The 70,804-nt window shown below is 44.1% G+C and overlaps 2 protein-coding genes across 2 annotated transcripts; both read left to right on the top strand.

Annotated features, from left to right (window-relative positions):
* The first annotated feature begins 4,103 nt into the window (after positions 1 to 4,103).
* Hipk1 (homeodomain interacting protein kinase 1) lies at positions 4,104 to 54,273 on the top strand. Its single transcript, XM_032897597.1, has 16 exons — positions 4,104 to 4,191; positions 16,059 to 17,136; positions 24,269 to 24,392; positions 28,833 to 28,952; positions 29,675 to 29,761; positions 31,788 to 31,972; positions 32,264 to 32,426; positions 34,917 to 35,142; positions 39,306 to 39,427; positions 40,181 to 40,315; positions 42,842 to 42,984; positions 43,383 to 43,565; positions 44,228 to 44,434; positions 46,565 to 46,806; positions 48,570 to 48,703; positions 49,604 to 54,273. The coding sequence occupies exons 2-16, from the start codon at positions 16,061 to 16,063 to the stop codon at positions 50,090 to 50,092; spliced, it is 3,636 nt and encodes a 1,211-aa protein (XP_032753488.1). The 5' UTR covers positions 4,104 to 4,191; positions 16,059 to 16,060; the 3' UTR covers positions 50,093 to 54,273.
* Positions 54,274 to 56,177: 1,904 nt separating this feature from the next.
* Positions 56,178 to 58,997, top strand: Olfml3 (olfactomedin like 3). The gene is made up of 3 exons (XM_032897598.1): positions 56,178 to 56,365; positions 56,943 to 57,228; positions 57,719 to 58,997. The coding sequence occupies exons 1-3, from the start codon at positions 56,216 to 56,218 to the stop codon at positions 58,537 to 58,539; spliced, it is 1,257 nt and encodes a 418-aa protein (XP_032753489.1). The 5' UTR covers positions 56,178 to 56,215; the 3' UTR covers positions 58,540 to 58,997.
* The last annotated feature ends 11,807 nt before the right edge of the window (positions 58,998 to 70,804 follow it).

Here is a 70,804-nt window from a genome sequence, read left to right on the forward strand (position 1 = left end):
CTTCCTTTCTTTAGTCTTTTCTTAATTTTTAAAATTTGTTATATTTATATGTGTGGGTATTTTGCCTTAACATATATATGCCTGTGCCCCAACATACGTGCTGGTGCCCTCAGAGGCCAGAAGGTAGCTTTGGATCTCCTGGAACTGGAGTCTCATGTTGTGAGCCACCATGTGAATTCTTGAAATCAAACCCAGTCCTCTGCTGAGCCATCTCTCCAGCCTTCTGTGTCTGCCTTGATACAGAATCTCACCAGGCAGTTTAGGCTTGTCTCAAACTCATGATCCTCCTTCCTTAGACCCTGAGTGCTGGGATTCCAGGCTTGTGCTATCAAGGCCAGTTAATGTCATAATCTCACACATTAAAATGGCCTTCCACACTGCTGACAAATCCCATTATGCTTCTCTAATGGAGTCCATTTCTCATTCTTTCACTTTGTTTGTTTGTTTATTGTTTTTAGTCCAGGCAAGGTGGTGTATGCCTTTAATCCCTGTATTCAGGAAACAGAGACATGAGGATCTCTGTGAATTCTAAGCCAGTCTGGAGTACAAATCTTTCAAAAAAAAAAAAAAGTAAATAAATACGTAAAATAGTATAAATTTTTAAAAAATGTGTTTTTTTGCAGCATGTATTTATGCTTGGTGCCAGATGGGAGCAGCAGAGGGCATTAGAGCCCCTGAAACTGGAGTTACAGATGATTGTGAGTTCCCATGTGGTTCTGGGAACTGATTCTGTGTCCTCTGCAAAAGCAAGTGCTCTTAACCATAGAGACATCTTTCTACCCTAGAATTCATTGAATTGTTGCTGTGCTGTTTTCATATTATTTTCAATGAGTCTCTCTGTATAACCCGGTAGCCTCAAACATGTTATGTAAATCAGGCTTGCCCTCAGCTCAGCAGAGATCACCCACCTTTTCATCCTGGGCGCCAACATTAAAGGTGTGTGCCAGCCATCAGGCAAGAATTTAGTCCTTTCTCTTCCATTTCCTTTCCTAACCACACAGAAAATTCTGTGAACTCTACTTGGAGGCAATCTTAAATCTTCCTGCTCTTACCAGTTCACCTCTACCACCCTTGTCCAAGAAACCTTGTGTCTTCACTAAGCCACAGCAGTCCTCTCCTAAGCGCTCACCCTGCTTCCACCCTCGCTCCTGTCTGCTCCCCAAACACATGGTCCAGTCCCTGCATCAGGCTCGGCTTACTTCAGATCACACTGGTTCTCTGCTGAAATGCTCTAAAGGTATTGCTCAGAATAGAAGTCAAAGTTCTCTGAGTGCTCTTTTGAGACTGGATCTCACTTTGAGCTCTAGCTGACTTTGAACTTTCTGTGTAGGCCAGGCTTAGCTCAAATCCACAGAAATTATCTTGTCTCTGCTTCCTGGGAAGTGACTTTAAAAAAACAACACAAAACAAAAGAGTGTTAGTTTTTGAGACTAGGTCTCAAGTAGCTCAGGCTGGCCTTGAACTCCAGATCTTCCTAAAGCTACCTCCTAATTGCTGAGATTACAGGCCTGTGCCACCAGGTCTGACTGGAAGTAACTTTGTACCTGAAGCACTGACTACAGGTTTTACTCCACTTTAGCCCCACTCCTCCAGCTGCTCCTTTCCTGTCTGGGAAGAAACACTTGTTCTACTCCTTTCTGCAATCTTTTCCCCACTCCAGCTAGCTGGTCTCCTCACACCACATACTGCTCCTCTGATCAAGCCTCCGTTTTTCAAAATCTGAGTCTACTTGCCTTACCAGTTCCATATCCAGTTAGTCCCTTTAGTGTACAGGCTGTGCTGTTTCCTCTTTAATTTCCAGCAATCTCCCTCACACAGGAGATATTGTATAGATTTGTTGGATGGAAAACAGACCGTAGCTGCACTAAACTTTGAAGCTTTGTTGACTGAAACATGCTTAGATATTTTCTTCTCTGATGGTCTTCTCTGACTCCATTATTCAAGTCATGTATATCTGTGTGTCATTTTTCTTCACTAGAGTGAAAACTCTAGGAGGGAAAAGACTGTATCTTACTCATCTTTGATCTGAACTGGTATCCAGGGTATCTGGCACAAAGCAGGTTGTTGGATGAATGAGTGAGTGGCATTAGTGAGGAAAAATACTAGAGTTTCAAAAGTTCCCCAAAGGGGTTGGGGATTTAGCTCAGTGGTAGAGCGCTTGCCTAAGCGCAAGGCCCTGGGTTTGGTTCCCAGCTCTGGAAAAAAAAAAAAAGAAAGAAAAAGAAAAAAAAAAGTTCCCCGAAGACTGAGACAGATTGAAAAACTGAGTTAAGAACAAGGAAAATAGAGAGAAATTATGTGAAGAAAAGAAAGGTTCAAATAAACAGGCAGGTGACAGTGCCAATGAGAATGCAGGAGTCAGTCAGGAAAGGCTCATGGCATGTAAAATCTGAGATTTTTTAAACACAAAAGGGACTTGAGAGTAAATTAAAAGCCAGTCATAGAGTTCTGGTGAGAGAGAAAAATGAGTAATTCACAACTAAAGCTTGCTTGTTAAGCAGGATCTGTTCAAAACGAGGCCTTGGGTTTCTGCCTTTTTCTTGGCCAACTAAGCAGGCATGCTCATTCAGTGTCTTAATATTTCCAGGGCCAGCCCAACATGGGGACTTTATGTTCTCTAAACAGTCAAGAAGGAAGTTTCTGTGAAAATATGCAAACGAATCTGTCCTGTGGGATTGAACATTTTGTTAATCCTGGCTCTCCAGGGAAATGAACTTCCCCATTCCCAATGGTAAGAGGAGAAACTCAAACGACTTTCCTTAAAAGGTATTATAGGATAGTCTAGAAAACATTTTGTTAGGTGAAGATCCAAAGAAATCAAGGAGGTATGAGTGAGGTCTAAACAATATAACCGGTAGAAAGGCCTGTTCTAGATCTATCTGATTCCTGTTCACAGGACACAGGTAAAAAAAAAATCCATGGTGGTAGAGTCATTCTTGGGTTCAGACTGCTCCTGACTTTAGTACCTGTAAGATGGGACACATGAATCCTTTCATTCTCCATCTCCTCCTTTTTCTTTAAGGCAGGCCCTCACTGTGTAGACCAAGCTGGCCTTGAACTCACAAGAATTCTGCCTCCGGAATTCTGGGATTAAAGGCCTATACCACCACACCTTACTCTCTAAAACTGGTCCTCATTTTAAGAACCAACATTTTACACAGCGGAAGGCATATCAAGCCCCACAGAATCTCTTGAGGCTGAGTTGGCAACTGTCTACTAAGATAACCTAGTTTTCTGTGTCAGTTTTCTTAGAACATTATGCCCAGAGCCCTTTCCGGAATCCACCGCCTTTCTACCCTCTGTGGAGGTAAGAAAATTTTTGTTTACTGCATGCATCGAGTAGCTGAGTTCAGTTAAGTTATTTTATTTTCTAACAGATTCCACGACGGGAGCGCTTGAGCATACGGAAGCATCTAAATTTCTTATGTTGCCATGAAATCGACATCGCAGCAAACAGTTGGAGTATAAACTGAGATAATTCTTCACCCTCAGGGTCATCTCCAGTCAATGTCTCCCTGCGCTGCCCAATCGCTGGGATGTGATTGGGGTGTTGGGGGGGAATCACACTGGTTTGGGGTGATGTCACACTAGCTGAGATGACATCTAACTGCGAGAAACCCGACCGCCACCAAACGCCAGTTAAACCACCTCGGAGGCTGCTGTGTGGAGAGGACTGGGAAACCGGTCCCCACACACTGTCCACGCTGGCTCCCAACGGAGGCCCACCCGCGGCCAGTGGCAAGATGCAGTGATCACAGCCCTCCCGCTCCTCCGCACTTCCGCCTCAGTAGGTGTCATGGCGCTAGGTGGCTGAATGGTTCCGGCGAGGCGGGGCCGTCGGGATGAAGGCAGTTGCTCGGGGTTCCACTTGTCGGGTCTGGTGACAACGGCGGCTGCGGAGCGAAGGGCCGGGCCGTGGCCCCGGACCGCAGGGGAGGCCGAGGCGGGAGCGCTCGGCGCTGAGGCGGCGGCGGCGGCGGCGGGAAGGGGCCGGGTGGCAGGGCAGGCGGGAGGCTGGCGAGGCTCCGGCCGCAGGACGGGCGCGGGGACGGCTCCGGGGGGCGGGGGCCGGGGCCCGGGCCGGCTCGTGCGGGGGGTATGATGACCCGGCGGCGGGGCCCCGGATCGCGTCTCCTCCGCCGCCTCCTCGCGGCGGCCCCGACTCGAGGCTGAGAACTACACACACCGGCGGTGAGTCTGGCTCGGCGAGGGGCTGGGGCCGTGGACTGCGGGGGTCGGTGCCCCGAGGTGGGACGGGAGAGCCGCGGACTCCCTGGGGTAGCCGGCTTGCGCGGGGCGCCTCTCTGGCCAGGCCCTGCGCGGCCCTGGGCGCCCCGTCTTGCTGCCTGGCCGCGAGCGGCCGGACAAGACTGCGTGCCGGGGAAAATGGGCAACTCCCCCTGCCTCCTGCCTTTCCCTCCGGATCCTGCTGTTGTCCCCAGGTGACAGGGTCCGTCTGGCATCTCCCCATCGTACGGGTCCCCATCCCAACCGCAGGCTGCGGTGGCAGGTTCTCTGTGTAAAGCTTATGCGTGTGCATGTCACCCCACTGCCTGTAGCTGTAGTTCGGGCGTATTTGTGCCTTTGGGGACTGTGAAACCGCATCTAGAGAAAATCGTTTTGGTCGGGTTGGTATGGAAGCTTTTCTGTTCTCTTGGTTCGTGTTCTGTAATCTTTGAGTATATAATTTGTGATGGTGGTAAGGCTATGTGGGGACCAGTCCACCTATATGTTTATCTCTGCAAGGCAAAGCTAGAGGTCTTTTTTCAAAGGGAAACTTTTGCAGCCCGTCGTTACTTTAAAAGCCAAGAACAACAAAATCCAAAACATTAAAAGAAAAGATGGAGACAACCAAAAGTCTTTGCTTAGGACCCACACTATAAACAGTTCTGTAGGGCAGAGTCCCCCTTTTGTGTTTGGCAACCGAGACCTGAAACTTGGTCTCCTGGAGCGTTGGTCTAGCCTCCAGTTTGTTGTGGTGACGAACCGTGAGCAATGGCCTGTGTGTTTATGCTGGGCGCGTTTTCTTTCCTGTTCGGGGATGGCTACTGGGACGGGAAGCGGGAAAGGGGGGTGGGGGCAAGCTCCAGTAAGTAAATCTTTTTTTCTACATAACCAGTGACTCAGTTGTAGATAAGATGTCTCTTTAGTGACACTTTGAGAATTCTCAGTAGTGTAATGCTGCCACATACTAGTTTCAAGTGTAGACTCGGTTGCCCCAGTCCGCCCTTTATCTTGTTTCCTAGTAACTGATGAAAACAGCAGCGCGGCTTCCTGCTCTAGATGGAGTGGGGTTAAATTAAGTGGCGGATGGCCTCAGCAAAACCTACAATTTTGCTCTTGCTTGTGTAAAGCTATTTTTGATTCATGGTCTGTAGGTTTTTTTTTTTTTTTTTTTTTTTTTTTTCCTAAGATTATAGAGAATGCAAACCATTGCCTTTTTTTTTTTTTTTTTTTTTTTTTTTTTTTGTTACTTAAAAGCCTAAAGCTTCCTGTAAAACATTTAAAAACCTAACAACTCATTTTACCTAATCGTTCTTTTTTTTTTTTTTTTTTTGGAGCTGGGGACCGAACCCAGGGCCTTGCGCTTCCTAGGCAAGCACTCTACCACTGAGCTAAATCCCCAACCCCTTACCTAATCATTCTTATTCTGCTTGTTATTTTGAGTCTTTTGCATGTAATTTTCTCAGGATTCTGTGTTGCAATATGATGGAGGCTTTTAGATACTTTTCTTGTCATCACAAGCATTTAATCCCAGCACTTAGGAGGCAGAGGCAGGAGGATCTGAGTTCAAGGCCAGTCTGGGTCTACAGAGCAAGTTCCAGAACAGCTAGGGCTACACAGAGAAACCCTGTCTCAAAAAAATCAAACCAACGAACCCCCTGACACCCCCCCCCCAAAAAAAAGAGATACTCTTCTTGGCTTGAAGGATATTTTGGTAAAGTTTTTGAGATTGAAGCTAGAGGCTGCCAAACCGGTAAAGCAGCAGACAAAAATGTTGGCTCTGGTTGCCAGGTCGTTTGTGATAGCCTCCTGATCAGCTGATCTCTGGATATTGTGTTTTACAGATTTTAGAGCAAGCTGATCGGTAATGAGATTTAAAATCAAACCAGATCTTCCTCTTGAAAAAAAAGTCAGAGTTCACATTTCTCCGGAAAACAATTCTTTCCTTCTTTGTTTTTGTTTTTATAAGCACAGAACTATTGGTGGTTTGTTGGTAGAGATCCGTGAGCCAAACCTGCCTGTGAACTTCTTACACTTGGAACTTGTGCAGCTTGTTACTTTTGTATTTTAATTGGTTCTTTTGCAATTTGAATAATTTTGTAAGCCTGAGCAGCCTGGTCTGTCAACTGCCCTTTTTTGACTGTGACAACAATCTGTGTTTTTGTTACAGGCCTTCCCCTTACTACTTCCTAGCCGGTTTCTTCGGTTTCTTCTCTTACAATTCATGCCATTTTGGACACAAGTTATTCAAATCATTTCCCTGAACTAACACTTAATTTGATTTCTTTTGTTATTTGTTGCGAAGAACACAGGCTAATGCTCTGTTGACCAGGCTTGGCCTCACTCCTGAGCTGAAGGGGTGGTCCCCCCTCAGCTTTACTGAAACTCCCTGGTGCCTGGTATGGGTCTATTTTTGGTTTTGATTTTGTCTTTTTTTAGTTGTAGAAATTCAGCTAGTATATGCAGCATAATATATTTCTCAGTAGTGTATTACATTGTGTGTGTGTGTGTGTGTGTGTGTGTGTGTGTGTGTGTGTGTTTAGGAAAATTGCAGGAACTGGTTTTCTCTAATGTGGGTCCAGGGGATAAACTCATTCTTTCAGGTTTAGCAGCAAGTGCCTTTATCCAATGAGCCATTTTGCTGGTCCTCTAGTGCCTTTTATAGTTTCATTTCATTTTATCTTGTTTTCTTTTGGGTGCCATATCACTTGAGCCTTCTATGGGAACTGTGGATATCGAGGGTACCTTTGGATTCTTATTTGAGAACACTGTAGCTGTCTTCAGACACACCAGAAGAGGGCGCCAGATCCCATCACAAATGGTTGTGAGCCACCATGTGGGTGCTGGGAATTGAACTCAGGACCTCTGGAAGAGCAGTGCTCTTAACCGCTGAGCCATCTCTCCAGCCTCCCCACACCTTTGGATTCTTTTTTTTTTTTCTCTTTTTCGGAGCTGGGGACCGAACCCAGGGCCTTGCGGTTGCTAGGCAAGCGCTCTACCACTGAGCCAAATCCCCAACCCCACACCTTTGGATTCTTTAAAGGCACCTGGTTCTATATTTTCTTTGTTACTTAGTGAAAGGAGCCAGCATTTTGTTCATTAGCTCTGGGTAAAACTAATTTGGTCTTTTTGAGTTTTCCTTTTTTTCCACTTTAGAATTAGGGATTTAAGACTCTTTTAAAAGTAGCTATAAAAGTCCAGTATGGTTTTGTTTTGTTTTTCTTCTACTTTTCTCCAGTCAAATACATTTCTTTCCTCTACACAGTCACTCATTTTCCATATCCCCTGCAGTCTGGCAAAATTCACCTCATTTTTTTTTTTTTTTTTTTTTTTTTTTTGAAGATCCTGGGTGTTCCTCCATCTGCCAAACCATTGTTACCTCATTTAAGTCATGCTTCCTTTAGATCTTTGCTGGCTGATCTGAACAGGGCCCTCACTTGGTATTATTTGTGTTTTATAGCAATCTCTACTTGTTAATTTGATTTTGCTCTTAGGCTGGAAACTCTTAGTGGTATCATTTTATTTCAAACTTTATAAACATTGTTGACCGTATCTTATATACATAGTAAAACAATACCTTTTCCTAATACCCTTCTTTTGTTTTATTGCTATATATTTGTTATGCAGAACCAGTCTAAGCAGGTATTGAAACTTGGGAAACCACCTTGCCTAGAAGGAAAGCATCCTTTAGTCAGTTTACAGAACCATCAGAGCACTTTTAAATGGCTGAAGATACACAGAGCTATAGATGCTTTCCTGGCAGCTGGTGCCACCTCTCCACGCCCAGTTTGCAATACCAGTCGGGAAACTCACTGGTAACATGCAGGCCCACATGTACTGCAAGGGTGGCAAACCTGTTATACAAATGCTGCTCTTCAGGGTTTAAGTCTAGTTTTTTGCTTCTGTGTTACTATGTTAAGAACAGTAATATTTTATTATAGACTGAGATTCCCTTACATTTATGTATGGAGCAGTAGAGTGATCTCTTTATAGTCAGTCATATTAGGAAGTAGTTGGCACATACTGTATGGCATCCATTATGATGGGAACTAGTGCTGCAGAAAAGAAAAAGAGAAAAATAACTATAATATCTCACTACCCTGCTATTGAAGATTATACTTACAGAATTTAAACTTGAGAAAGAAGCTGGATTTTACATTTTAGATTATTTTATACATGCACGCACACGCATACACACACACATACACATACACACATACACACACACACATAAACACACATACACACATGCATGCACACACACATGCACACACACATACACACACACACACGTCAGCGGACAGCTCTCTTCTACTGTGGTTCTGGGGATTAATCTGCTCAGCTATCTCACTGGACTGGAAGTCACTTTTAAAATGTTTTCTTTCTTAGTTTTATTTATGTGTCTCAGTGTTTTGCTTGCATGTGAATATGTACCATGTGTATACCTGGTACCGGAGGAGAGTGACAGGATCCCCACAACTGGAGTTACAGATGGTTGTGAGCCACCATGTGAGTCCTGGGAACTGAGCCTGGGGCATCTGCAGGAGGAACAAGTGAGCCATGGAGCTGACTGACTTCCACATCCATCTCCAGAAGTCAGCTTTTAAATAACTAAGTCTGAAGAGAGGCCCCCAGTTATGGAAACTACCCCTGCTTGCCTCTTTGGGTTCTGCATCTGCTTTTTCCATTCTTGTGTTCTGTGTACTAACGGTCCTTGGTATCATTTAAATCTTGGTTTAAATGCCAACACCATATGAGTATTTCCTTGACCACCATCTCTACTATAGATTATATTGTGTTTTCTTCATACCTTATCACTAGTTGCATATCTCGAATATCGCTGTGTCTCTTGTGTCTAGAACACTTCCTAGTAGACAGGCAACCAGGTCCTCGGTATATGCTGGTTAAGGGACTAAGTTAACTAAACAGGACTACAGGAAGTAGTGTGAGCTGTGGGAGCCTTTCGGGAGCCTCGCCTACTATCAGTTAGCCCTACTGAAGACTTCTCAGATTTTTGTCTGGCTAAATAATCTAGTAGGAGAAAAATGGTTTGTTTTATGTAACAGCCTAATTGTGAATGTTTTATGTCAAAGTGGTATCCCAGTTCACTAATCTGCTCTCTGCTGCGTGGCCACTCACAGACCCGTGCTTCCTCCAGCTTGTTACTCTACCATTACTTGGGGGTCATCTCAGGGTAGAAGCTTGGATCTCTCATAGCCTTATTTATGCATTGTTCTCAACTGGTGAGGAAGACTGATCAACATAGTCTAGCCATGTGCCTCATAAAGGAGAAAGTAGATTTTTATACAAATTAACAAGCCCTACCACACTCAACTGAGATTTACGTGGGGCCTAGGGAAGGTAGACATTAGGAAAAGCAAAGGCCAAGAAGGGAAGTTCAGTTCCGTTCGGGAAGAGCGAGCGCATTACATATGGAGGGACTTGGGCTGGAGAAGTCCAGGCCCACACATTCTTCCAAGCACTGAAACTCAAGAGAGGGTGCCCTGGGAAAAGAGTGGATAAAACAAATCCACAAAAGTAACCGTAGGTCAGACCTTAGAAGGTCCGCTAATAAAAAGAGAGAGAGCGCTTTCAGACTTTATCATGAAGGCTTAAATGGTGGGACAGATGTTTATTATTTTTCCAGATGTGCATTTTTAAAGCAGCCTAGGAAGTGAAGAATGAGTTGGAAAAGCGAGCACTGACAAGTGCTTAAGAGTATAATTTGGGGAATACAGTTAGGCTGTTAGGTAGTTCGGAATTTAAGTTTTAAGCAAGTAGTACAGGCAAGCGGGAGGAAGCCAAGTGCAGTGAAAGGTAGTTAGGTCTCTAGCAAAAGGATTTTCAAGATAAATTTTTATTTACTTTTATGTGTGTAGGTGAATGCACCCACAAGACTTACAGCTCACCTTTCTTGTTCTTTCTGACTTCTGGCTGGCTGGTGAGCTTAGCTATTCTGCCTCCAACTCCTCTCCAAGCTGACTGATCCAATCTGGCCCGTCTCTCTCTTGACCTCTGACCTCGGCTTGACCTCAAACTCTAGCAATCCGTTCTATCTTCTGGCCCCTTCTCATTCTCTGCATACTTTGTCTTTACCTGTGTCTGGCTTGTTCTCTCTTCAGTCTGTCTTTGTAAAACTCCTGGTAAAACAGCCTGCCTCCTCTCTGCACTGCACTCTTAAGTAGCTTCCCTTTCCTTTCTTCTTGTAAGAGTTGGATTTTCTTTCTCTGATCTGCAACTCAATTAGACACCACTTTCAAACATCTCTGCTTCCTTCTACACACTAATTTGACCTTCATTGTTTGAGATTAAAGGTGTGTACTAAAGACCTGTCTATCTTACAGCCAAAGGGATTGAAGTTCTGTGCTAAGGGCTGAGCTACACCACAACTAGAAACAGGTTTTTCCAGTAAACAACACAATCTTAGTCTTCACAAATGTGATCAAATATCCTGTAATATACACTCACTAATAATATAAGTAATAAACACATTAAAGCATGTTCTTTTTCTTACCTGTCTAATGTTACGAATGTGTATCAAGTGTATATTGGAGAATATATACTTCCTGAACTAAGCCAGGACCGATGACTGGGAGAACTCAAAATAAAATATTGGTTTTAGGTTATTTAGGTCATCGGTTGTTAAACTGTGCCAGAGGGGAAAGATAACATGAACAAAAGCAGCATGAATTTATTATAGGTACATGGGGGTGGGGTGGGGGTGGGGAATGGAAGTTATATATGCCTTTACTCAGCACTTGGGAGGCAGAGCAGGGGGATCTTTGAGTTTGGGGCTAGTTTTGTCTACAGAGTGAGTCTTAGGACACTCAGGGCTAACACAGAAGAAACCCTGTCTTGATGAAAGAGGACAGAAGCTTTGAAAAGATGATTATCTTTGCTGTGGTACCAAACCATTCCATGCAGTGTTATAATTTGTTAACTCCTTGTGGCAAGATCACCTACCTATAGTAATTGCAGTGTGGAGTATATGCCACAGAATAGAGAAGCTCTTAAATAACCATGTCTGAAAGCCTTTCATCCCAGCACGGTCCAGCTCTCTTGAGTAGTAAACACACACACTAACCAGTCTTTGCCTGTTAATTCTAGTTGGGATTATTTCAGGGAGCAAATTCGTTATTACATCACATCAGTTGTTATTGGAAAGTAAATTTTGAAATGAAACTTTGTTTATTACTAGATCCAAGAGGTGAAACATTTTGGGAAGTTAGAAATAGCATTTGATTTATTGGGAGCTACCTTCATGTGCATTGAGAAGTTTGTGGTTTGTTTAACAGTGCATTCTACACAGAAAAATATCCACAGCTGATAATTCCGCCCCATAGTTTTTGGGAAATCTTACCTAGGAAGAGAATTGATTCTCATTTGCAAAGGCAGATTTGTGGGGCAGTATCTGTGCCTAGAAATGGTCTAAAGTCTCATTTCAGAGTGAGTATAAATAACAGTGTTGGTTTTTCTAGGCCATTCTGATTCTGTGTTTTCTTCTCACCTTGTTACTGAGGTCTGAGTGAGTGTCAGCTACATGGAGTCTTAGTGGTAAAAAAATATGTACCTGTGACAAAAGCTAGTGAAATTCTGGTTGGTTTTTTTTGTTTGTTTGTTTGTTTGTTTTTGGTTTTCTTTCTTTCTTTCTTTTTGTTTGTTTGTTTGTTTGTTTTGCTTTGTTTTTGCCTTGCATGGATTAGGTTTGTTTTTCTGAGTAAGTTATATTCAAAATGTTGTAGAACATGTTCTCTTTCCCTCTCTCTTTCCGGTGATGTTGAGTCATTAGTATTTGCAATTTTGTTACAGGGTCAAAAGGTGGTTATAACATCATTCTAAAGATGTAATGTTTTTAAAAGGATTTATTATATATACGTATACAGTAGCTGTCTTCTGACACACCAGAAGAGGGTACCAGATACCATTACAGATGGTTGTGAGCCACCATGTGGTTGCTGGGAATTAAACTCAGGACCTCTGGAAGAGTAATCAGTGCTCTTAACCATCTCTCCAGCCCCAAGGTGTAATAAATATTAAAGGCTACCTAGTTGTGAACATTACAAAAAAATTTGGCCAAGAGTGGTGGTGCATGCCTGTGAATCCTGCATTCAGAAGGTAGAGGGAGGAGGAACAGGAGTTCAAGGTCATCCTGGGGTACATCGTAAGTTTGAGGCTGGCCTGCACTCTGTGAGAAACTGTTTTAAAAGACGGAAACAATAAATAAAAGGATATTTTGTGAGTTCTTTCCAGTATGACTTTATTGCCTTGTCATTTTTCTTTTAGGTAGGGTCATAAAGCCTATACTGGTTTCACAATGATCAAGGCTAGCCTTGAACTACTGATTCTCCTGCCCTGCTTTTCAAGTTCAAGGATTACAAATATGTACTACCTAAACCTCTGTCCTTTTGTAGTTGCTGCAAACTGTAAATTTTATATTGCATAAATATTGTACTCCATGTTTTTGGTTGAATTGTTAAATTTCTATTTCAGTAGGGAAAACAAATTGGATGATTTACCTACTTTTTTTTAGTCTGGCTCAATTTTATGTGGCATGCAATACTTTGCATGTATTTTAATAGGTAAATTTAGTAAAGGAACTACTTGGTTTCAGGTTTTCTTTTATATTTGGGTTTACATAGGTGATGTAAGTAGGCCAAAATGCTTTGCATATTAATGGCCTTGTAAGTTGAAGTGCACTGGCCTTAGCTTTTAATTTGTGCTTTTTTTTCTCCTTCAGGTTCATATAAATTATGGAGCCTCTTGCTTAGAGTAAATCCTTGCACCATTTTAAACATTGAAGGTTGAAGACATTTTTTCTTTGCAGCTGACTGACTCCATTGCAGAGAGCTTTAAGTTGTGATCAGGCACAAAGAAGTGCACATTTGCCCCTCCCCCCTTCTTCCCTATGTGCAGTGCCAGGGATCAAGTCCAAGGCCCTGTGCATTCTGGGCAAACGCTATTCCAGACCTCAGCTCTAGCCCTACACAGTGCTTTTTGATGTTCTGTAACATCCTTTGTCATGTTTCCTTCCTTTCCAATTGTACATTTATTTTCTTATGACTTGTAAAATTGTACCACGTGGGCTGAGGCGGACACTTCACCCATATCTTAAGAACCATGCAAATGAAACAGGACGAGTAAAGGGGAAAAACCAAAGCCAAACATTTGGAAATACTACAGTTTGCATGAGTGACAGTGATAGTGCTGGTAATGAAGTTGGTGGCAGGAGTACGTCTCTTCCAGCAATATTGTGTTTATATTACAGTGATAGCCTCTGGGAGGGTCTGGGTGATAAAGTGAAGAGGCAAACAGAAGGACTCTATCCTCTGGAATTTATATTGTGACAGTAAATTTATAGTGGGAGGGATGGCTGTGGTGGCTGTGGGTGGGTGAAATGTTGGGTTGGGGGAGAAAGAGAGAGGGAGGGGGGGGGGAGGGAGGGAGGGAGGGAGGGAGGAGTTTTGTGTTAGGAGCCTGATGTACAGAGGACACGGAGTTGCTTTTCGGGAACTAAGGGGATAGTGGCATACATATGCCTGTAACCTCAGCCCTCCAGAGGCCGAGGCAGGAGACAGTCAGAGTGGGGATGCTGGTGAGCAGGGACATTTTGAGAGGTTTTGGAGAGGGTTTTAAGTCTGCGTGCACATTTGTGTGTTTGCAGGTACAGGTGAGTGCGTGTAGGCTAGAGGTGGCTGCCATGTGTCTTGCTCAGTTGCTCTCCATCTATTTTTTTGAGACAGGGTCTCACTGACCTGCTGCTTCAGCTGGACTGGATGGCTACCTCAGGAGCCTGGCTCCATCTCCCCATGTTGGGTTACAGGTGCATTTTGCTGTGCCTGGCTTTTTTATGTGGGTGCATGGGGTCTTAACTCAGGTCCTCATCACCCTACTGATGAAGCCATTTTCCTAGCCTCTTGGTGAACATTTTTATACCCAGGCCATGTATCAATGCTTTGTACATGTTAAGCAATACAAGCTAAGCTCGCATTCTACTGCTGAGTTATATCCTCAGCTACCGCCACACCCACCCTTTCCTGTTAATGTCTTTCAACCTTATTTTAAATCAGGGTCTCTCTCTAAGTTACTCAGATTGGCCTTAAATTCAGCCTGTAGCTTGCCTTCACCTTGTGATTCTCCTGTCTCTTAACCCTTTTTTTTTTTTTTTTTTTGGGTTCTTTTTTTCGGAGCTGGGGACCGAACCCAGGGCCTTGCGCTTCCTAGGTAAGCGCTCTACCACTGAGCTAAATCCCAAACCCCATCTCTTAACCTCTTGAGTAGTTGAGATTAAAGGCCTGCACACAAGATCTGTTTTGAAGATCTTTAGATTTAATGCCCAAGTAATGGAAAACTTCTGGGGAAACGGAAGAGATTAAGAAGTTAGGAAAAGACAGTTATCTAGCCTGCTGCTTAAAGCCACGAAAGCAACGATGTCAAAGCTCACGCCCTCCGCAGCTACATACATATAGCAAGCTTGAGTGCAGCTTGGATGCTAAAGGTCCTGCCTTACAAACAAAACAGAAAACAGCCCCAGCAACAAATAGCAGCAAAGAATCCCTTGAGTGTTTCAGGCAGTTCCAAGAGGCTGCTTGCATTGTGAACTAGCATGGTGGAAAAATGGCTGACTTGAACTATACTTAGTTCAGCCAAGTAGTAGTTTGTGAAGGAAGGGAGAAGAGTGAGTCCTCATAATGAGTGTGTGCCAGGAGCTGCCACTGCGCCTGTGTTACATAGCTGCATTCTCCCAAGAGCTCTGAGAGATGGCTATGGCTGTTGCGGTTGACTGATGAGGAAGCAGTTGCTCCCTGGTTTGTGGCTTGCGTGACTGGGTGTTTGGTGTATTCCATAAGTGACATAGAAGATTGAGGGTGGAGTGGAGGCTTGTACATTTAATTTTGAACATGCTGAATTTAAGGTGTCTATTCTTATAATCAAGTGGGCATAAGATAAGATTTGGATAAGATTTGTAGATTTGGTGGGAAGGGTAGAAAAAGGAGGCTAGAAGAGGAGTCTGGATTTGAGATAGAATTTTTTTAGATTTTTTCTTTTTCTCTTTTTTGGCAAATGACATGCTAGGTTATAATTACTGAAAAGAGGGAAAGTGTAGGGCTAGGGAAGGGGTTTATAGTTGAGCCTCAAGGTCTCTGAAGGTCCTAATGACAAGAAGAGAGCAGATGAGTGTGTGTTCTGTGCTGGATGGTTGGACTTTATTCATTTAATGTAGTTTTTTTTTGGCTTACTGAACTTGCGGGATCTGTGGGATATTCAGGACAGTGGGACCGTTCTCACCTCCTTTTATCTTCTCTCTCTCTCTCTCTCTCTCTCTCTCTCTCTCTCTCTCTCTCTCTCTCCTCCCTCCCTCCCTCCTCCCTCCTCCTTCCTTCCTCCCCCCTCCCCTCCCTCCCCTCTCTTCTTTGACTCACTGTGTAGTCCAGCATGATTTCACATACCTGATGGGTATGTCATGGTGAGACTGTGGAGGCCATAGGACAACTTGTGGGAGTCACCTGTCTCCTTCCACCATGGGTGTCTGGGAAGAAAACTCAGGTTGTTGGGCTTGTCAGCAAAGCACTGAGCAATCCTACCACCGGATCCCATCTTGTTCTAAGAGTAACTTTCTGTAGAAAGTTTTCTTCTTCAGAAGAAAACTCTCTACCCTTGTCATTACCTGCTTGATTTCTTTTGGTCAGTAGTAATCTTTCCTAGTGTTGGAGAACAGAATTTTGTTTTTTGAGAGGAGGGAAACTGCAATATGAGCTACACGTGTTCTCATATGCTGTTGGTGAGCTTTGCATCTTGAGCCCGTGTGGTCTCATTCTTCCTTTCTTTCCACGTAGGTATGGCATCACAGCTGCAGGTGTTTTCCCCTCCATCAGTGTCGTCGAGTGCCTTCTGCAGTGCGAAGAAACTGAAAATAGAGCCCTCTGGCTGGGATGTTTCAGGACAGAGCAGCAACGACAAATATTATACCCACAGCAAAACCCTCCCAGCTACACAAGGGCAAGCCAGCTCCTCTCACCAGGTAGCAAATTTCAATATTCCTGCTTACGACCAGGGCCTCCTCCTCCCAGCTCCTGCAGTGGAGCATATTGTGGTAACAGCTGCTGACAGCTCAGGCAGTGCCGCCACGGCAACCTTCCAAAGCAGCCAGACCCTGACTCACAGGAGCAACGTTTCTTTGCTTGAGCCATATCAAAAATGTGGATTGAAAAGAAAAAGTGAGGAAGTTGACAGCAACGGTAGCGTGCAGATCATAGAAGAACATCCCCCTCTCATGCTGCAAAACAGAACTGTGGTGGGTGCTGCTGCCACAACCACCACTGTGACCACGAAGAGTAGCAGTTCTAGCGGAGAAGGGGATTACCAGCTGGTCCAGCATGAGATCCTGTGCTCTATGACCAATAGTTATGAAGTCTTGGAGTTCCTAGGCCGAGGGACATTTGGACAGGTGGCAAAGTGCTGGAAGCGGAGCACCAAGGAAATTGTGGCCATTAAGATCTTGAAGAACCATCCCTCCTATGCCAGACAAGGACAGATCGAAGTGAGCATCCTTTCTCGCCTAAGCAGTGAGAATGCTGATGAGTATAATTTTGTCCGATCTTATGAGTGTTTTCAGCACAAGAATCATACCTGCCTTGTGTTTGAGATGTTGGAGCAGAACTTGTATGATTTTCTAAAGCAGAACAAGTTTAGCCCACTGCCACTCAAGTACATAAGACCGATCTTGCAGCAGGTGGCCACAGCCCTGATGAAGCTGAAGAGTCTTGGTCTGATTCATGCTGACCTCAAACCTGAGAACATCATGCTGGTTGATCCAGTTCGCCAACCCTACCGAGTGAAGGTCATTGACTTTGGTTCTGCGAGTCATGTTTCCAAAGCCGTATGTTCAACCTACCTGCAATCACGCTACTACAGGCAAGTGCAAAATACTGGAGATGTGTCCTTGTGTTTAACATGCAGAGCATAGAACTGTAACTGTTCTACCCAGGAGTCCATCTCTTTCTGGACTCCAAGATGGCAGCAGGATTTGTTTCCGCTTACATGTATATGTGGAGTTCCTATAAGTAATGCGCTTTCTTACTGGAACCCTATTTAGTATTAACAAATAACTCAGATTAATTCTGAAGGTTACTGGCTGAATTGTGCTAGTATCTGGTTCATTCTTGACCTTTACACCCAACTTTCCCCACTTGAAGGACTGTTCAGAGATGATCAGTCTCCACAGATGCTCTTGCTTTTCCTCAGCTCATACCTTTGCATGTAAAAGGTTTTGGTAATATCTTTAAGGTTTAACCTTAGAAGCAGTTTTTCTGTTTTTTTTTGTTTTTTTGTTTTTTGATTTTTTGTTTTTTGGGTTTTTTTTTTGATAGCAAACATTGTATTAGATGACTGCTGCGGTCTTCTGTTTGAACATTCTCTAAGATTTTAAACTTTAGTTATCCTAGAATAGCTTGACCTAAGTACATTAGAGATTTTTATTTCTAGATTAATATTTCTAATACAAGGTCCTTTTATTATATTAAAATTCTTGTAACAGTACTTAGATGTTGTATTCACAGTTTTGCGTGTACTATAACCAAGGCTTTAAAATATATTCTCATTTTTCAGATTTTTATTTTATTTAGTTATTCTTAAAGAATCTGATATTTAATTTAATGTATAAATTGAATATTGATCGTATAGTTGTCTAGTCAAGAAAAGAGTGTGTGTTGGGGTATGTAGTTCATAGATACAGGGCTGAGTAAGTAGTTAACACAAAAGGCTTTCTGTTCTTCCTTTGAGGGAGATGTCTTTTTTGGAGACAAGGCCTCACTGTAGCCTTGTCTAGCCTGGTTCTATACAGACCAGACTGGACTTGAACTCAGATCTGCCTGATGTTTGGATTAGTAGATTTACTATCTGTTTTTGTTGTTGTTGTTGTTGTTGTTTTCATTTTTATTTTATGTTTATGGGTGTTTTGTCAGTGTATGTGTCTGTGTACCAAGCGTGTATCTGGTGCCCAGAGAGGCAAAATCCAGTCCTCTGACCCTGGAGTTACAGATGGTTGTGAGCTGCCATGTAGATGCAGCCTCTGGAAAAGCAGCCAGTGCTCCCAACCACTGAGCTGTCTCGCCAGCCCCATCCCTAGACCTTAGGATTTTGAGGTTAATCTATTCTGTAGCACTTATCAGGATGCCATTCCTTCTTAGATAATGTTTCATTGTGTATTTACCACATTTTGTTTATCCATCGTTGATAGGCACTTGGGCTGTTAGCACCTTTGGTCTTTGCGAATGATGCTGCTGTGAGCATTGCTGCTGTCCCTGTATCTCAGTTTGTTTTCAGTCCTGTGGAGTGTGGGCTAGGCTTGCTAGACTGGGGAATTGTAGTAGCTTTGAAAATCTACTAGACTTTTCCATTCCTACCAGCAGCACATGAGAGTCCCAGTTTCTCTGTTTCCTCCAACACTTGTTATTTTCTATGTATTTTAAAGTAGTTCTCTTTTGAGTATAAGCGGTGTCTCAGGTAGTTTTGATTTACATTTTCCTAATTAGTGATACTGACAGTTTTTCGTGTCTTTATTGCTACCTTATACTTTGTTTGGAGAGATTCATTTAATTTCTCTGACCAAATTTTCAGTTGGTTTTGTTAAATTTTAGAAATTAAATAAATTGTTAGACATTAATAGATGTGATTTTGAGATATTTTGTCCCCTTTTATAATTTTGAACCTGTGGCTAGTGTGTAATACACAGGTGTTCTGAATCTTGGTAAAGTCTGGTTCGTCTGCTTTTTTTCTGTTGTTTATTCGTCAGGTGTCATTGTTACAAATCCACCATCATGTAGTTTAACTCTGTTTGCTTCTACAAGTCTTGGACTTTTAGCTACTGCATCTAGCTATTTAATTTTGAAACAAGGTTTTGCTATATAACTCTGGTTGGCCTGGCATTCAGTAGCTCAGGCTGGCTTTGAACTCAGCACTTCTCTTGCCTTAGCCTTCTGAGTGGATTGCAGGCATGGGCTACTGCACCTTGTTCAACTTTTATTGTTTAACTTGAGGCCGAATTTAATTCTTTTCCATGTGATTGTTTACTTCACACAATGACCTTTGCTCTAAAACTTGCTTGTTCCCTCATTGAATGGTCTTGGTACCTTTGACCATATATTTAAGAGTTTATTTTTGAGTCCTTTATTTTCTATGACTGTCTATAGGATAGATTTTTCTATTTTTTTCTTCAAAAAAACATCAGAATTTTATAATAATAACATTGACATTGCAAATTTCCTGGGGTAGTGCAGTACTGGTATTTTAATGATAGTCTTTTAATACATTCTCACTTCAAAAAATCTTCATAGTTTTATTAAACCATGACCTGTTTTACTTGAAAGGAACTTGGAGGACCTGTGGTTTCTGGTTTCATGCTGCTCTTGGCCACCTAGGCTAATTTTGAAAATTTCACTTCAGTTTATTTATGGCTTGGGATATTTAGGCTCCAACTACATTTGCTTCTGATCCACTCTGAGTACCCCTCCCCTCCCCCCATATAGTACAAGTGCACCATACGCTTACTGGTGTGTTGAAGGGCTGGTGCTGCCCCACTCTTGACTGGGGAGGTGAGAGGGACCGGCTGTGGCAGGAACTTGTCAGCTGAGTGTTTTCTTTGTGTGTGCAGGTGTTCAGTAGCTGTGTGTCCTCTCAGAGATAACCGAGCAGCTTTAAAACTGAAAACGGCAGAGCAAAAGGAGATGCAAGTTATTTTTTGGCAGGATTTTTACATAAAGACTCAGTGATTTGTGGGACAGATTATCCTGCACAACTTTCTCTAACTGGCAATCCATGTGACTAATTTTCAGTTTTAGGTTGCTAGTCTTTGGGCCTTTTTCCGTATCCTTTTAATTTGGGCTTTGATTTTTACAAAAAAAGAAAAAAAATGTTTCCTAAGTTTTAAAGTATTCTTCAAAGCATCTTACAAATTTGACTGTTGGCTGTAAGAATACTTTCAAGAGGAAGTAAGTTTACTTCTTAAAAGTTGATTCTGTTCCCACACCATCACTGCGTGCAGCTCAGCATGTGTGACTGGGCTTGGATTTACCTGCATGCTCTGCTGTCTCACAGTCGTGCTGGATACTGAGGCTGAGGCAGGTGAAGAGTGGTTGTGCAGGCAGCCCTCGCTCGCACCCACTTCTCCTCAGTGGGCTCAAGTGTCCTCAGGTCTTTGTTGTCAGAGTTCACTAACACCTTATATTCTTGTCTTTTGCAAATCTCTGTGTAACCCTTTGGGGTGGTGAAGCTGCCTTCAAAGCCAACCTTCCTACGCTACTTTTAAGTTTAGGCTGCGTTGTCCTGATGAAGTATGCTCGGCTACTGCATCTTTGTCAGGAATTTGCCACACCGTTAGCCAGAGGCATGGCGAAATGATCCAAGCTCTAGAAATGTTTCTCTAGTTACTGAATGTACACTGACTGCTCCAAGCAGAGCTCCTGTCTTTGGGGCTTGTGTTTTAGGGACCAAAATTCGCCACACCTAACAGTCCCAGTGCTTTTCTCTTTTAAACAAGCTAGCTAGCATTTATTTCAAGCTCAGATCACTTTGTTATTTATGGGCAGACGCTGCCTAGAAGAGAAAAGTATAGCTTAATTTATCCTATACAAACAATCTAATTTCCTGCAACAGTGAAACTACAGTTTCAATTTAAGCCACAGATGCAGAAAGTCGGACTTTATGTAACAACTCTAATCTGGTAAATAAGTAGGTTTGGTGCCTCAGATGGGAAGAAAGAAACTGAGTGTTCGTGAAAACAGCCAGAGAATGATTTGTGCTCAGCTTGCTCTGGATGCCAATGAACTGGGGCTTTCTGACCTTGGAGGAGCTTTTCAGTAGAAAGAAGTTGAAAGTGAGATGAACTGCAGGGCGGCTGGTTCTGCCACTTGGCTCTTGCCCTCGTGTTAGTACTGTAAGCATGGGGTTGTACCCTCTAAGTTCTCAGCCTTCCTAATGCTCTGACCCTTTAGTACATTTACTCACACTGTGGTGACCCCAACCGTAAAATTAATTTTGCTGCTACTTCATAACTGTAATTTGCTACTATTATGAATTGTAATGAAAATATCATATATGTAAGATCTGATATGAGATCCCAAGGTGGTGATGACCCACAGGTTGAGAACCATTGCTCTAGGGGTCACAGGACAATTGATGGTATTTTCCTGTGTAACCCTTTGGGGTGGTGAAATAAACACCATCTTGTTTGTCGCACCTCTAGCTTTCTCCTACCCTTGAGTAGTCTTTTCTTGCCTTATGTTTATTACAATTTTAGACCCGAAACAGATGAGAAATTAACTCTTTTTTAATTTAACTTTATTTGCGAGACAATCTCGGTTGTAGCTGGGCTGGCCTTAAACTCACCCTCCTGCTTCTGTTTCCTAAGTGCTGGGACCTCAGCTGTGTGCTTGGCTCGCCCACCTTATGAGCGAGTAGAACCAGGACTTTCATGTCCATAGAGGGTTTTCCTAGTGCTAAGCATCAAATCAAGGAAGGGCCTTGTGCTTGTTAGAAATGCTCCATTCTCACGTCCTAGTAGTTAAGGTGAGCATTTTTATTTTTAGGTCCAAGTGATGAAAACACCCACTGAAGCTTTCTTTTTTTTTCTCCCTTATTTCTTTGCCTGCCTGCTTGCCTTCCTCACCCCTCCCCAGTCCTCTTTTATCTGTATACCTTTTCATTAGCTAAATCCAGAGGTTTTCTTTAGTCCTTGCCTTTTGTGTACGGGGAGTGTTGCTGTCTTTGTGAGGTCTCAGAATCCTTAGCTGCTTTTGTCATTCCAGAACCAACCAGAACCTGGAGACTGGAGGACTCCAGATTCCACCTAATCTTCCGTGTTTTGTTGTTTGAAAAGCTGGAATTACTGTTAAGCTGTGTGTTTTGGCCATTCCCTCCTGATCTACCTTTTCAAACTGCCTTCTTAAGAGATGGGACTTAAAACCTCCCGCTGCTCAGTCCGTGCTTCGGAATGTTCTCAGCCCAGTTTTGTTTTGGCGCCAAGCCATGTCCATTTGCCCTGCCAGCTATTTCTGGTGCTGTCATGAACTTGGAAATTAATGTTGCTGCACACTGAAAGTAAGACTTTTTTCTTTTCAGTTTTAGAAAAGCTTTTATATTTTTTCTGGGTACTCTCATTCTCAGCTTTATTAATGTTCCTTTCAGGCTTGTGTGATCATAAAAACATACTATAATGGTTGGAATTTAATTGAATTGTGAAATTCCATTAGTCGTAAATGGCTGCAGTTACTTGCAACATCACACACCACTTTTCTCCTTTGTTTGTTTTTGTTTTGTTTTTTATAGGCAGGTCTTAGAGCTACCTGTAGACCAGGTGGGCCTCACACTTGCAGTGACCCTCCTGCTGGAATTACGGGACTGCACAAGCGCGCCCAGTAGGGGATGGCTATGAGAGTTGGTTCGTTGTTTGTCTTTTTGGTTTGTTTGTTTGTTTTTAGTGAACAAAAAGTTCATATCAAATGCTACAGAAGCTGATATTAGCTGTTCTACTCTAGCTGGCTAGCAGAATGAGTTTGAAAGGCCTAGATTTTCTACTATTTCAAAGTAAGGATCAGAAAATGGCTTAGAATCTCTGGAGATTTCCTGTTTCCTAAAGATGTTGATATTTAAGTGCTTGTAGAGGATGCCTTTTGGGAAAATATTCTAGGCAAGTCATGGGGATGCATGCTGTAGTCCTAGCACTTGGGACACCAACGAGAATCCCAAATTCAAGGTCAGCCTGGGCCATAGAACGAATGTGGCTACGTAGCAAGACTGTTTCAAAATACTAAAACAGTATTCAACCAAAACCCAGCCACACTAGTAATCAGTGGATCTTTTATTGTGGCTGTTTTGTTTGTTTTTCCAAGGGCTTCCCTGTGTAGCCCTAGCTATCCTTGGAACTTGATCTGTAGACCAGGCTGGCCTTGAACTCACAGAGATCCATCTGCCTCTGCCTCCTCATTGATTGAGATTAAAGGTGTCTACTACCACTGCCCAGTGGGAGTTGAGATTTCAGTGGTTTTATTTGTTAGTTTTTTAAATTTGTACATGGGGGAAACATGTATATGGAGGTCAGGGACAACTTGAGGTTGTTTCGCTCCTCCTCCCTTGTGGACTCTGGGCATAGACCTCGGGTATGTGACCTATGTTCATGCCACCATTCCAGATACATTTATGAGGATGCAAATATAGATAATTTTTATTTATTGAGAGTTAGCGTGGTCTATTTAATTCTGGAGTGAGATTTCTGAGTCACCTTTATCAGTTACTAACTGTGCTTGTGCAGTTTCCTGCTCTATCAGTGGGAGCAATAACTTTATTTCAAGTGTGTTTGCCTATAGAGAGCTTTTAGTTTATAGGTTACTGTACTTGAAGCATTAATGAAAATGAAATTCCTAAAAGTACAGTTTCAAGACTCAAGATAATGGTACTCTAATAATAGTTATTTTATACCTAACATTTACATATGCTTATTATGGGCCAAGCCCTTGCCCAAGACTTTATTAATTTACTTAAACTTTGTAGTGTCCTTGAATGCTGCTGTCTGTATTGTCTATCAGGAGCCCAAGGCACAGAGTGGAAGTTAAATGGTGACAGCTAAAATGATGAGCTTAGCTTCAAACTTTCTTAGGATGGCTTCTGAGTCTCTGCAAGCATCATCTTTTCAGAGATCATTTTTGTTATGAAGATATAGTAAGGCAACAAGGTGTTCAGAGGAAAAATTAGGATCTTTTATTTAGAATTCTAATTAAAAAACAGATATTAATGTGTTCAGTTATGTGGAACTGTCATGAACTCCAGTGGGATTATAGGATATGTAGATTGTTTTATATTATCTTTCTGCAGTTCAAAACTTGTGGATTCTGAAACACACCAGGCCCCAGAGTGTTGGCCGCATAGTTGTGTACTGATGGTTGGTTTTTAGTTCCCTTAAACAAATATGCCTGTTGCTGAAGAATTTAGTCATCATAGTTCATTTCCTCAAGTAATGCTTGTTATTTTATCCTGTATCTTTGTGTTTTGCTAGAGCTCCTGAAATTATCCTTGGATTGCCATTCTGTGAGGCTATTGACATGTGGTCACTGGGCTGTGTAATAGCTGAGCTGTTCCTGGGATGGCCTCTTTATCCTGGTGCTTCAGAATACGATCAGGTAAGAGTGCTTGCTTGTGTGGACATGGAAGGCAGCACACATTCAGACTGCGCAGGCCACACAGCACAGGGATATTGAAAAATTCAGGGTGTCCTAAGCGCATAAAATAGATGTTGACAGATTGCCTACTGTATTATTACCTACCAAAAGTACATACAAACATTCTTTAAAAAATACTTTTTAGTTTTGAGATTATAATTTCATCATTCCCTTTACAAATCTAGTTTTAAAGGTCAAAGCTTTCCAAAAATGTACACGCGACCACCTGAGATGCCACCCTTTGTTTGGAGACCTGGCCTCTCTGCACGGCCCTAAGACTCACTCTGACTCCATAGACTAGGTTGATGCTAGCATTAAAGGCCTGTGCCGTTCTTAAACAGAAACTCAAGCTAAACCCTAACTCGGTGTGCACTGTGGTATTATAGCCGCCTGGCAGCCACCTCTTGGTGTTGGTAGACTGAACACAAAGGCCAGTGAGCATCCGCTTAAAATTCTGCATGCTGGTAATTAATCACCTGTTTAGTTTTGGTAAGGTTTCTGCCTAACACTAGGCTATTGGCAATTAAGTTTGGGGATCCAAAATGGGGGAGATAAAGCTTCAGTGACAGTACACTCATCTAACTAGCATGTGAGAGCTAAATTTGATACCCAACATTGGCTTGGGGGAGGTGTCTGCAAGATTTTGACTGTAATACAGGATGAAACATTGGTGCCTTAACCCTTGTATTGTTGAAGGGTCGGTCAACTGTAGTTACTAGTGCAGTAGGTTCTAGAGAAAGGAGTGTGCTAGCAAAGTTTTTAGATAGAGGAACAGGAGTCTACTTGTTACTGATGATTAAAAACTTTCTTTTTTTTTTGGACAGGCAGTGGTGATGCACACCTTTATTCCCAGCACTTGTGAGGCAGAGGCAGAGGCAGGTGGATCTCTGAGTTCTAGGCTAGCCTGGTCTACAGAGTGAGTTCCAGAATACCCAGGTCTATACAGAGAAATCCTGTCTTGAGAGCAAAATAAAACAAAAACATTTTTTTCTCTCTACCATTCGTTATGTTTTCACCTCTGTAATAAACAAGCATTTTATTTTCTATTTCGTGTGATTGGCATTCTGCCAGCTCTGTGCTGATTAGCTCTGATTTAGTCAACTCTGTTTTATTAGGTCAGAGATGAAAGCAAAGTAAGGCTCACCGGGAGGTTGGTAAACTTCGGCTCACTCAAAGCTCTCGTTACTTTATTACATGTTAGGTCCGGCTGCGCTGCAGATTAGCTCGCTTCTGACACAGGTTTTATGAGAGCCATCTGAGCTAGAAAATAGCTTTTGAACGTACTGTGTTGTGGAGACCAGCCTCGAACGCCTTAGCCTCTGGCCTCTCCCAAGTACTGGCCAGGATTCCATGTGTACACTACTGACTGATGAACTGAAAAGATAACTACTGTGTAGGACAGGCTACCACTTCTAAAGAAATCGGTCCACTCAATAAAGTTTGGCTGTGGAAATAATTTGAATTTCCATTTTTTTTTTTTTAAGAATTATTTATTTATTTTAGGTATAGGATACATTGTAGCTGTCTTTAGAAGCACCAGAAGAGGGCATCGAATCTCATTACAGATGGTTGTGAGCCACCATGTGGTCGCTGGGAATTGAACTCGGGACCTCTGAAAGAGCAACCAGTGCTCTTAATCACTGAGCCATCTCTCCAGCCCGAATTTCTATTTTTTGCTCTTAAAAAAAAAAAAAAAAAGGCTACACAATATCGGCAGCTCTTTAATAGTAAAGACTTCCCATTTCACCAGTCTATCCTCAGCTAACATCACCCTTGACACATACCAGATACATACGTTTTTGTTTGTGTTTAAGAAATAGTTATTTGTAATTAGAAGGTTAAGAAAGGCAAAACTTTGTTCTCTTACCATAGATGTCTCCTTTTTGAACCAACTTGGAATAGGTTATGAAACAGGTTGTTCAAGTGACCAGTTTTGTTGTGCTTTGTAAGTTTTTAATCTTTTCTACTTTGCAAGAAACAAACTGGCTTTCTGGTCTACAAGAAGAAAGTACAGGGATAGGAGATGACGCACAATCCTAATCTTAGTGGACTCAATATTCTTAGTCCTTCTTAAACCCTCTGAGAATCCAATAGGAGCTGTAGACTCTGCCCACCAAATATGCACGCTTTGTTTTTGTGCATCTTGAGGGGATTTTTGGATCCTGCTCCAAGCCATCAGAACCTCCAGGAATGTAGCTCCTAGTCACACTACTCTGTGGCACCAGTTCAAGTGGAAGCAGGTACAACTGGATTCAGAAGCAGAGAGTGATCAGAGCTTTCTTTGCAAAGAAAAAGGAGTGGTCCTTGTGTAAATTTCTATGTAATATGTTGATGGAGGGAAGGAGGAAGTAATTTGCCTGGGCCAAATAAATATGATGCTGCTGGCGAGCAGGATTGGGAATAGATTATGTGGTCCATCTGGGCAATATAAAAGGATTCATATATCAGGGTCCAACTGAGATGTTTTTGTTTGCTTTTATAAAACTAATGTTAAGAGTTAGAATTTACATACTGCCAACTATTTGAAGTGTACAGATTGATTATTTTTTAGTGTGTTTACAGGGATACACAACCATTATCAGTTTTAGAACATTCTGTCTGACATTTAGAATCCATTAGCTGATAATTTTATCCTCCAAACTTTTCAGTTCCTCTTAGCTCTATACAAGTACTAGTCTATTCTTTCTCTATATAAATTTGCCTACTCTGACATTTCATAAACATCCATAGAAAGTGTGCTATTCTGTGACAAACTTGTTATGGCTAAATGATATTCCATTGTATACACATACCACATTTTTTTTAATCCATCTGTTAGTAGCAATACACACGATTACCACTACCTTTACCTATGGTAGTAATGCTTCTGTAAACAGTGAACAAATACCCAATATCCTCCTTTCCTTCCTTCTTCTCTTTTTCCCTTTGGTTTAATAGTGCTACATACAGCCTTATGCATGCCAGGTAATTATTCTGCCAAATGAGCAGAATCCCTCCATTTGCATATTTAGCTTGGAGTGGAATTGTTAGGTCATAGTGACAGTAGTTACCTTTCTGAAGGGCCACTAAATATTTTAGACAGAGGCCTCAACATTTCGCCAGCAGCACCTGAGTGTTTAGTTCTTCCCAGGTTAGACATCAGCTATCTTTGTGAGGTTGTTGTTTTGTTGTAACTTAGGTTTGCGTTCCCTACAGTGATCTTTCTCCATGGCCTTCTTGAACACTTGGATGTTTTATGTTGGTTTAGGTTCATTGCCTATTTTCACTGTGGTTGGCTTTTAGTTGCTAAGTTGTAGCTCTTTCTATTCTAAGTATTAGTCATTGCCAGATGGGGTTTCCCCATGCTTTCTTCCACTCTGTGGGCTCCTTTTTAGATTGATGATGGTGTTTGGTACACAAACGTTGTTTTACTTTGAAGCATAGTTTTTTCTTCCTTTGTACTTTTTGGTATTATATCCAAGAGATACTTGAAAAATCTAGTATCATACAGCTTCCCTATTAGCTTTCTTCTGATAGCATTCTAAGTTCTTTATTTTTTAAAGATTTATTTATTTATTATATGTAAGTACTCTGTAGCTGTTGTCAGACATACCAGAATCCGGTCTCATTACAGATGGTTGTGAGCCACCATGTGGTTCCTGGGATTTGAACCCAGGACCTCTGAAAGAATAACCAGTGCTCTAAACCACTCAGCCATCTCTCCAGCCTGCATTCTAAGTTCTTACATTTAGGGTCTTTGATCTATCCTTAGAGGACAGCCATTCTATTCAATTTATATAGTTTGAGTGTTTTGCCTACATGAATGTCTGTAAACCAACCACTTGTGCTAGTGGAGGCACCAGGTCCCTTGGAACTGGACTTAACAGTTGTAAAATGTCATGTGGGTGCAAGAGCACCACGTGCTCTTAACCAGAACCATTGCTCTAGTTCCACAGTTCACATGTAGTCTGCGTGTGTGTGACGTGCTCACATCAGGCTGCACCTACGGACTGTCCTCAGCACCTGCATCTCAGCTACATCCCGGCTTTGCTCTTGCACTGCTCTAGGCTCCTCATTACGACTTCTGAATTGGAAACTATTCTGCTCTGCCTCAGAAATCTAGTTTTTTCTGTTTTTTTTTTTTTTTAACAACTTTTTATTAAAAAGAGATTGCACTAAAAATATTTCAAAACTGAGTTTTGTTTAAAATAGTACTTCACAGTAGTTACTAAGTAACTATTTGGGTATCCCTATAGCTGTGCATTCTGGGTATAGATTGTCTATAGGTGCATTTCCGTTGTGTTGATCAGAGTTAATTTCTTCATGACACACCCCTTTTTGGCCAGAGTTAATATTTCAGTGTAAAGGCTTTTGATAACTTTTTCCACTTGAAATTGATGTTTGGTGGTTTTGGTGTTTCAGATTCGTTATATCTCACAAACACAAGGCCTGCCAGCTGAATATCTCCTCAGTGCCGGAACAAAAACAACCAGGTTTTTCAACAGAGATCCTAATTTGGGGTACCCACTGTGGAGGCTTAAGGTACGTCTTCCTGGTGTATAGCCCGTTTCTGTACTCCCCACCCCAACTTTGAATTTAGATATTAGTGAATAATTTCTTGACTTAGAGGAGGGAAAGTGGGGGAGGAGGTATGTTTGTAGGAGAGAACCTCTTGAAAAATTATTTTATTATATCTGTTTAGCCTCATGCATGGATAAAAATCAAGGTAATGAAGCCAGTCCAGCTGGTTGAGGCTGTGTTGCATAGTTAGGATCAGTAGTTGAGGGAAAACTGGAGAGTAGTGCTCAGTAAGTGGTGTGGGAACTAGAGAAGTGTAGTAATGACTGTCAGAGAAATCTCACCTCTAACTCTCCACACTCAGGCCTTAGAGGTTTCCAGAGTCTTTAATTCTGAGCCTACTCCTTCAGTGTGAGAAATCAAGTAACCTCATGATACTCTGCCTCTGAGCCTAGTAAACAATTAGCATTGGGGTATGTCCATGTCCAAGAAGCTTTAGAGAAGAATGGTAGCATCCTTGTCACCTGACCTTCGCTGCTGGGCAACCCTGTGCCAACTGTTTTAGAATTGCTGAAAGGACAGCCCAATCCAATAGTAAGTTCACACCTCTCCTCTCCACTGCAAGCTTTTCAGGGGCTGTCTTTGTCCTCTGTAGTTGACAGTATACAATACAGTCTCAGTATTCTGGCTTCAGGTTAAATTAAAAACATGAAAATAACGTGCTTTTAAAAATTCATGTTTCATAGACACCAGAAGAACATGAATTAGAGACTGGAATAAAGTCAAAAGAAGCTCGGAAGTACATTTTTAACTGTTTAGATGACATGGCTCAGGTAAGTGTGGCATGCTTCAGAGAGGCAGGAGTTTATATGATGCTTCCGACAGAGACATTTTTGATAATTATATGTGCTAATATTTTGCCATGTATTAAAAATGTAAGGGTCTGTTGATACCCCAGATTCAAATAGTGTGCAGAAGCCACACCAGCATGCAAGGATCCCTCATTTCAAAATGGAGAGACAGCCAAATGAGCTCGCAGGCCAGGTTTAAAGCCTGTTAGGGGCTCCAGGGTAGATGACCTCCATCTTACCCCATCTTTGAGGACATTCCATTATTGGAGGCGTGGGGGCTGGAAAATGTTACTGGGAAGGTATGGCCCCTTGCCGACCATGTCCTTGCTTCAGGCTAGTGGTTGGGCACTTTCTAGTTTCTGACTAGCTTTCTGAAGCCTGGGGGTTTTTAACTGACTTGCCTGGACTTGCCTAGTTTTTTAGGCCTAGCCTGCTAGGCTGCCAATTTAAAACCTGTTATGGAGTCAGACTGTCTCAAAAGAACGTCTGAATCCCAATAATGGATACTGTGGTACTAACATCTTAAGTTTACCTTGACTAGCTGACAAATAAATGAGACGCAGACCATGATCATTTTATTTGGCTTTGACAATTTCTGGGGGTCACCCCTAGTCTACTCTGCTAACTGCTGGCCTGGTTACCTCCCCAGCAGTGTACCCCAGATACTTGCTGTTTCTCTTGGCCATCTGCTCCTGGTTCCTCTCCCCCTCACTTTGGCTTCCTCCTCCTTCGTCATTCCTCTTCTCTCCCACTCCAGCCAGGTCACTTCAAACCTACCTACCTCTAATCCTTCTAGTAATTGGCTAAAGTCATTTCCATTTAACCTACAGTTTTAGATCAAGGAACAAGGTTTGTGCAACAAAGGCTTGTAAACTTGACTCTTAGGCCTAGACTTTGGGGAATAGAATTTAGCATTACAATGCATAGCAATAGGCCAAACCTCTATAGGATACTTTGAAGATACTTGATTTCAGTTTTCTTAACCCACACACCATAAATCTGAAAGATGTTCTCAAATCTGTAGTTCTTTAAGCACAAGACTGTGCAAATATTCCAAATTTTTTTTTTTTTTTTGTTGTTGTTGTTTTGCTTTGTTTTGTTTCAAGATTGGGTTTCTCTGTGTAGCTTTTGCTGTCCTGGAGCTCACTCTGTAGACCAGGCTGGCCTCAAACTCAGAGATCCGCCTGCCTCTTTTTGAGTGCTGGGATTAAAGCCACCATGCCTGGAACTTCATGCTCTAGAATCTGAAACACTTCTGATCTCAGGTCTTTTTTTTTTTTTTTTTTTTTTTTTTTTTCCGGAGCTGGGGACCGAACCCAGGGCCTTGCGCTTCCTAGGCAAGCGCCTACCACTGAGCTAAATCCCCCAACCCCTGATCTCAGGTCTTTAACAGCAGCAGTCACCTTGTGACTGTTTCTCCTTTGCTTTTGTTTACTGATCTGCTATTTTAGAGTAATGTTTATAAAGGCATCTTTCTTGTCTCAGTTTCTCCACTGAGTAAGTAATTGTTTCGGAGCTTATGTGGACTGCTGATGAAGATCACTAACATTCATTGCAGAGTTTTGTCCTGGGCTGACAAGATGGCTCCATCATGAGTAAAGGCACTTGCTGCCATGCCTGACCCCAAGTTTGACTCCCACAGCCCACATAGGAATGCTTACTGTATTCCAAATGTAAATACTTTGTACTATGCCATTTAATTTTTTCAAAAATAGAAATTTGTTGTAAATTTCAATAATAACAAACATCTTTTTGCTCAACTTCTTTCAAAATTTTAATGCCAAGAATCAATTTGGCTCTATTGTACCACATAGGCAGAGAGTTTCCTCCCATGGAAATTATTATTCTGTAATTAAACTTAATTTTCCAAGTTTTCTCTTTTCTAAAATGCTAGTATTAATATCTGCTTTCTCTTGTTTGGAAAGAAAAGCAGACACAGTGAGCTCGTAATCTACTATTTAACTTAAGTCAAGAAATGCACTATTTCTAATTTCCTTTGCTTCCAAAGGTAAATATGTCTACAGACTTAGAGGGGACAGACATGTTGGCAGAAAAGGCAGACCGGAGAGAATACATTGATCTCCTAAAGAAAATGCTGACGATTGATGCAGATAAGAGAGTCACGCCTCTGAAAACTCTTAACCACCAGTTCGTGACAATGACCCACCTTCTGGACTTTCCACACAGTAACCAGTGAGTATGGAGTATCGGGGCCTGTGCCGTGCTGTGGCTCTCCCTTGAGTTGCCATCTTATTTAAAATGGGAGCTGTCAGGTTAGCAGTAATTCTGACGCCTATGTCTTGACTCACTGATGCTTTTTTTTCTGAAAAGTTGTGGGACTTGTCTAATTTTTTCTTGTTATTATAAACACCCTTGGTTCTTTTTTCTGAAAATATTTGGAAACAAATACTTTTCCATGTTTGTCTTGAGTTTTTTGTTGTTTAAACTTCAGTATTCATTTGGTGAATTTCTAATCTTTTTCAGTGTTAAGTCTTGTTTCCAGAACATGGAGATCTGCAAGCGGAGGGTTCACATGTATGACACAGTGAGTCAGATCAAGAGTCCCTTCACTACCCATGTGGCTCCAAGTACAAGCACAAATCTAACCATGAGCTTCAGCAACCAGCTCAGCACAGTGCACAACCAGGTACTCAGCAACCAGGTACTCAGCACAGTGCACAACCAGGTACTCAGCAACCAGGTACTCAGCACAGTGCACAGCCAGGTACTCAGCAACCAGCTCAGCCCAGTGCACAACCAGGTACTCAGCAACCAGGTACTCAGCACAGTGCACAGCCAGGTACTCAGCAACCAGCTCAGCCCAGTGCACAACCAGGTACTCAGCAACCAGGTACTCAGCACAGTGCACAACCAGGTACTCAGCAACCAGCTCAGCCCAGTGCACAACCAGGTACTCAACAACCAGGTACTCAGCACAGTGCACAACCAGGTACTCAACAACCAGGTACTCAGCACAGTGCACAACCAGGTACTCAGCAACCAGCTCAGCACAGTGCACAACCAGGTACTCAGCAACCAGCTCAGTGCAGTGCACAACCAGGTACTCAGCAACCAGGTACTCAGCACAGTGCACAACCAGGTACTCAGCAACCAGCTCAGTGCAGTGCACAACCAGGTACTCAGCAACCAGGTACTCAGCACAGTGCACAACCAGGTACTCAGCAACCAGGTACTCAGCACAGTGCACAACCAGGTACTTAGTGAGCGAGTGCGGGGCTCGAGCTAAGTGGGACAGAGGCAGGAAGGCATACCAGTCCTGGGTTGGTATTTCTGTTGTTTCTAAGTGTTTTCTTCGGGAGGGCCTGGGCAAGATGGCTCATCAGGTAAGAGTATGTGCCATGCAAGCTTGGAGACCTCAGTTTGATCATGAGAAGTCACAAGAGAAAACTAATTTCCAAAGATTGTCCTCAGGCTGTGGAACACACATGGCCACACTCACAAGTATTATGCACATACACATGTGATAATAATGAAGGCCAGTTCCAGATTCAGTCTTCTCTGTTAGAAAGAATTTTCTACTTGGCCAACTAGACATACCTGCCAGCCATATGCTGACAGCGTTTAAATTCAGGGCTTACTCCATATCCTTATAAGACGTAGCATATGTGGGCTTTGAATATTCAATTACTTGTTGCTGCCAGTTTTACTAAGCTTAGTCAAATAACTCACTCTTTTTCAATAGGATTTTATTTCATTCAAGGGTTCTTTGACCAATGATCTTAAAGGGTGGTGTTGTTGGGGATGGAGCTGTTAGGAGCACTGACTGCTCTTCCAGAGGTCCTGAGTTCAATTCCCAGCAACACATGGTGGCTCACAACCATCTGTAATGGGATCTGATGCCCTCTTCTGGTGTGTCTGAAGACAGCTACAGTGTACTCATATATATAAAATAAATCTTTAAAAGAAAAAAAGGGGGTATTATATTTGCTTGCTAATAAGAAAAATCTTATTTTGTTGTTGTTTCTAAAAACGTAAGCTCAGTTTCTTAGTTTGGCCTACATTTTAAACCGTAGGTGTTTCTGAGTGTGGGTGGAATCTCCCATGAAGCGTACTGTTGAGAAGAGGCTGAGTTTTGTGTAGTCACATCCCAGCCAGTACCGCATGACCATTTGTCACTCTTCATGTGCTTGCTCACCTTCATATATGGTTTTCTTGTTGCTTGTTTCTGGTTCTGGAAATTGAATCCCAGACCTCTGGTTTGTGAGAAAAACACTGCATTACTGAGCTGTGTATCCCCAGCCCTGGGAGACTTCTTGAGTAGAGAGTCATTTCGAATAGCTAACATTACATTGAAGTTTTGTTCTGGGCTGACAAGATGAGTAAGGGCCCCGCCCCACACCCTGAGTTTGACTCCCAGAACCCATATGTTTGGAGAGGAACTTTGACATCACTTGAACATGGGGCAATAAGTAAATAAATGCCTAAAAAAAAAAAAAGCCAAAAAAAAAAAAAAAAAAAAAAAGCCGGTGTAAAGCTGGGTGTAGTGCTGCATACCTTTAGTTCCAGGCAGAGGTAGACAGACATGAGTTCTAGGCTGGCCTGCTCTACATAATGAACTCTAGGCCTTCCAGAGCTATACAGGAAGACCTTGTTTCAAAAAAAAGTAAACAAACCTTTTGTTCTGTTTTAATTTTTACTTTTTAAGGCTAGGGCTATACCTCAGTTGGCAGAGTGCTCCTTAGCATGCATAATGGCTACATTATATCCTCAGCCTTGCATAAAGCAAATATGGGGGCATACCAAGTCCTACACCCAGAGGGTGAAGACAGGAGGACCAGCAGTTCAAATGTCACTCTATAAGGAGTTTGGTGCCAGCCTGGACTACATGAGGCTCAGCCTCAAAAGTTTTTCTTTAAAAGAATGTTTTGAGAGCCAGGAGGGCAGGGTGGGCTTGTAGTTGTGCATGCCTTTAGTCCCAGTACTTGCGACTATTTTTTGAACTTGGAAAGGAAAAGATAGGTGGATCTCTGTGAGTTCAAGGCCATCCTGGTCTACAAAGTGAGTTCTAGAACAGCCTTGGGTACACAGACAAACTCAAAACAAAACAAGCCATTTAAATAAGAGCATGTGCGTGTTGCTTGTTCCCGTCTCACGGTGCTGTAACCTTCTGTTTCAGGCCAGTGTTTTAGCCTCCAGCTCTACTGCAGCAGCTGCTACTCTTTCTCTGGCTAACTCAGACGTCTCGCTGCTAAACTACCAGTCAGCTTTGTACCCTCCGTCCGCAGCGCCCGTTCCTGGAGTTGCCCAGCAGGGTGTTTCCTTACAGCCTGGAACCACCCAGATCTGCACCCAGACGGACCCATTCCAGCAAACATTCATAGTGTGTCCACCTGCCTTTCAGAGTGAGTGCAGACTCCCTGCCTGGGGCATTGCACTGGACTCACCTGCTCTAGGGGACAGTTGTTTACTTCCCATCTTTTGATAAATTTAAACTCCGATGATGTAGGTGACTGAAATTGGGAGCTGTCACAAAGTAGATTTCTCCCTTTTCATTAATTTTCTTGACTGAGTTGTTTTGTAATGTGTTTGTTTCCATTGAAGGAAACTATTTATCTTGTAAAAGCATATATACCACAATATATATAATATATACATCTAAATGTTTTGTATTGACTCTAATCTCACTTTATACTAAAGTAAAATGTTTTATGATAGGATATAGTTAAGAATATAGAAACTAAAAATTTCAGTCATACGGATTGTTGCTTTTGAACTGAAAAATTCTAAGAAGCTGAAGCACTTGTAGGGAAGGCATTAAGACATCGCCAAAACCTGTGGTTCATAGTCTTCAAACTCCATCCTCCAATAAGATTAATTTTCACAGGTCCACGTTTCCTAATTTTTCATTATTGTTTTGCAATAGTCAAATAGTTCAATTCTTTTTTCCCCCTAAAACTTGGGAAATGTGTGTTGGTTCTTTTGGTAAGCTATTTGGAAGGTTAAATTATTGAGTCTTTTCTGCCAACACACTTAGCTTTCTCTCAGGAAGTCAGTGTCAAACTGGCCGTAGCGGCTCGTGTCTCTAATCCAGCAGGATGACTGAGGGGCTACTCCGGAGTCATAGTAAGACCTGCCTCCAGAACCAAGTAAAAGTAAAACAGTGAATGAGCCCGACTCAGACAGCGAATGCCATGCTGTCTCTTCCTATATGTAATACATAGTTTTCTCTTATAAATGTGCATTCTGTGACCACGCATGCCTGAGTGTGTATGTGTGTGTGTGTGTGTGTGTGTGTGCGTGTGTGTGAGTGTGTGTAGATCATAAAGTCAGAAAGGGTATTGTGGCAGGGGAAGAAATCTTAAGGGAGGTGGAAATGGGCCAATGGAGGACATGTAATTGGAAAGCAGAGGAGGGACTGACTGCCTTAGGTAGGGTTTTACTGCTGTGAACAGGCACCATGACCAAGGCAAGTCTTATAAGGACAACATTTAATTGGGGCTGGCTTACAGGTTCAGAGGGTCAATCCATTACCATCAAGATGGAAGCATGGCAGCATCTAGGCAGACATGGTGCAGGAGGAGCTCTACATCTTCATCTCCTGGCCTCTAAGAGAAGACCGACTTCTGGGCCACTAGGAAGTGGGTCTTAAAGCCTACACCCACAGTGACACACCCACTCTAACAGGGCCAGACCTTCTAATAGTGCCACTCCCTGGGCCGAGCACATACAAACCATCACAGGGACTCACTGGGAGAGGGAAGAGAACTGACTGCAGGAGTGGGGAGGAACAGGACACTAGGAAAGGGAATGAATGAGACCGAGTGTCATGGCGTGTCTGAGGGTGCTATGATGAAACCCACTGCTCTGTAGATAAACTTAAAACCCTTAATTTTGAAAAGAAAGAGAAAGAGAAGCTTGGTATCACTGTGGGAATAGACCAGGATCCAGGCTTCTCATAACATTTTATATAGAAGCAGGTAGCATTTTTATCATTTTACTTAAGTTACTTATTGATTGTGACTTTTGTTTGTTTGGTTTCTGACAGAGTCGGAGCAAGCGGAAGGAAATGAGGGGCTGGGGGAAACTCAGAGCTTACCGGGAGGCCAGGAGAGCGGTAGCCCTGTAAACCAGGGAGAGGCCACAGGGAGAATGGAGAAGATTCACAATCCGTAAATGCAAATTTAGCCTAACTTACCAAATTATTTTCTATATATGCGTCATAGGAATAGATTCTGTACTTGGGCTGTTCATAAACTGATTCGTCTACAGACTGTAGTAAATTAGCTATCCCTCTTCCCACTCTTTCTAAAGTAAATTCTGTGGGAACAATTTCCAGATGTAAGATTCTGAGATTCTCTGCTGCTTCTCAGATGCTACTGAGATAAAATAATAAAAGAACTTTAGCAGAACAAAATGTAAACTGAGGCAGCATGGGGTGTATGGGAGAACTCCTATGGTATAATTTGATAAACATAAGCTGGGGAGGTTCTTCCAGTTTAAGACGTTTAGATAACCCGAGAGGCTAATAGAATAGACTTAAGAATGTTGGCATGAGAGAGGATTTATAATAAGACAATGATGGTGATACCTGGAGTCCATTATCATGTATGCCAGACAGTCCTTTTACAGGTATCAGTTTATCCTAGGCGGTGGGTCATATCAACCCATTTTATAAATGATGAAGCCTCATGTCAAAAGTAGTGTAGTAGTTTATGGTAGACCGCTTAGAGCCTAGGCATGGGGGTCTCATCACGTGTGTATTGCAGTATTCCCACTGCCTTTCGGGATTGGTTGTATAAAGTTGTTGGTTAACTCACCAACCTCAGCCATGTGCTGATTTGTCCAACAGTTCTCTACTCCAGGTTGCTCTCTTTTCTCTCTTCTTTTATAAAATGGCTATACCTAAGAATATCAGGCAGTTTTAGCCTTCTTTCCACATTTCTCTAGTTCTCTATATTTAAAGAAAAATAAAGATAACAAAAATTACCCTCATTCTCTTAGCGCAGGATTCCAGGACAAACGAATGCCCTTTGGCAGTCTTTGTTTTTGTTTGTGGTAGAAGGAAACGACTATTGTGCCTTAGCCACACTGCTGTGCTTCAGCCTAAGTGGCTGCAGCAGGCAAGTATTTGTAAATCTCTTTCCACGCTATTCCAGTTGACTAGTGTAGCATATGTGCCCAGTGGGGGCTAGTCTGTAGTTTTGTCCCCTTTTATTTTATCATTCTGGGAGCCGTAGATGAGCTACCATAGTGAACATTCCTCCCAGAGTGTGCTTCCTAAGTCCTACAGGTTTTGGGAAGCTAATATACAACACGGTCCTGGAGTTAGTCACTGTGCAGAGACTAGAGAGTTTTGTGTGGCTTAGCTTTGTCAGCTCAGGGCTGACAACTGTTAAATTTTAATATCTTCAAAAGTTTTAAATCTGATTTTACTATTCCCTCTTTGAGCTTTTCTACATTTTTCTTAATCACAGCTTGTCCTAAATTCCTCATAAGTTACTGACAGACAGTTGGAAGGTGACTGAAAGCAGCAGCACTGTGCTCAGGTGACATTACAGTGATGTGCACAGGCCTGCAGTCTCAGCACCTGAAAGGCCGAAGCATGGACAAGGCAGGGAGGGAGTAGGCGTCTCCTAATTAAAATGACGTGTCTCCATTTGGCAGAATTGCAGGCACTAATAGGCAGGAGGGAGGCAGGACAGAAACGTAAACCCTGGTGAGAGTGCGGGCAGGAGGGTAGGTGGCTCTGTAGGCTTGACAGGAAGAACTGTGTGGGGCCCTCTCCCCAGAACAAGACAATGCCCTTTACAGGAAACGTCGTTGTTTATGCCAAAAGCATAATCAGTTGAGATAAGACCCAGGCACTGTTTACAAGCAGCAGCTCATTTTCCCAGCTGCCCTTTAACTCAGGAGCGTTAGATGAGAAACTATAGAAAGAGCCACTTTGTAGGTAGGATAAGAACTAGGTTTCTCTAAGCCAGTGTGCCTGCTTTTTATTCTAGGCATCGTTTCTTCTTTGCTGTTGACCTCACCTTTTCTGTTTTTTAAACTCTTTTCTTTAGTTATGACATGTAACTAATTTTTGAGCTAGGTTATATTTTTTGAGGAGAAAAATGTCCTTTAAGACATTCTACACAGGAGGATAACAGTATAAAGTATTGAGTGATGTTCAGTTCTGTTTCGATAGTTTGCAATTGAAAGCACTTTCTTCCTCACCCACTCCCTTGGTGAACTGCAAGGTAAATGTGACGTAAGAGGGAAGGTTGTCTGGCTTTTGCCTGTATGATAATGAGAGTGGAATAAGTATTATAACTGTAAGAGTTTATATTCCCTGAAGCCACCCTTCCCTGTATTAAATGCCTTCCACTAATTTACCTTAAAGGGAATAGCCTACCTTTCTTAACTCTGCTATCTTTTGTGAGTTTAAAGGCTTTGTCTCAAGTGTCTAGAATTAATTAAAACCTATGCAGTGAAAACAAGCTAACAGACCCCTCCCACACAGTAACAGCCCACAGGATATCAAGACCCAGCCAAGTGGTTTTAACTGTGATCTTTTCTCCACCAGCTGGGCTACAAGCAACAACAAAGCATTCTGGATTCCCTGTGAGGATGGATAATGCTGTGCCACTTGTCCCCCAGGCGCCCGCAGCCCAGCCACTGCAGATACAGTCAGGAGTGCTCACACAGGTAAAGCCGGGACAGCGCGTGCAGCAGTGCTGAGCACTGCTGAGAATTAGATATTTGTCCTGAAAGAAAAAAGTGGTATTTGCTTTGACCTATAAGATCTTTCTTGCTCATGATTCAGACATCTTAAAATGAAATATCCCTAACAAAACAGAAGACTTATTCCTGTCTTTTACAACTCTCCCATTATCTCCTTAGACTTGTAGAGACGGCATTCTGTACATTGAGAAATGGTCATGATAGTACACAGATGTAATTTTTTATTGTAAAATGTATGGTTTTATTCACATCAGTCTACCTCCTCCATGTGTTTAGTAGAAAACTTTAAAAGGTTATATTCTGAGAAACTAAGGTCATAGGCAAAATCATGAAGGTTTTGTATAGTATACAACATTACACTTCGAATTCCATATGTAAATGTTTGTGGTCCACAACGTACAAGAAATTCTGAAATCCAAAACTTATTTTGTGAGTAGAAAGAAGATTTCTTCATAAATGAAGTGCCTATGTTTTATAGGATGCTCTCAGTCTGGTCAAGAAAGACCCCTATACCTGTTTTTACCTGACATCATTGACTTTGGCTTAGTGGGCTAAAGCCCCCACAGCTGAAAGAGGAGCAGCTGTGTTGGCATGTGCACGCAGGTGATAGGAAGTTAGTTCATTGTCAGTAATAACTTGGGGGGAATGCGAACCCTTCTGAACCCAGATAACCTGCCTCGGTGTTTGTTTCACTCACCTGCCTAATCTACATTTCAGGGAAGCTGTACACCACTAATGGTAGCAACTCTCCACCCTCAAGTAGCCACCATCACACCGCAGTATGCGGTGCCCTTTACCCTGAGCTGCGCAGCCGGCCGGCCGGCGCTGGTTGAACAGACTGCTGCTGTACTGGTAATTCCCTCACTTGATTGTGTTACTAACGGAGTTCCTTTGGTTTCTTTTTTATTTTTTCCTGTTTGTTTTTGTTCTGTTCTTCTGGTTTTCTCATTAAAAACACAAAAAAACCAAAACCAAGAACCTAGCTTAGCTTTGCAGAGGGCATGGGAGCATGTGCCGTCTCGTGGCTGTGTCCTGGCTGCATCTGTAATGTCTCATTGTTTCCTCCCCACATTTGCTGAAGTGCTGTTTGACTCTGAGGATCAGTGTGGTTCTTCTTTGCAAGCCCAGTGTGGGCAAAGCTCTCTGTGTAGTTGCAGGTGAGCTTCAACACCCCCGCCTGTTTCCTGTCCTCTCTTACCCTTGTCTTGTGAGATGGAAGGAAATGGCCTTCCATTTGGCCCTGCCAAGGTATCCAGATGCCAAGATTGGAACTCCCAGCCAAGCTAGTTGCTCCCTTTTGTTATTTTAATCTCCTAAAACTTGTGTATGTATAGAAATGTTTAAAATGGTCTTAACGTATGGCTTTCTCATCACATGAGCTTCCTTCTGTGACTGTGAAGATAGTGCTTTTGCCATTCATGATCAGTGGCCCCTTTCCTCTTCCAAGTAAAGATGGTCCCTTTAAAATACGCTTAGATCATTCTACTCATTAGAAGGAAAGCTGAACCTATTTGTAGGGATTGGTTTGAGAAATTATGTTACAAATACATTGCAACACAAGATGGAACTGTGGCTGACAAACTTGCGAAAACAGCATCTTTGCTGTTGGAAGTCCCGCGGGGAAGCCAGTGCAGACTGCAGTGGTGGGTGTGTCCAGCTCAGACATGGAAACCAGACAGCTAGCTGGCTTCGAAGTGTATTCTAGGATTTGTAACCTTCAGCGTGATTTAGTCTGTGTTTTGTTTCGGTTTATTTTGGTGAGTTAGAATTGTTTATTTCAAATCCAGCATTTCATTATTTGAAATTTAAAATTAGTTAAGCCTCTGCAAACCTAAATGATTCTTTTGGATCTCATGGTATTCATCTTTCAGTGGATGTAAATTTCCGTTATCTCTTTAGTATTCATGAATGAAAACACTTTCAGAAACACACTTGCATGGAACTTGCTTGGTTTTCAGTTTAAAAGTCTTTGCCGCCTGTGGATTGTTTCTCATAGGCACAAACCGGATGCTAGGGAGTCAGATGTAACTCCAGCTTGGCTGGCCCACCTTTTGACTTGCTCACTTAGAGTTTTGAGGTTGCAAATGTCATCTGACCTTTCACCTTTGCTGCTCTTAAGTTTGCTCTAGCCATTTGTTAAGCTTTGCATAGTTTTGTTCTTCTTCTGTCAAAACAGTTCGTCGCTTGGAACGCCCGATTTCTGCCTCACATTGGAATGTCACTTCTTGCTCTGTATTAAACCACACGCTTTGTCTTGCGCAGGTGTTGGCTTATGGAAAGACGCATGGTGTGACTTAACATCTTCTCTTACTTTCTGTTCTGTTCTGTTTTGTTTTAAATTCTGCCTATGGTAGCAGACGTGTTTGCAGTTTCTCTGCTCAGAAGGCTTCTTGTTTGGAACCAGTATTTGTAACAAGTGGATCTGTTACTTGCAGAGATCTTTTTGAAACTGTTTTGATGGGCTTGCAATTTGAAATGTATGAAACAGAACCATGTGTGCCTCAGTAGGCTAATTGCACTACTGAACTCAGGTGTAAAAGGGAACTTGCTGTTACATAGTTTTTCATAAAGTGCCACTTTCTGTAAGAAGTACAGAAAAGGTATTTTGTTGCTCAGTCTATCCCAAGCACCATCATTGTTTCGGAAAAACTCTTCTATTTTCCTGTAGTGATTAGTTTTGTACTAAAATGCATTTCTACAAATGATACATAAAACATATGCTTTTAGCAACCTTTCAGAACAATTTGGTGTATTAAGAATTACTTAGAAAATTTTTTATTTATTGACTTAATTTTTAATTCTATCATATAGCTAAAAGTAATGTTTTTAGTTCTCTTTTGCTGGTATCAGCTTATTTACCAAAGCATTTGATATTCGGCCATCCATGTCTGCTCTATTTTCTACCTTTCTAATACAGGGAACAATTCTGCCATACACTGTATGGGTTGAATTGATCTGTTGTCTTAATCTGATTGGCATTCAAATTTTAGAATTTCTATTTTCTGAGTCCTCCTAAGTCTTTCAAGGGATTTGTTTTATAGGCTTTTGTAAAAAGAATATTATTTCACTAGGGTTTACCTAAACCTCCAGGTTCCCTTTCTTGACAGCACAGAAACTCACACCTACAGGGACCTTTGGTTCTTACTCCCCTGCTGCTCAGGCTATGCTGATGGCCAAAGGACACACCTCAGCATGCCTGCCTCTTCCCCTTCACAGCTCATGCAGCCTTCTGCACTCTCTCTCTCTCTTTAAATCTCTGCAAGTTAACAATCTACAAACATTTTTTTTTTTTAAAGATACAACTTTTTCTTTCATCTGAAAACAAAATGAAAAGCTAAGAATGAACCAAGTCTGGATCTTTTATGTGTTTCCTTGCAGCAAGCTTGGCCTGGAGGAACCCAACAGATTCTCCTGCCTTCAGCATGGCAGCAGCTGCCTGGGGTCGCTCTACACAACTCTGTCCAGCCTACTGCAGTGATTCCAGAGGCCATGGGGAGCAGCCAGCAGCTAGCTGACTGGAGGCAAGCACAAGCAGCCCCCACCTCCCAACACCCTCTCTGGGAATGTGTATGGGTTGGAGCCCATAGAGTAGGAATACTTGATATGAAGAGACCAGAAAGAAAGAGGAACTTTTATATTTGGAATCCTTTGAGAAAAAGAGTCATCAGTCTAGAAAGAGTCATAAGAAAGATAGGAAATATTTTGCAATGTAAGAAAATGCAAGTTCTGTGGTCTGGAATCATTTACTTCATATTTAAACAGAGCCTTAAGTGATTGAAAAGAACACAGTGAGATTAAATCCCAGTGACTGACTGTATAAAAAGTAAAACATCACTGTGCTTAATTGTGCTAATACCCATTTGGTCCAGTATTTTAGTGGTTGAGGGAGTCACGTTTCTGTTTGTTTATGTTGGTACAGGAATGCCCACTCTCATGGCAACCAGTACAGCACTATCATGCAACAGCCATCTTTGCTGACTAACCATGTGACGTTGGCCACGGCTCAGCCTCTGAATGTTGGTGTTGCTCATGTTGTCAGACAACAGCAGTCTAGTTCCCTCCCTTCAAAGAAGAATAAGCAGTCTGCTCCGGTCTCATCCAAGTAAGTGTATGTTAGGTCCTGCGCTGAAAACGGTGTCGGACGCTGATTGTCATAGTTTAGGTATTTTAGGTTTGAAGTAGCAGGTACCTGCCAAATTGAGCATGAGCTGATCTTCTCACCTGGGCGGTGTGTCCTCCATGTGGGCATCTTTTGTGTCTGCTGTCACTTCAGATCCAGGCCACCTTTAAAATGTTTTAATATTTTTTGTATTTACTATTTGTATGATATGAGGTAAAGTAAGTGTGTGTGTGTGTGTTGAACATGCCTTGGCAGATATATGTAGGTCAGAAGATGATGTCCAAGAGTCAGTTCTCTCCTATCATATTAGTCTCTGGGATTGAACTCAGGTTATCAGGTTAGGGTGGCAAGCACTGAGCTATCTGGCCAGACATGTTTTCATTTTTCTTCCTATTTATAGAATAAAACTGAACCCGGGGACAGAGGTGCATAAAAATGTAAACTTTTATATTTGAAAATATGTTCTTCTCCTTGGAAACGGTAGCCAGAATCATTAGTGTTTTTTTTTATTAGAACTTTACAGTTAAGTGTATTAGTGACTAGATAAAGAAGAACCAGAAAGCAGTTGGAAAGTCAGGGAAAGGCTGTGCAGTCGGAAGGGTGGGGCAAGGAACAGCTGTTTTAACTTGTGAACTTTCCCACAGATCCTCTCTGGAAGTTCTACCTTCCCAAGTTTATTCTCTGGTTGGAAGTAGTCCTCTTCGTACCACATCTTCTTATAATTCCCTAGTCCCTGTCCAAGACCAGCATCAGCCAATCATCATTCCAGATACTCCCAGCCCTCCTGTGAGTGTCATCACTATCCGTAGTGACACCGATGAAGAAGAGGACAACAAATTCAAGCCCAGTAGGTAAGCTGGGCCAGAGGTTGCCAGGCCTTTGTTAATGTCAGCACACCTTTATCCTTTGACTGATAGCTGTATTCAGGTCAGCAATTTTGTCTGAAAACAACAACAAAAACCCCAAAGAACAGACAGAAAAAGGTAATTTGTAAGTATAGCCTTGAATAAGTTAAACACAGAAGTTCTCATAATTGAGCCTTGTCAAGTTTTCTTTAATGCTATTCATCAATTAAATCAGGTTTGATATGGCTACTCTGGCTTGAAATACATGTTAAACTACAGACATGGTCCTTTCCTTCAAAGGAGTGTATCAAGAGCAGCTCATTGTAGTGAACTAGGTAGATAGATTCTTCTGTATCTTATTCTGAGAGAGCCTCCTTGGGAGAGGTAGGACACTTCCCCTATGTGCTCTGAAAGCTGGAGAACTGAATATCAGCTTGTCTAATCTTGTCTAGCATTTTTGCCAAGTGTATTAGTTATTTTCTTGTTGTTGTGTACAACATCTTGACAAAAAGCAGAGGTGAAGTGGTACATTTTGGCCTAGAGGGTCGGTCTCATGGTGGGGAAGAGGTGGAAGCAGGTGTGTGGGTCTCAGGAAGCTGGCTGAGCACACTTGATTCACACTGAGGAAGCAGACAGAACAGGAAGTGAAGCCAGCCTGTTGGATCTCAAAGCCTGCCCCAGGGGTCTGCTTTCTCTAGCAAAGCTCCACCTCCAAGAGCACTGACACCAACTGGGGACCAAGTCAGCTCATGGGGACTTGTCACTGTCCTTACTAACTAGGCAGTTTACTGAGAGGGTGAGTTTAAGTTTACTGGTGAGTTTAAGAACTATGCAGGATGCCTTGATTGATCTGTGTGATGTTCTTTACTGAACTTCTGCTGTCGGGTGTGACCTTTCACCTACGAAGGTAGATGTCACATATGAAAGGGAATTAAGAGACTTTACCAAATTATGACTAAGTGAACTTTAAAGATTTGTTAGTTTCCAGATGTGGTGGCACACGCCTTTAATTCCAGTACTCACAAGGCAGAGGCAGGCAAATGTATAATGAATTTGAGGCCAGCCAAAGTGGCTATATATACAGTGAGATGCTGTCTTAAAAAAAAAAAAAATAAACAACTGAGTAAATAAGATACAGATTTATTATTTACTCTCATGCGCCTATGTGTTCGGGTAGCGGTGGGAGCTGGAGGACATGGGGTCCCTTGAAGCTGGAGTTAGTGGCTGTAAGTTACCTGTGATGGAAACTGAGCTCCGGACCTCTGAAAGAGCAGCCAGCACTCTTACTGAGCCATCCCCAGCTTGCTAAGTACAGTTTGAATGAACCCAGAAAAACAAAGTTAGAAAGCATTTCAGGCCTTTTAGGTGAACTTACAAGTCAGGTTTTGAAGATGCTCATTGAACTGGGAAGAGAAAAAAATGAAAGTGACAGGCTAATAGCAAAAATTACATGTAAGGTGTAGTCCCCGTGATCTCCTTGACTGGAGCCAATCCTATTAAATAAGGGAAGCTGAAGACGGTAAAGTGAGAGTTATGAAGGAATCGTTTATCAGAACAGTGAAGCAGGGCATGGTGGTGCAGTACCCTTGCTATTTCAGTATTTGGGAAGCAGAGGCAAGAGGATTTTGAGTTTTAGGCTGTACTTGGCTACGTAGCAAGACACTGACTCAAACAAACGGAAAACAAAACCAAAAGCTATAGTGAGAAGTTTGATTGAAGACAGGAGCGTTTGAATCTAAGGAGATGATCAAGGAGAAGCAGCACTTGAAGACTCACTGTCAGAACTACAGGCGAGAAGAGCTCAGAAGCACCATGGCTAACTGTGGACTCCAGGATCATTTTGTCCTGGGTCTCAGTGCTGTCTTCACCATTTATTCTTTGTATGACCTTGTATAAATTCCTTGACTATATTTTAATTTCCTTATCTACAAAATGGGGTAACAGTGCCTATTGTGCAGGGTCAAAAAGATTCCCTGGCTGGCTGGTCACAGTGTGTGACAGCAGTGCCTGATGCAGATTAGTACGTAGCCTCGAGCTGCTGTGGTGTTTGTCATCATTGTTAGCAGAGAACTACAGGCCAAGTGAGACCCATTGCTTAAAGGGCAGTTATAATTGTCTGTATTTTCTTCTCCTCAGCTCGAGCCTGAAGGCGAGGTCTAATGTCATCAGTTATGTGACTGTCAATGATTCTCCAGACTCTGACTCCTCCCTGAGCAGCCCATATCCCACAGACACTCTGAGTGCTCTGCGGGGCAACAGTGGGACACTTCTGGAGGGGCCTGGCAGAACTGCAGCAGATGGCATTGGCACCCGTACTATCATTGTGCCTCCTTTAAAAACACAGCTTGGCGACTGTCCTGGAGCAACACAGGCCTCAGGTGAGGAGGGTCTTCACAGTTAGAATTGTATTTTCCTTGGATTCATATATATTTAATATTTAGTTATACTATGCCACTGGTTAAAACTAAGCATAGATTTTTTTTTTTCTTTTTTCTTTTTTTCGGTGCTGGGGACCGAACCCAGGGCCTTGCACTTGCTAGGCAAGCACTCTACCACTGAGCTAAATCCCCAAATCTATATTTTTAAATAGTACTTAATTCAGAAATCTGTTCCCCATAATAAGAAATTTGCTTGATCAAATTTATCTTCCCATGTTTATGGATTAATATGGGAATGAAGTCATGTTTAGTGTCAGCAAAGTGTTTTTAATATATTTGACTCTGGTGGGGAAAAATTGATAAGACACCCTTCAGTAGTAGGAAGAGTCCAGTAAGCAGTTTAGCTTGTCACACCTGATTATCATGGACTTAATTATGTAGAGCAGAAAGGACTGGCTAACACTAAAGATGACTGTGAGCTGAAGATGTTGAGTTAGTGGTTAAAAGTGCTTGCTATTGTTCCAGAAGACCGGATTGGTTCCCATTGTCCACATGAGGCAGCATTCTACTACTTGTATGACTGCAGCTCTAGGGGAAGCAAGACCTGGACTCTGGGCCTCCTCAAACATAGACACACATACACACATGGATAAACATAAAAGAAATCTCTTTAAAAATGACTTTAGACTTTCAGCCATTGCAGTAATGCTTTTCAGTTTGAGTTTTACCTAATTACTTCACTTGGCTGTTGGACACTATGCTCAGGGTCCTTAGTGTAGTTGTGTGTTAGTTGAGCAGTACTGGCGCAGTAACAAGTCCCAATGTCATAGTTTACTTTTACTTGTATCACTTCCCACTGCAAGTGTCTCTGGTTGCTAGGCTTGCATGGAGTTAAGGACCAGAACCTTGGAATTCTTAGCATCTATCAGAAGCTTGGAGGGGATAAACCTTTCTTAACCTCTAGATGCGGAGAGGCCCAGGAAAGGCAGTCTTGTTAGGCGGCTCCTTCCCATTGGCAACTTCACTGCAAAGGGAGGGGGGCAGGGATGGTGTTTGGTGTTAGAGTAGCCACTGGGGTCTTACACTTAAATAGTATTTTATTGTAGGTCGTGCTACCTACTGCCTATAGGCCATAAAAGGTTCTAATTTGAGAACACTTCTGTTCAGTCAGGGTGCTTCTCCACAGAGATAGTCTGCTGCCTTGAAGACAAGGTAGAACATCCCGATACCAGGTTTCTGAATATAATTATTAAGACTTATGCCTTTATAATGTACTCCACATTCCAGTTTCCCTACTGGGAACATAGACGGAAGCAGCTTTTATATTCTACTGTCCTTTAATTCCTTAGAGTGTGAAGCCAGTACATACCCCAAAGGATAGAAGTTTGCCTTCATTTTAACCCTTCGGACCTTTAAATATTCTGAGAATTACCAATGAGAATTTCAGCTTCTTGTCACTTATTTAACTTCATCTGGCATAAACTGTGGGCTCATGGGGGCATGGAGTGTGTCCTCTGTCTCTGTAGTGTTTCCTTATCTGTAATAAGACAGTAGATAGGTTTACTGGGGTTGCTATCTAAGGATCTCTGTGAGGTTTGCGGCAACACAGAAAAGAGATGGATAAAGCAGTTTTTGTTGTTCTGGTACAAATGTAATTGAGGATGCAAGGTATACTGAGACCTAACTCTGCAAATGACAGACAATATGGACTAATGTGATACTCTCAGGTTAGATCCATGCTTCTACACCTTGACTCTTTCTAGGTCTCCTTAGCAGTAGTAAGACCAAGCCAGTGGCCTCAGTGAGTGGGCAGTCATCTGGATGCTGTATCACTCCCACAGGGTACCGAGCTCAACGAGGGGGAGCCAGCGCGGTGCAGCCACTCAACCTTAGCCAGGTAAGCGCTAGGGGCTGCTACCTTCTGTTTGAGTTGTTCCCTGTTGTTTCTCTTTGGAGAGCCCTGCTTCTGGCTGGACTGCTGAATAAAGCCAAATGAAGCTCCTTTTGTGTCAAACATCTAGTGTTCTGTGGCCGGCGTCATACCTGCATGTGCTACGTCTCTTCATTTGATCAGTGAGTGTGTTGGGAATGTACTGCACCACCATACATGCTTTGAACTAGATTCTCTTCCTTTATCCTTAGGTCATAAGTAACTTGAGCCTTGCCCTGTTTACCTGAGTCAAAACAGAGAAAGCCACTTATTTAAATCAGCTGGTTCTAATCCTAACTGTTCCTAGAGTTTGGGATGTACCCTGCCCTGCCGTCTGATCCTCTGATGGGATAGTGAGGGGTACTGGATTCCATTTCTGTTCCCCATTTTCTCAGCTAAAACTCTGGGGCTTGTGTGATGTCTGTCAGAAGTGAGTATCAAAATGAGGGTTTAGCTGTATACTGGAGAGAGCCAAGAGCACGCAGGTGCAAATGGAAGTTAAGTTAATGTGCGTCCTTGAGGTTCCATACTTTTAAGAAGAGTGCTGTGGAGGGCTTAGAGGAGAGCAAAACAAAACAGTAAGGAAAGTCGGTTAGTGAAAAACCACGATCCCAGGACAGGATGTTAGGTTCCTAACCCGCAGGTATGGAAGGTTCTCCACTTGCTCTCACACTTCTATACTTGGGAGCAAACTGTTGCTTTCTCGAGCTCAGAATCTGTCCTTCCAAGAGGCAGAGGCAGAGTTGTCTCCGTTAGCTTCCATTGCCTGACAGGCAGTCCAGAGACAGTCCATGTCAGAACCTCAAGGCCTTTGGCGCCATGAACCAGTGTGACCTCGATTCCTCATTCCCTTCTTCCTCCTTCCAGAACCAGCAGTCATCGTCAGCTTCAACCTCGCAGGAAAGAAGCAGCAACCCTGCTCCCCGCAGACAGCAGGCATTTGTGGCCCCGCTCTCCCAAGCCCCCTACGCCTTCCAGCATGGCAGCCCACTGCACTCGACGGGGCACCCACATTTGGCCCCAGCCCCTGCTCACCTGCCAAGCCAGCCTCACCTGTATACGTACGCTGCCCCCACTTCTGCTGCTGCATTGGGTTCCACCAGTTCCATTGCTCATCTTTTCTCCCCCCAGGGTTCCTCAAGGCATGCTGCAGCTTATACCACCCACCCCAGCACTCTGGTGCATCAGGTTCCTGTCAGTGTTGGGCCTAGCCTCCTCACCTCTGCCAGTGTGGCTCCTGCTCAGTACCAACACCAGTTTGCCACTCAGTCCTACATTGGGTCTTCCCGGGGCTCAACAATTTACACTGGATACCCGCTGAGTCCTACCAAGATCAGTCAGTATTCTTATTTGTAGTTGATGAGCACGAGGGAGGCTCCTGGCTGCCTGCTACTAGCCCTGAGTTCTTCATGGGCTCTGCTGAGAGCCTCCATTGTCTCCTCTTGGAAGTTACTAGCCAGCAGCTCGTTGTTCTGCAGGGGCCCACTGAAGCAGAAGGCTTTTCTCTGGGGAACAGCTCTCAGTCAGTGTTGACTGCATTGTTGTAGTCTCCCAAGTCTGCCCTGGTTTTTAATTCTTTATTCTTGTGACAGCAATTTTGGACGTTGGAAGAGCTCAGAAGCCCGTCTTCTGCAGTTACGGAGGAAGAAAGGTCGCTCTGAAGTCACCTGTCATACATTTGGTCTCGTTGACCTGGTTTTTATAAATGTTTTCAGAAGAAGTAAAGCCCTTTATGAGGGAAAATGCTGATAAAAGATTTGAAATCTTGTAACAGATGAGAAAGAGTCATTACTTTTTGTTTGTTTAAAAAAACTAAAAAAGGAAGACTTCCTTGCCTTTTGTTTTAAAAGCAGCTTCGGCAAGGCTGTACTTTACTGTCAGGCATTTCTCCTCAAGAGCTGATCTTTGCGCGTGGCACATCGACACATATATTGCTTTAGTTTTCGTGTTGTGCTATCCCTGTCGGACAGTTGTCAGGAGTTCAGTGGACCTAGCCGAGCCCTGGGACCTGAACAGCAGCTGCTGCACTCGTTAGAGCAGCACTGAAAAGCAGCCCAGCGCTTGCTGGTGACTCGTGCGAGGACTGTGCCCACCACGATTCATTTTAAATGAAGCACCGTGAATTCTTTCTTAGATTATTGTTTTAAAGTCCTCCTTCTCTCTCTGGTTTAACTTATCTTGTACTAGAAAAGCCAGGGAGGTGGTAAATGTATGGTGGTGTTTTGCTTACAATAGTTCACAAAAATCTCTCTCTAGGATGAGATGCTGGCACTGACGAACATTGCCTAAGATTTCTATGAATTTTGAACAATACACTTCTGTGTTTTCCTCATCTCTCCCTTCTGTTTCATGTGGCTTATTGGAGGGGAAAGCTAAAGAAACTAAAACCAGATAAGTTGTGTATAGCTTTTATACTTTAAAGTAGCTTCCTTTGTATGCCAACAGCAAATTGAATGCTCTCTTACTAAGACTTATATAATAAGTGCATGTAGGAACTGCAGAAAATATTTTAAAAGTTTATTACTGAATTTAAAAAATATTTTAGAAGTTTTGTAATGGTGGTGTTTTAATATTTTGCATAATTAAATATGTACATATTGATTAGAAGAAATATAACAATTTTTCCTCTAACCCAAAATGTTATTTGTAATCAGATGTGTAGTGATTACACTTGAACTGTGTATTCGTGTGTATCTGATCCTGCAGTGTTACCCCGGAGACGGACTCTGTCTCCATTGTATTTAAACCAAAATGAACTGATACTTGTTGGAATGTGTGTGATCTAACTGCAGTTCTGTTAGCGCGTATTACTGTAGTGCTGAGTGAGGGGCATTGCCGCAGAGAGGAGACCGTGGGGTTGTTTTGCACAGGTGTGTCTGGTGAGGAGTTGTTCAGTGTGTGTCTCTTCCTTCCTCCTCTCCTCTCTTCCCTTATTGTAGTGCCTTATATGATAATGTAGTGGTTAATAGAGTTTACAGTGAGCTTGCCTTAGGATGACCAGCAAGCCCCAGTGGACCCCAGGCTGTTCACTGGGATTTACCAGAACAGGTTTAGTAGCTGTGTTGTGTAACTGCGTTGTTCTCAGTCTCCCTACAGTGAGACATCAAGGCTGCAGCATTCCTCCTTTCCTGCCACCTCTGTCCTGGTCCACTTTGGACCTTCAGCTCAGTTCTCACAGAAGCATCCCCAATATGGCTCTCTCACTGTGCCTTGCTACCTGGCTTCTGTGAGAGTTCAGGAAGCAGGTGAGAGCAGTGAAGCCAGTGCTAAATATGCATATTTGAAGATTTGTGCAATCACTTAGGATGGGATTCCTCTTTCTCTTTTCCATGTGATAGTCCTTTCTGTGCATAGTTGGTTGTTGTTACTGGTAAACTTTGCCTTTTTTTTTAAAGCATGTAACAGATGTGTTTATACCAAAGAGCCTGTTGTATTGCTTAATATGCCCCCATATTACAAGAAGGGTTTTGTAGAATATCTGGTGACAAGAAGCTCACAGAGAGGTTTCTTAATCAGTGACAAATATGACAAAGAAAGCAAAGCCTCTTGAGTCACCAAGACTCCCGAGGTTTCTTTGTAACATGTATGTTCTTGGGGCCCTTCAAGCTGTGAAATTGTCCTAGTACTCAACTCCTTCATGGATTTGGGTCAAGTTGAAGGTACTAGGGATGGGAACAGTCTTGCCCATGAAGGATTTGTGGGGAGAAGGTTAACCCTAAGCTACAGATGTGGTCCACCTGAACTGAAAACTATATTTGAGTGGTAATTCTAGGATTGGTGTTGTGTAGAGATGGTGTCAGGGAGGTGCAGGATGGAGATGGGGGGTTTCATGGAGCCTGGGCAAGGAAGCTCTGAACCAGGAGAAACACCGAGGAGCTGTCAACGAACTTGGAGTTTCTTCATCATGGGGAGTAAGGGTTTCCAGGGTGGGGCAGGTAGTCAGTACAGCCTGCCAGGAACATGGTGTGTGTTGCTGTCTTTCCTTTAATCATTATGTTAAGCTGTGCATTCAGCAGTCTGTTGGTTGAGATAACCACGCTTCTGTGTAGTTCGTCACTAGTGTTGTACAGTTTAAGTCAATCTGTGTGCGATCTGTGTGTCTTCTTCCCCCCAGCATTCTGGTTTTCCTATTTAAATACAGTTCTTGTTTCTAGTCAAACATTTTTTTGTACCTTATCTTTTCTCTACAAGGGACAAGATTTATTATTGTTTTTGTAGGAATGAGATGCAGGGAAAAAACAAACCAACCCTGCCCCTGCCCCCTAACTCATCCAATAAGCAGTTATTGAAGATGGGAGTCTTAAATTCATGGGAAAAGAGGATGCCTAGGAGTTTGCATCATTCCCTGAGGCATCGGCTAGCAGTGTGACTGTACAGACTCTGAGGTTGTCACTCTGTAACTGACATCTCAGATTTCCCTAGATAACCTATGTGTCTGCTGAATGTGTATGTGCCACACATGGCTTTACATTCATTCTGTCCTGGGGCTTAACATTCACTGCTTGCCCTGATGGCATGGAGGGAAACCCTATGAACATAGCGAGCGGGTGAGCTGGGTCAGCATTGCCTGACCTTGGCACTGCTTAAAGCTTTAAACCCTCTCTTAGAACTTGCATTTCCAGTTTCTCCCTTCCCAGGTGAGAGAGGCAGTGGAAAGGGTTGCATAGGCGCACCAGGACACTAAGTCACTGCAGAGTTCCCAGTTGCAACTAGGAGATGGTTACCCTTGTCATGTCCCGCTGAAATGCCACCCCCTGGAATAAGAACCCCATTTCAAACAATTCTGGCCGTTCAGAGCCTGCTTTGTGGTTTCTCATTCATCGTCCTCCACTAGAGGGGCTTAGCCAGGCCAGCACGGAACATGTGTTTTATTCTGCATTATTCTGCAGAAATCTATTAGTTGAGATGGTTTGTTTTAGGGTAGGAAATGAAATTGCCCCTCGGTGACAGGAATGGCCAAGCCTGCTTTGTATTTTGACTTTTTTTAACTGATGGATGGTGCAGCATGTCTCCATGTTTCCATGGTTGTTTGTTGGTAAACTTTATATAATGTGTGGTTTCAATTCAGCTTGAAAAATAATCTCACTATATGTAGCAGTACATTATATGTACATTATATGTAATGTTAGTATTTCTGCTTTGAATCCTTGATATTGCAATGGAATTCCTACTTTATTAAATGTATTTGATATGCTAGTTACTGTGTGTGGTTTAAACTTTTTTCTTTCTCCCTTTTCTGGTTGTGTGCTTCCTTTTACAACAAGCTTCTAGAAACAGGTAGTTCTGAGAATTACTGATCTATGTTTGTAATGCAGGTGTACTTAGGGAGTATGTAAAATAATCATTTTAACAAAAGAAATAGCTATTTAAAATTTAATACTAACTGGGAAAAGGGTCCATTGTGTAAAACATAGTTTATCTTTGGATTTGTTGTTGTCTTTGGTTTTACAAAGTAGCTTGTATTTTCAGTATTTTCTACATAATATGGTAAAAAAAGTAGAGCAATTGCAATGCATCAATAAAATGGGTAAATTTTCTGACTGTGGCTGTTTTTAATTCTGTGTTGGAGCATAAAGGGGACCAATAAATGGCTAAACACTCTGTTTGAACTCGAGGAGAACACTGTCACGTTAGAACACCTTGTCTGCATCTTCATAATGGAAATGAATACAGTTTTGTAGGAAGTACTTCCCGAGAGTGTCTCCGAGGATGCTGGACTCCTGACTCTGACCCCTTGGAAAGGATGGCTTGAGATAAACAAATTAACTTCATTTCCTAGCTTGTGACACCAAACATTCAAATCAGCATAGTGGAGATGAACCTTACAGGAAGATGTTTTTGTTTCTCCCCTTCGGCCCTCTTAGAGCTGTCACCTCTTTAAGAAGAATCTGAGCCTTGAGAGATGGCTCTGTGGTAACGCACTTGCTGCTCTTGTGGAGGGTCTGGGCTCCATTCCAGCCCCCAATCAGACCTCTCACAAGTGATTTATAACTCCAGCTGCAGGGCTCTGGCCTATGTGGGCATGAACATGCATATCCACACAGATACATAACGAAGTCTTTAAAAACAAGGGGGACCTCTGATTCATTTTTTCTTGATTCCAAAGTGCACAAAATTTTCTTCTGAAAAAGAAACAGCAACTTGTCTAGATTAATCACAGCAGATCCTGAGTAAATGCTGTCTGACTTCTCTTGATATCTGTTCTGCCTAACTCTCCTGCAGCTTTAGCTGAGTAGGAGCTGGAGAGAAGGCTCAGTGGTTAGAGTGTACTGCTCTCTCAGGAGAGGAGCCAGCTCAGTGCTCAGCAACCAGTCAGGTAGCTCGGTCTCCGGTCAATAACTCAGCTCTGGAAGATGTGATGCCCTTTTCTGGTCTCCATAGGTACCTGTGTCACATGCACATACCTGTATACAGACACATAAAAGTGTATGTAACTAAAAAATAGAAGTTCAAAGAAATGAGAAGTACCTAGAAACACCCTCCTGAACCATCACCAAGAAAGATGATTAACAGTCTGTTCTCTCTCAGTGATAGGAAAGTCAGAATATGTTTTGGCTTAGTCTATGTCATACATTTTTTTTTTTTCGGGTTTCTCCCCTAAGTCCATGTTTTGGGAATACCTAGAAAGTCAAGTCAAGGAGCCCTCAGGTCCTAATTTAAGTCAGCTAGCTTGAAAAAACAAAAAACCAGGGTTGGGGATTTAGCTCAGTGGTAGAGCGCTTGCCTAGAAACCACAAGGCCCTGGGTTCGGTCCCCAGCTCCGAAAGGAAAAAAAAAAAAAAAAAAAAAAAAAAAAAACCACCTCCACTTCTCAACAACCTCCGGGTTCAGTTTTATATTCCTTTCCTTGGGCTAAATCAGAGATTTGGTAGTCTATAGGGAACCCACTTGGGTTGCTTTGGTAGAGATTTTCCACAGTCCTAGCCTGGTTTCTTTGCCGTGGGAAATGGCCCCAGATGCTCAGCACAAGGTGGCGCCAATGAGCTATAGAAATTTGACTGCCTTTTGCCCCCAACCCCCATCCCCTCAAACCTCATCTCCTGTGTTTCTAGCTTCACTGAACAAGGCAGAAAATCCATTCTGTTATTGCTGGAGAAGGGATGGGTTAATGAAGGGTGTTGCTTTCTTACTAAGTCAGCACTGGGAGCCCTCTCCTTAAACGAATGGGGTTTGCTGAGTTTTCCTGGGGTCTCAGCTTCCTGCAGCTTGCTTCTTTTCCAGAAGGCCTTTGCCTTCAGATTGCCTTCTCTTGCTTCCCCTTCCTGAGGAGCTCACAAGTCTAAGCTGCTGGTAGTTAGGGCTTCTGGCCACTGTGCAAAGGGGCCATCTGTGTTTGATCAGTCCAGGCTGGAAGGAGCGGGTGGGGGGTTGTAAAGAAACTGAAAGCATTCCAGAGTAGTGAGAGACACCCAGAGATGGGAAAGAGGCCCCGCCCCCTCCCCGCCCCCAAACCTAACGGGCTGGAGGGAAAGAGGCCGAATGCACACTCCTACTCTGGCCTTACTTAAGGCTGCCATGGGGCCCAGTGCTCCTCTGCTCCTCTTCTTCCTTTTGTCATGGCCGGGACCCCTTCAGGGACAGCAGCACCACCTTGTGGAGTACATGGAACGCCGACTAGCTGCCTTAGAGGTGAGGGACTTGTTTCTCTTCTCGACCGCCCGGGATGATTCCACGTCTATAGGTGCAGCTAGTTGTCAGGGCTCTGGGAGTGACAAGATCGGACTGTGTAAGAAGTCTTTAATGACGAGTAAGCCTCCTAATTACAATTATTTTCCCAACATAAAACAGTTGTCCAGCAAATAAACGCAACACATTTCCCTCAGGATTAGATGGAATAAGGGGACGGGAAATGGGAGTCAGAATTGGGCTGCATCTAGACTGTTTGGCTATATTGTTCAAGCTTCCCAGGCAATCTGCCTGCAACTTCCTGTCTGTTTCTTCCCCGCACCCCACATCTGCTCGCTTTTGAACAGTTTGAAGTCTGTAACATCCTAATTTCCAGGAGGCTCAGTTCACTGAGAACACAGGCTGAGGTGAATTAAGCCAGGTTCTTTGATAGGGATGGTACTACTGACTAGTCTCCTTTGCTCTGGGAGCATGGCTGAGCTTGTCCCTTTCCTGGTCCCGTCTCCCTGGTAGGGCCTTTGCTTGCCTGGGAGTTATAGCCCTGCAGCCCGCCCCTTCTCTGGTTCCCCCGGCCCGTCAGGAGCGGCTGGCACAGTGCCAGGATCAGAGCAGTCGGCATGCTGCTGAGCTTCGGGACTTCAAAAACAAGATGCTGCCTCTACTGGAGGTGGCAGAGAAGGAGCGGGAAACACTCAGAACCGAGGCAGACAGCATTTCAGGGAGAGTGGACCGTCTTGAACGGGAAGTAGACTACCTAGAGACGCAGAACCCAGCTTTGCCCTGTGTAGAACTGGATGAGAAGGTGACTGGAGGCCCTGGAGCCAAAGGCAAGGGCCGGAGAAATGAGAAATACGATATGGTGACAGGTAAGTGACCTCACAGAGGTTCAATCTCAGAACTCCCCTTTCCTGCTTTTCTTCTTGTTTTTAAAAAGATTTATTTATATGAGTACACTGTGGCTGCCTTCAGACACACCACAAGAGGACATCAGATCTCATTACAGATGGTTGTGAGCCACCATGTGGTTGCTCCGATTTGAACTCAGGACCTCTGGAAGAACGGCCACTGCTCTTAACCACTGAGCCATCTCTCCAGCCCCCTGCTTTTCTTCTTGTCCCAAGCCACCATAGCTCTATCTTTCAGAATATGCTTCAAGGAAACCCCTAATGACAAATCCATGGAGAGTTTCTAGAGCTCCGTCCTTTATTGGTACACCATCTCTCAACCCTCCACGAGTGGACACATGCACAGAAAAATGTCTGTTGTCTAGATGGCCCTCCCTGGGGGAAGTTCCTGATATACATGTCTAACTCTTGGCCTCTACTTCCTTCTCCTGCCCTTCCTCTTCCCCACCAGACTGTAGCTACACAATCTCTCAGGTGAGGTCAATGAAGATCCTGAAGCGGTTTGGTGGCTCAGCTGGCCTATGGACCAAGGATCCACTGGGGCCAGCAGAGAAGATCTACGTGTTAGACGGCACGCAGAACGACACGGCCTTCGTCTTCCCGAGGCTGCGTGACTTCACCCTGGCCATGGCTGCCCGCAAAGCCTCCCGAATTCGGGTGCCCTTCCCCTGGGTAGGCACAGGACAGCTGGTGTATGGTGGCTTCCTTTATTATGCTCGAAGGCCTCCTGGAGGAGCTGGAGGGGGTGGTGAGTTGGAGAATACTCTGCAGCTGATCAAATTTCACTTGGCAAACCGAACAGTGGTGGACAGCTCAGTGTTCCCTGCAGAGAGACTGATACCCCCCTACGGGCTGACAGTAGACACATATATCGACCTGGCAGCTGATGAGGAGGGCCTTTGGGCTGTCTATGCCACTCGGGAAGATGACAGGCATTTGTGTCTAGCCAAGTTAGACCCACAGACGCTCGACACAGAGCAGCAGTGGGACACGCCGTGTCCCAGAGAGAATGCAGAGGCTGCGTTCGTCATCTGTGGGACCCTGTACGTGGTCTATAACACCCGTCCTGCCAGTAGAGCTCGTATTCAGTGCTCCTTTGATGCCAGTGGTACTCTCACCCCTGAAAGGGCAGCACTCTCCTATTTTCCACGCCGATATGGTGCCCATGCCAGCCTTCGCTATAACCCCCGTGAGCGCCAGCTGTATGCCTGGGACGATGGCTACCAGATTGTCTACAAGCTGGAGATGAAGAAGAAGGAGGAGGAAGTTTAAGAGCTAGCCTTGTGCTTTTGATTCTTATGCCCAGACATTTATATTCCTGTGAGATCTCCTGCAGATCATTCTTCAAAACGACGGCCAATGGTGCTGGCTCATTTACCCTAATTTTTAAACGACAACCAACCAAATTCTCATAGCCCCTCTGGTTTATGCAGAACTCCAGATCTTGAGTAGTTTTTAGAAGTAAACAGCAAACACCCTAAATCTTCACTCCTGCTCTCTCCTGCCCTGTGTCCACAAAGTTTAGTTCCAAACTGAGAGCCCTGTCCTTTGGTTAGGGTCAACCCCAGACAGCAGGCGACAGTATTCTTGCCCTCAGTGTGACCCAAGGGGGGAAACTCAGAGACAACACTGCCCTCCCTCCGTCAGCCCTCCAGTGTAGGGGCGAATGGGGCTTTCCTCACATCACTCTGTATGGCAACATTTTGCATTAAAAGGAAAACCCACCACTCCTCTCTCGTGTGTTTGGGGTAGCCCAGGGATCAGAGTTCTCATGGCTCTGCTTTTCTCCTCCTGCCTCTACTCTCTACTCCTTAGCCACGTTAGGGCTTGGCTGGCCTCTCTTAGCTCCCTTGGGAACTTCTCTAGTTACACATTTTACTGTGGGGCACTGTAGGAGGTTGGACAAAAGGCCTCCCCCTCCACGCCCACTGTGCTCTACAGCAGCCACAGAGAACCAGCAATGGCGCGCAGACTCTAACTGCTGGACACTGGGGCGCAGAGCCAGGGCTTCCCATTCCAGTTCTCGGTGGATTTTCAACCAGAAAGTGGATCTTACTAAAGTCTAGTGTAAAAACTAGTGTGCGGTACACACGTGTGTCTAGTTTCACCTCTGAAGAGGATTCTGTCTCTGAGCCCAAGTCCTCGCTCCCACCTCCAGCACTGACTCTTCCTGGGCCTGGGTTGCACAATCCTTGGTCTGAGCCGCTCCGATTTTCCTGCTGCCACAGTGTCTGCGGTTTGGGCAGGGAGGAGGGGCAGTGACCATCCCAGATGTTGGTCTCACCAGTTCCCTAACACATCCCTACTTTCCTTCTCTCCACCCTCAGCTGCCCACCCTCCTACCCCAGTCCTGGAAGCTGGAGTCCTGGAAACTTAACCCCTGCTGGTCTAACAGCCTAACCTTGTGCACCAGACTGCAGGGGCCAATCCAGGAAGGATTGGAGGAGCGATAGGCTTTGGACTCCATCCCTGGGAACCTGCTGGTCTCTGCATGATGTCCCTTCCCAGGCCTCATCTCCACGTTCAGCTCACAGTCATATGAGGCTTGCTGATGGATAAAAGCCCTGGTTTCAGTGGGGGAGTTTACCTCAGGCAGCCCTCTGGGTTATTACCCGGGGAGGAAGGGGGACAGGAACACAGCCCTCTCTCCCAAGTAGAGCCCGCCCTCCTTCCACCCCAGGATGGGGTGGATCAGTCAGCACTCCTCCTTTTGTCTGTCTTTCTTCTCTCCACAGGCAGAGCTGCTCCTGACGTAGGTTGGTGAGGAAGAGGAAAGAAAGGCAGCAAGGCACATCACAAAGGCGCTATTGTAGGGAGCCTGAGGCGGGTGGGGGCCTCTCCCATTCAATTCTCTCCTAATGTGGGGCTGGCGACAGTAATCACCACCTGTCAGCCCACAGAGGGGTCTGCCCACGGAACATCTGGTTGCAAAGCAGGGCATATAGGAGGGCCGTGGAGGAGGGAGTTCTCCGTGGAGGCCTTGAGAGCAGGTCCAGGGGACGAAAAGGTGCAGTGTGGCGCTGTGGCACTGCGTGCATGTGTAATGTGTGTGCGCGCGCATCTCTGCGTCGCTATGAGTTGGCTATGGCTGTGTGTGAGACTGGGGTACCCTGGGAGGCTGCATGTGTACAAATGAGTGGCTCTATTAGGCTGTGTGCATGCAACCGTATGGGATTACGTGTATGAGAAAGACCGAGGAGGGCACTGTCTGGAACTCTGTGTGTGTTGTGTGACCGTATGCAACTGCGTGTATATGGTCACATGGCAGTAGCACTTGTCTCCTTCCCAGTGGGCTGTGTGCCTAGAGGGTGGACCTGGGTCTGTGGAGTTTGGTTGATATAGGGGTGGCTTTTTGATGCCCCTAATGAGGCTAGCTCAGGTGGTGTCTGTAAACAGTGTCAGTGTGGGAAGAAGTGCATGGATTTATCTTTGATATCTCACCCGTTTGCTACAGCCTGGGTCCTTCGAACAGGTGTGTGCTTGTGACGTCTTTGTTTGCCAGAGTCCTTAATGGGAAAGAAAAAAAAAAGCAACTGGCATTTGTTTTTTGTTGTTGATTTGTTTGGAAATTTCCTTGGAAAGGCTTGCATAGACTTATGTGAAAGGGCAGAGATGGTCTCCCCCCATTTTGGCTCTTGCACGGTGGCTGGGGGTTATTTTGGAAGTCGTTCAGAAGCTGAGAGGTACTGTGTGGGTAGATCTCGTGAACTGTCCAAATTCATTAAATGAAACTATCTGCTGCTCAAGGAAACAGTCTTGGTGGCTGAATCCCATCAAAATCAGCCTTTCCTACCCCCAGACCTCCTAGGCCTCCCCTTAGCTGAAACAGGCTGTAACCTCTAGTTGGCTAAATGAACGTGGGAGACCAAGACCCTACTGGAGAGAGTGAGGTTGAAAGCCCACAAAGAAGTTCCACATTTCCCCCAATCCCAGGCCAGAGGACACCTACCATGAAAAGTCAGGAGGGTTTCCAGCCCTGGAGACACTGTCCTTTTGACTATTGGTCCAGCTGTGCTCTGCCATCAGGAGTCAGGGCTGGGAGGACCTTCTCATCCCACTCCAGGTCCCAAATTTTCTGCCTCACCATTTAAAGCTCTCCTTTTTGTTTTCACTGTGCTTGCCTCCTTGGTGCCTACCAGAGAGAAGGAAATACTTGTCCCTTCCAGTTGCCGGAGGCCCGTGAACCCCGGGTAGTGGGGAGGGAGGGGCAGAGACACAGAGAGTGACATTGAACCAGCTGTCACTGTTTCTTCTGTGAGGTGTCTGAGCTAATCGGGAACCAGAGTCCTTTCCCTCGCTTCCTCCTTCAGCCTCGGATTTTCCAGGCCCTCCTTCCTGTCCTTGTTCCGGTGCCTGTTCTGAGGCTCTGGGAGTGGCCCTTTCCACAGTCTCTTACTTTCTAGCTGGCTTAGGTCAACAGAGAGCCTTCTGAGAGCTGCTGAGACTGCTCTAGTATTCCTCCTCCTGGCCTTTCCATGGGGTCTCTAGGGCTTGCTACCCAGCCTGTCTGGCTGCTTTACAGCGTGCTCTTGGTAAGCCCACCATTTCTTCAGCTAGAGGGCAAGACCTACCTACCTTGTAGTTCTTGGTGCCAGCAGCCTGGGAGAGGATGCCACAACTACTGCCAGCCACCGAGGCTGGTAAACACCCTCTCACACACCCTTCTCTTTCCTCTTTCATTTATGTGTGTGGATGCTTTTGCCTGAGTGTATACAGTGCATGCCTGGTGCCCAGAGTCCAGAAGAGGGTGTTGGACCTCTGAAACTGCAGCTACAGATGGTTGTGAGGTCATGCGGGTGCTGGGAATTGAATCCAGGTCCTCGCCAAGAGCAGCCAATGTTCTAAGTGCGGTGGCATCTCTCCTCCCCCTCTTTAATGCCTAGACTCACAAGGCAGAGCTTCGGAGATTAAGTCTTTATTTATGGATTTAATAACTGCACAGAAGAATGAAACGTAGATGCTGGTGTGTATCATCGAGAGGGCAGCAGAGGGAGAAGGGAACAAGGGAGCACTCCCAGCCCCAGCTCACCAGAACCACCGATGGCCACCTCCCTTTGCAGAACAGTTCACGGGGCCTCTGGGGTCTACCCCCCTTGAATACTTGCCTCTCTGAGAACAGATGCCCTGAGCACAGCTCTGATGCTCATGGAGGAACAAGTCAGATTCTCCTTTCTGGGCACTTTAGAAATGACAGATCAGAGAATTTAGATCTCTCCCTCCCCAATTAAAAAAAAAAAAAGTCTTCTGTTTGGAGATGCTTTTGTCTACTGCAGAGAGAGGGCCAAAGCAAGTCTGCAGGCCAAAGCGGGCATTTGTAGAGAAACAGGCAGGGAAGAGGGGCTGGCCCTGGTCAGCGGTCATAGCCTGCTCACAGTCATCTCTCTTGGGGTCGGGGTGCACAGCACATGCTACCTCATAGGTCCCACAAAGTGTCTGAATACCTCCTTGTTTCGGTTGGCTGGTTTTGTTTAAGCCAGAATGACTGGGTTTGTTTCCTACAATCTAGTGGCTTATCTTCATCCTGTCTTCCAACAAACAGTAGTTCCATGCCTGAGCTTCCAGGAAAAGAGCCACGTCCCTGGAGGATAGTCTTCCTTGAGCATAACCCAGGAAACTAACTAGAATAACGAAAGAACCCGTGGCGGGCCTGTGACTCGCCCTGCCCAACCTCACTCAAGCCATGCCTCCTCCATGGTGCCTTCCACACAGCCAAGACTGTTAGCATTCTGTCTAAGCTCCACCCCCACAGTTACCTGGCAACAGCTAGGTATGCTCCGCCCCACAGTTACCTGGCAACAGACAACTGTGCCTGACACTGCTTGTCCCCTCCTCACTCTCTTGCTCTCTTGCTTTTGCCCTCTCCCCCTTCCCCAACCCCCTTCCCTCCACGTGCTCATGGCCGACCTTTACTCCTCTCCTCTTCTACTCTTCTTCTCTCATTAAACCTCTCCACTTGGCAACCATGTTGGCCTGGTGTGGTTTGTCCAGTCGCGAGCCGAGATTTCTGTCCCAACAAAGACACTTGCTCTCCTGTTCTATTCCGTCACGGCTGTTACAGTTTGGATCTTTAAAATTTGTTTTGTTTTATGTAAATAGGTATTTAGATTGCGTGTTTGTCCGCGCATCGTTTGCATGCCTGCTGACCTTTTGAAACCAGAAGAGGGTGTTGTATTCCCTGGAATTTAAGTTACAGAAGGTTGTGAGCCACCAAGTGGGTGTCGGGAAGTGGAAACGAGTCTGGAAGAGCAGCCACTGAGCCACTCTAGTCCATGCAGTTCGCATCTTGAACGGCCCTGCAAAGTACTGAAGACTTGGTCCCCAGATGATGTCACTAGGAAGGGCTTTGGCACCTTCCTAGTTCAAGGAGGTGAGTCTGTGGCATTAGCCTGTGGAGAATTGAGCTCCAAGCCCCTTCCTCTCTCTTCTCAGCCATCTCAGAGACCACCTTTACTCCACCACATGACCCCCACGCGTTGCCTAACGAAGCCAGGCTACCTTACCCTGGACCAAAGTGACAAAACCTAATATAATGATGGTGTCTTTTCATTCCATTGTAGCTGGAGTTTATTGTTTTCAGAGGCGACCTACACATTACAAAATCTTTGAAGTCAGAGAACCTTGGGGAGAGTTTCAGGTCAGAATCTGCCCTTTGATATACGTTATTTAAATCAAGAAAATAATATTCACTCAGTAGGATTCTTCCTGTGGGGTAAAGACAACGTATGTAAACTCAGTAACGTGCAGATGGTGTGGTGGTTCCCCGTTATCCCCTCCTTTGGGTGTTCTTTCTGATCATTTACACTCTGTCACACGGGTCAGGTGCCTTGCTATGATCACCTGTTCACTCTGGAGCCTGTCATCACCGTCATTTGTCCATCTTTGTGTCCTCAGAGCCTACTGCAGAACCCAGAGAATGGGATGAGTAAATGTTTATGCATAGGACTTAGCGTTCACAGTGCACCGTGAGCCTTTGAATTCCCAGAAGAACACGCTATCCCTGGAACTGAGAACCTGACTCAGGAGTGGCACACTGTGGACAAGCAGTAAGTGCTCTCAGTGGACCATCAAAGTGATACCAGCTACTGCAGGGGCATGCCTGTCTACCCATGGTGGTGACACCTCAGGGGACACTAACCGGTCTATGCCCTGTGGCTCCAGAGGAGGAAAACAATGACACAGCAGAAGTCAGTGGGAAATCGATGGGGCTCTTAAGCCTGGCTCCACATGGTCGTCCTTCCACTCTCTGCAGTGTGACTTTGAAGCAAGTTATTCCAACTGAGTCTCACTTCTTCCTCTCCACAGGGAGACGTCATTCCAACCTGACAGACTGTCATGAGAATTAAGTGAAGAAATCTGGAGCAGTAGGTCCAGGACCCTGCACACACATCTCGTTAGAATTGTCATGTGCAGGGTCTTGGAAAATAGCAAAGTGTTCATGGTTTTCTTCTTGGATCCTCACCGTAATCTCAGGAGACAGGCAGGTCCCACCAGAAGAATTAAAGTCATTTAAGATTATGTGGATGATCATCATGGGGGCTGGAATCCGTCTTGCAGGTGTGTGCTGGAGTGTAAACAGCTGGAGTGTAAACAGCTGGAGTGTAAACAGCTGGAGTGTAAACAGCTGCAGGCCTGAGCACAGCTAGCCCTGTGCTCCTGTGCAGATCCTGTCTGTGTGCATCATGGGTATTTCCTGTCTTACAGGTCAGTTGTGAGGAGTGGATGAGCTAGTGCTAATTAGACATCCAGCAGAGCATCCAGTGGGTGCTCAATAAACGTTCGTGCCCAGGCTCATGCCACTTGCTGTCTTGCTGTTGGGCCATGTGTTGGTAGCCATTTCTGTGGGGCGTTATACTCCATCTGTGCCACACCCACTCCAGTAGAGTCTATGTGACAGGAAGCTCTTGTGCTTCGTTTCTGTCCAGAGCAGAGGCCTCCTGGAGGTCCTGGCCATCTCCTTACAAATAGATGATGACCAGGGTCTATGCTTGCGGTGGAGGTGCCTTCCGTGTTCTAGCCTTGGTGATCTTAGTAACTTTAAGCCTGTCAACAATATCTGATTTTAAGAATATAGCAGTGTGGGAAGATGGTCATGTACCTTTAGATGTCTCAGGAACTGAAAGTTCAGAGATGGAAACGTCTCACACCACCATGATCCTGATGAACTCAACGGCTGTGATGAATTCAACTGCTGTACCCATTAGCTCCCAGCAAATAGGAGAGAAATCAATTGCAACTACTAACAACATGACTGTTCCAGAAAAGCCTTTCCCCCGTTTTGGAAAAGTTTTGTTTAGCATGATTCAAAACAGTAATGATTCTTTTAAAAAGATCATAGACAAGTTCCAACAAGTTGAACAAACTTATCAAGAGTTAACCCTGTTTCCACTGTAGATCTCTGTGAGAGTGGAAGTGATGGCCCTTGCACCAGCTATCAGTCAGGGAAGAAAGCAAAGGGGTCATCTCTGTGCCTGCACCAAATCTGCTAGAGAGGGGTGTGTGTGTGTGTGTGTGTGTGTGTGTGTGTGTGTGTGTGTGTGTGAGTGAGAGAGAGAGAGAGAGAGAGAGACAGACAGACAGACAGACAGACAGACAGAGACAGAGACAGAGAACGTGTACATGTGCATAGGTGTGTATGGTGTAGTTTCATAGTTTTCCAAACCTGGCTTTTTCTGTCTACATCATTTTCTAAGATATTTCGGTTGTTCAGTGTGTGTCCCTGTGGTCATCACTATTGACTTTTTTGACTTAATCCTGCTGTTGGTTTTGACAGATCTTTTAATACCGTTATAGCTGCATTTCATCTTACAGATGTTTATTATGGGCCAGGTGCACATGACTTTTGTTTTGTGGCTGTTGAATTTTTGCGTTTCAGACCTGCAGTTATCAAATGAGCTGTTCTCCATCTCTCCTGACTACCTTTTCAGGAGAGAGGGAATTAGTAGAGAAAGAGCATATGGTGGGAATAAGGTGGTCTTTCTTTTTTAAAATAAATTTTAATGTATTGTTGTTGTTGTGTGTTATGTATGTATAGTGTGGTGTGTGTGTGTGTGTGTGTGTGTGTGTGTGTGTGTGTGTACTTATGGAGGTCAGAGGGGTTGGTTCTCTCCTTCCACCTTACTGATAGAAGACTGCTTTTGTTTCTGCAAGCTCCCACTGATTCTCCTGTTTTCCCATTTGACCACAGGAGTGTTGGGATTGCAGATGGCACCACCACATCCAGAGATCAAACTTAGGTCCCAGGCCTGTGTGTCAGGTGTGCCAGGTGCTTTTAACCATTGAACCATGTCCACAGGCCTTCACGTAGCTCCTCTAGGTGACTGGATCATACATCTGAGGGCTCTAGCTCTGCTCCTCATTAGCTCCATGACCTTGAACAAGATGCCCACTCTTCTGTGTCTCACTTTGTTCACTCGCAGCATGGGTGTTATCACCAGGACTAGCATCTCTCAGGACTGTTGGCTGTTATGCTTTGAAGTGGAATGACCCCACAAGCTCACGCTCATCGCCTGCCCCTAGATTGGACCACTCTCTGCCTACTATTCTGTAGCCATATGAACATGGCCCACTGGAATGATGAGCCCAGTACATCTTTCCTCCCATAAGGTGTTTCCATCAAGTATTTTGGTTACAGTGATACAAAAGCAACTTTTATGCTTCAAACCCTAATGCATGAAACATCCTGAAGTCTTGGGAAGGGCTCTCAGAGATCACCTGCTTTGGCGCCCTCATTCTTTTGTTGTTGAAGCTGAAGTCCACAGAACCCTCTGAGGGCAGGGACCATGCTTCATCCATCTTTCCTCAGACAGAATCAGGTGCATTCCATGTGTGAATGGTGTTTCGTAAATGAGTCGATAGCCAGATCCCAGGGACAGAGGCGCAGTTTAACTTCCCTCGATGATTCAGTGATTGCCAAGTTCCATTGCAGTTGCCATGCCACCACACTGAAACCCCGTCGGAACTAATCACACCGTGTCCAGCATGGCTTCATGTGCTTCTGCTCTTCAGCACCGTGTTTCCTCCTGTCTCTCTCTCTGTCACCTGCCAGCCCTCCTTGTTATCATGAGCTCGGTTTAGAGGACTTTCTCTCTCTCTTACTGTTTGTCACCAGCTGCCCACTCTCCTCTGGGGCAAAACTGGAGTGAGAAGGATTTGAAGGATTTAAAGTTGACGTGTATGCCAGGTGTCTTTATTGATCTCAAGAAGGATGTGAGTTTTCCAGAGACAAAAGTGTCACCTGTTTTAAGCTGGAAGATGCCTCAAAGTTACCTGGACCACCCTGTCCCTTCAAGTCCTGGGAATGTATCCTAGCTCCCACACTCTGTCTGGTTCCTCCTGTGTGCGGTATTCATTTGCTCTTGACTTACGAGGCAAGCTGTGTGCTTTATGATGGTAGCGGCTGAGAACACAACAGTTTCCAGCCCCTGGAATCGCTACCCAGTGACCTGGATTTGTAAGCATCCTTCCCTCCCAGCACAGGGGAAGTAATGCCCACAGATGTGGGTCCCCCACTACTGTCTAATTATGCCATAGCAATTCTGCTTCTCTTTCCTGCTCTGTCCTTCCCAGTCCTCTTTAGTCTTAATTGAAGTGAAATGTTTTTACTGTCGCATGTTTGTTAGACATCTACCGCAAGCGTAAAAGACGTAAACTGGAAACACTTGGGATAATTAAGTAGTAAGGGGAGGCGTGGGGGGAAATACTAATTGTGTCAGTGGATTTTTAAATCGAGATAGGAATAATCTCATTTAAACTCAACTCCACTACTCACTTGAAAGCCTGTAAATTACAGGCAAATTATTGGTCATAAGTTGTGATTTATGTTCTGAGGGTTTTTAATGAGGGCAAGTGAGGCAGAAAAACACACTTACCAATTTACAATCTGGAAAAGATCAAGCTGAGTTTTCCTCTCTGGAAGACTGCTTGAGCCTGAGTCTGTGGTTAGCCTGGACGACATAGGAAAAATTCTGTCTCAAAAGAAGAAAAAAATCCAATCATTGACTTAAGTTCATGCCCCAGGTGACATGCATGTGGCAGTTACGTTACAAAGTATGACAGGTGTTGCGTGGAGGGACAGTGTCTTACTCCTGCTTTGCCGGGGGGAGGGATGGGCTAAGGGGCCTCACGCAGACTCCTGCTCACACCATTGCTCTGAGGTGGACTGAGCTCCAGGTTGGCCTTGCCAAGAGCCTCCTCAAGCATCACTGCTGTCGTCTACACTTCTATTAAGTTTAGTGCATCTGGCTTTATGTGGAGGTCCTTGATCTCCTTGGACTTGAGTTTTGTGCAGGGTGATAAATATGGATCAATTTGCATTTTTCTTCCTACGGACATCCAGTTAAACCATCATTATTTGTTGAAGATGCTTTTTTCCCCCACTGTATGGTTTTGGCTTCTTTATAAAAAAAAAAAAATCAAGTGTCCATAGGTGTGTAGGTTTATTTCTGGGTCTTGGATTTGATTTCATGGATCAACATGTCTATTTCTGTACTAATACCATACAGTTTTCCCCCCCATTATCGCTCTGTCATACAGCTCGATGTCAGGGACGGTGATTCTTTTATTGTTCAGGATTGTTTCGGCCAGTGACTAGAAATCTGCAACTGACAGAAGTAGGGAGGTAGGGGGCATCTTCAGGATGTCACAAAGACCTGGGATAAGGGAAGCACCCATGACTCATGGCATTGGGGATATGGGACTGGAAGAGGCCACCTCCTGTAGCCAGGCAGGAACCCCAGTGGAGCAATAGGAAAACCAATCTACCCACAAGACTTTCAACCTTAAATGTATCCTGTCTACAAGAAATGCAGGGACAGAATGGAGCACAGACTGAGGGAATGGTGAAGCAATAACCGGCCCAACTTGAGACCCATCCATGGGCAAGCATCAGTCCCTGACACTGTTAATCATTCTCTGTTGTGCTTGCAGACAGGAGTCTAGCACGGCTGTCCTCTGAGAGGCTTCACCCAGCAGCTGAGGCAGACAGGTGCAGACACCCACAGCCAACAGTGGATGGAGCTTGGGGAGTCTTAGGGAAGAATAGGAGGAAGGCCCTGAAGGGGATAGGAACTCCATAGGAAGACCAACAGGGTCAATTTACCTGGACTCTTGGAGCTCTCAGAGACTGAACCACCAACCAAAGAGAATACACAGGCTGGACCTAGGCCTCCCCCTTCATATGAAGCAGATGTGCAGCTTGGTCTTCATGTGGGTTTCCAACAACTGGAGCTGGTGGGGAGAGGAGGCTATCCCAAAGCCGTTTCCTGTATGTGGGATATGTTCTAGTTGGGGTGCCTTGTCTGGTCTCAGTAGGAGAGGATACACCTAGCCTCGAAGATTTGATGTGCCATGGTAGGGGGATACCCAGGAGAGGCCCTGTCTGCTCAGAAAAAAAGGGGAAGGGAGATTAAGGGAAGGATTTTGGGAGGGAAGGGGGCATTGAATGGGATGTAAAGTGAATAAGTAAAAGAAAAGAAAAAAAAAGTGTTGTTTCTCTCGGTAGTGTAAGAGAAGTTCCCTGAGAAAAAGATAGCATGAGGTGAGGTTTCTATGGAGGAAGATGCTGTACACCAATGAGGGGTATTTGAAGAGGCCCCACAGAGTCTCAGAAAAGAAGGGTGAGCATGCACTGCCAGTGGGGTGGGTTAGTACAGCACGGTAAGGAAACAGAACTAAGTTAATTTCGTGGGACTATTAAGCGGCCTCTAAGGCTGTAGATAGAAATACCCCAGCAAACAACGGCAGATGAGCCGATAGCCACAGAGCCTGTTCTACTGTAGGGACTCACTTGCATCAAGGCGTTTACCTTGTTTACACGGGAACTGTGAACGTCAAGTGAATAGCTTGCCTTGTTTAACACTTACCACAAGCTTACAGATGAGAAGACAGGCATCTGACCTTACCGTGTATCCCGGGCTGCACAGCATTGCCTCTCATAAGGGCTCCCTCCAGAGGCAGGAGTCTGAGACACATTGACATTGGACAACTGAAGAGAGGGGAGGGGAGGCAGTGAGACAGGAAGGAAAGGTGACCCACAGGTGCCAAGAGAAGGCAATAGGAAAAGGAAGAGAAAGAGAAGCAGGGTGGAGGGCACTGTCATAAATTGTATTTTTAATTATGAACTATTTTGCATATAAAGAAAATAATATACCTGGAGATTATGGACCACGACTTAGACTCATTGTGCTAATGCACGGGCCTTGCTGCAGACTTTCTCTTAAACAGTTTCTATATCAATTTCTAGATATAGCTAATGTTTTCCTCATGCCCACTCTCTTACTCTCCTCACCAAATGGCCATGTCCTTAAGTAAGTGTCATCCCAAGTCTCTTGCATGGGGTGTGTGGTGTGCGTATGTATGTAGGCCAAAGGTTGGTATCCAAGCTTGGTATAGGTGCCTTCCTCTGTCCCTTTTTAGTTATTCTTCTCTCATATATTACATCCTGACCACAGTTTCCTCTCCGTCCGCTCCTCCAGTCCTCCACCTTCCCTCCCCTAGATCCACTCCTCCTCCATTTCCCTTCAGAAAAGAGCAGGCCTCC

The sequence above is a fragment of the Rattus rattus genome, chromosome 3, assembly GCF_011064425.1.
Source record: "Rattus rattus isolate New Zealand chromosome 3, Rrattus_CSIRO_v1, whole genome shotgun sequence".
Taxonomy (NCBI): domain Eukaryota; kingdom Metazoa; phylum Chordata; class Mammalia; order Rodentia; family Muridae; genus Rattus; species Rattus rattus.

Bases quoted from the DNA above. Each gene is read 5' to 3' on its own strand.
- Hipk1 (XM_032897597.1), top strand. From the start codon at position 16,061: ATGGCATCACAGCTGCAGGTGTTTTCCCCTCCATCAGTGTCGTCGAGT. The intron at 31,973-32,263 runs GTGAGTATGGAG...AATCTTTTTCAG, and splicing joins GACTTTCCACACAGTAACCA to TGTTAAGTCTTGTTTCCAGA. The intron at 48,704-49,603 runs GTAAGCGCTAGG...TCCTCCTTCCAG, and splicing joins AGCCACTCAACCTTAGCCAG to AACCAGCAGTCATCGTCAGC.
- Olfml3 (XM_032897598.1), top strand. From the start codon at position 56,216: ATGCACACTCCTACTCTGGCCTTACTTAAGGCTGCCATGGGGCCCAGT. The intron at 56,366-56,942 runs GTGAGGGACTTG...CCGGCCCGTCAG, and splicing joins GCCGACTAGCTGCCTTAGAG to GAGCGGCTGGCACAGTGCCA. The intron at 57,229-57,718 runs GTAAGTGACCTC...CTTCCCCACCAG, and splicing joins GAAATACGATATGGTGACAG to ACTGTAGCTACACAATCTCT.